The 64,482-nt window shown below is 35.2% G+C and overlaps 7 protein-coding genes and 1 pseudogene across 7 annotated transcripts in view; 5 read left to right on the top strand and 3 right to left on the bottom strand.

Annotated features, from left to right (window-relative positions):
- The first annotated feature begins 18,136 nt into the window (after positions 1-18,136).
- Positions 18,137-19,443, top strand: LOC139883505 (uncharacterized). Its single transcript, XM_071867676.1, has 5 exons — positions 18,137-18,193; positions 18,557-18,654; positions 18,788-18,887; positions 19,011-19,193; positions 19,321-19,443. The coding sequence occupies exons 1-5, from the start codon at positions 18,137-18,139 to the stop codon at positions 19,441-19,443; spliced, it is 561 nt and encodes a 186-aa protein (XP_071723777.1).
- A 1,739-nt stretch (positions 19,444-21,182) lies between these two features.
- LOC139883503 (protein IQ-DOMAIN 11-like) lies at positions 21,183-22,936 on the top strand. Its single transcript, XM_071867674.1, has 5 exons — positions 21,183-21,293; positions 21,376-21,669; positions 21,771-21,995; positions 22,118-22,246; positions 22,409-22,936. Exons 1-5 carry the CDS (start codon positions 21,183-21,185, stop codon positions 22,934-22,936), a joined length of 1,287 nt encoding a protein of 428 aa, XP_071723775.1.
- A 1,766-nt stretch (positions 22,937-24,702) lies between these two features.
- On the top strand, positions 24,703-26,554 carry LOC139883504 (glycerol-3-phosphate dehydrogenase [NAD(+)] At3g07690, cytosolic-like). The gene is made up of 5 exons (XM_071867675.1): positions 24,703-25,363; positions 25,479-25,700; positions 25,858-26,105; positions 26,179-26,318; positions 26,428-26,554. Exons 1-5 carry the CDS (start codon positions 24,703-24,705, stop codon positions 26,552-26,554), a joined length of 1,398 nt encoding a protein of 465 aa, XP_071723776.1.
- Positions 26,555-27,146: 592 nt separating this feature from the next.
- Positions 27,147-28,280, bottom strand: LOC139883502 (uncharacterized). Its single transcript, XM_071867673.1, has one exon. The coding sequence runs from the start codon at positions 28,278-28,280 to the stop codon at positions 27,147-27,149; it is 1,134 nt and encodes a 377-aa protein (XP_071723774.1).
- An 879-nt stretch (positions 28,281-29,159) lies between these two features.
- Positions 29,160-30,585, bottom strand: LOC139883501 (uncharacterized). The gene is made up of 2 exons (XM_071867672.1): positions 29,476-30,585; positions 29,160-29,291 (listed from the first exon to the last, which is right to left on the bottom strand). Exons 1-2 carry the CDS (start codon positions 30,583-30,585, stop codon positions 29,160-29,162), a joined length of 1,242 nt encoding a protein of 413 aa, XP_071723773.1.
- A 508-nt stretch (positions 30,586-31,093) lies between these two features.
- On the bottom strand, positions 31,094-32,125 carry LOC139883500 (F-box protein SKIP23-like). Its single transcript, XM_071867671.1, has one exon. The coding sequence runs from the start codon at positions 32,123-32,125 to the stop codon at positions 31,094-31,096; it is 1,032 nt and encodes a 343-aa protein (XP_071723772.1).
- Positions 32,126-42,950: 10,825 nt separating this feature from the next.
- On the top strand, positions 42,951-48,581 carry LOC139883498 (putative ion channel POLLUX-like 2; annotated as a pseudogene).
- A 12,433-nt stretch (positions 48,582-61,014) lies between these two features.
- LOC139883497 (alpha-mannosidase I MNS4-like) overlaps positions 61,015-64,482 on the top strand; it is a 5,076-nt gene continuing 1,608 nt past the window's right edge. The window contains exons 1-10 of the mRNA XM_071867670.1: positions 61,015-61,176; positions 61,642-61,761; positions 61,849-61,941; positions 62,283-62,369; positions 62,988-63,078; positions 63,177-63,232; positions 63,549-63,621; positions 63,816-63,925; positions 64,060-64,110; positions 64,325-64,413. Coding sequence (XP_071723771.1) covers positions 61,015-61,176; positions 61,642-61,761; positions 61,849-61,941; positions 62,283-62,369; positions 62,988-63,078; positions 63,177-63,232; positions 63,549-63,621; positions 63,816-63,925; positions 64,060-64,110; positions 64,325-64,413 — 932 coding nt within the window. The remainder of the gene's footprint in view (positions 61,177-61,641; positions 61,762-61,848; positions 61,942-62,282; positions 62,370-62,987; positions 63,079-63,176; positions 63,233-63,548; positions 63,622-63,815; positions 63,926-64,059; positions 64,111-64,324; positions 64,414-64,482) is intronic.

The following is a 64,482-nucleotide window of genomic DNA, read 5'->3' as shown; positions in this document are numbered from 1 at the left end:
GTGATGAAATTTGCACTTCATGAATTTGAAGAATGGATTTGTATCATGTTTAGTTGAAAATGGTGTCCTAAAACTTGGCAATGGAATTTGTAATTCTTCTTATTGATGAAAATAATTTTGTGGGTGATCTGTAATATGCAATTAGCATAAGCATTACTACATCCGTCCGAAAATACATGCCTTTTCCTATGTAAAAGAGGATGTATTTTTGGAGGGAGTATTGTTTTAGTTTTCCATTGCAAGCTATGGAGTTCCTTCCAATTGAGTCGTGTTCTTGGCCTTGAAGTTGGAAGTCGTTTGAATCTCAAAGTATAAGTAACTTTATCGTCTTCAGCATTGAACATTTATAAGCGCATAATGTCAAGATGTCAAACAGTCCAACTGCTATGTATGAAAGCTACCTTATGTTTTGTTAAACACATCCAGTTCAATAAAACTTTTTTCTCTTCCTTTTAGTAGAAAATTTTGGTTATGAACTTATGATTTGAGGGTTTTCTGAAAGCACTTGGAGAATAAGTTGAATTTACATCATAAAAGCTTCTGACTTTATTGTTTGATTGAGCAGCAAGCAATAAATCAAGCAATCAGGGAAGCAGAGGAAATGGAAGAGTACGATGAGGATGAGGATGAGGATGAAGATATCGACGATGAGGATATTTCTGTAGAGGAAGTTTCAGAGGAGGCTGAGAAAATTTCTTTGATAGAAGTGCAAGAACCTGTGCTTTCTCGTACTCGAAACCGGCCCAAAAGGGAGGTTTAAATAATATCAAAAGGGAGTTTTAATATTATATATCTCATTATGATGACCTTAATCTAATGCTTGGTTTCAATATTTTTACATCTTTTTCTTAAGTCTTTTATATATATTTTTTGATTTTTTTTTTCGGTGGAAAATTAAAATAATACTCCGTAATAATGAGGGAGTGAGTGATAGGTCTCAAACGTTGATGAGGATGTTTTAGGTTTAAAAATTTCTTAAAGGGTGATCAAGGCAAGTTCCAAGAACATGAGTGGCCTCCTCTGTTCACAATAACGAAAGTTATAAATCGATAGTGCCTGAGTAGCCGGTAGGGTTTAGTTTTATCAGAACCCTTCTTTCTTTCTTTGTTTCTTTCTTTCTTTTTCTGTGATTTCTGGCTGGTGCATAATGATGAAAGCAAATCGTCTCCACAAATCAGTCGTTCAACCGATAATCAACTATCTCCCGGAAAACCTTCTGATCGAAGTTTTCAGCAAGCTGCCCGAAGCAAAGTCCATCATTCGTTGCCAGCTAGTTTGCAAACATTGGTATGGCATAATCTCTTCTGGAATCTCTTCGAGTTTTCTTATCACCAGCTTTTCAAATCACCATATCAATCTTAGAAATCTTGATAAGCTTTTCTCACTTCGTGCCGGTAATTCCTCAATTGCAAATAGAGAACTTCCCTGTTTTTCTTAAAGAAATTAGCAACAGAGATTTTGATGTTAGTGTAATAGCATCATGCAACGGTTTGTCGTTGTTGGATTCATGTGCGACCCTTATATTTCATATCAGAAGAAGAATGAAGGACAATGGGATCATGTTACCATTAACCGTAATTACAACTATAGAGTTGTATTCATCAATTTTTCTAGGTATGATTGTAGAAGAAATCTTCATACAGAAATAAGTTTGCATGAATTTTCTTCTGAAACTAATGAATGGAGCGAGTACCGTAACATAGATTTTCCAGATAAACTTATGCATGGTCCATCTGATTATATGCAGAACCTGATTTTTCATGAAGGTATGGGATTTTGGATCAATCACTACCAGTCAAATGTATATATATATATATATATATATATATTTACAATCCTCAAGACAAGATAGAGCGACCCATCCTGCAAGCCATCGGAGCTCCTAATAGATTCGAAGACAAATATCTGATGAGCCGATGGCCTATCCTTGGAGTTTGCCAAGGTTCCTTGAGATATTTTACATTGACGCTAAGGGGACATATTGCTGCGAGTGTTTGGGAGCTGAAGGACTTGAATTCAGGAGGAGAATGGAATTTGGTGCACTATGTCGATCTACATCGATTGGGTAACCTTTGGTGGACGGGTAATGAGAACTTGAGCGAGTACGATTACTTTTAGTGTCGCCGCTAGCGATCGATCCAGATGATGCTGATATTCTTTATATTAGAGTTGGCATTGATGATCGTGACATTTTGTTGTGCAACCTTAGGGAAAAGGAGATGGAAATGTTCCAAAGACGCTTTGACCATTCGTCATTTAACTATATCAGACTTATCAGTTCCACTTATGTCTTCCCAGTTATGGCTCCAATGTGGCCTACACCAATCCGCTCCCTTGGTTATTGAACTATATTACATGATCTTTTTAGTTTGCTGGTAGTATAAATGTTTGAAACTTAATTTGTTAATTTGATCATACTCTCTCTATTCCCCAAATTTTTTGGAATTAGTATTTCGATTCTATTCGAATAGGATGCTTCATCATGGCATTTCCATTAAGACTCGGTTGTGACGGATCATGTCGTATATCTAGACTACTTCTTATAAGGTTTATTATGGAGTATTAGTTTGCCCATTGACTCGGACAACCCATGATTTTTATATGCCTCTCTTCCTTTTTTCGACTATAGATTGGGTCCCCAATATTTCATGTATAATTGTCGAATTTTCGATCTATTGCTTCGACAAAATTCTCTTAAAATCATCTAAAAAAGAAACTTAACCAATTCCAAACATCGAATGATCAATACTCCGAGTACAGTAGACTTTCTGCTTTCGTTGGAAGTTTTGTTAGTCAATGCAACGCATTTGTTTACTCTATAAATTATTTTTCTGAAAAACTGTATAAATTACTATTGACTAGTTCCATATATAGTTGCATTGATGGATTTTCTATTTAGGAAAAAAAAAATACTAACTTATGGAATATTATTCTTTTATTTTAATTTTAATACATTTTTAATTGACAGAAAGAAGTAAATTTTGTTTTTATTTTTTTAACCAAAAATCAGCTTTCCAAATGAATCAATCAAGTCCGAGTCAACTAATTTTAGTCGGTTCATTGGACCAGCCAATTGAAAATCGAAAGTTGAAATTGGTTTGTTTCATGTGGTTCATATCAATTCTTATTCGTCAAGCCGAATTACTAGTAAAAAATGTTTGATTCGAATTAATTTTGGTCCGATGCATTTTTGGCTTATTAAAATTCAATCCGCCATTAGAAAGACAAAACGAGCAGAGCAGAGTAGAGTAGAGTAGATGATGGGATGGAGAAATTCTTTTGGTTGTTCTCGTCTTCACCAAATCAACGAGTCGATGAGTTTTCATCTTCTTCCTTCAACCATGTTTGCTGCTTCTGATAGTGTAAGAGCTTACTCTCACTCTAAGTCTATTCCTGCTGATAATGTTAGATTACAACATTCTGGTCCGATACAGTCTTGATGATGCTATCTCTGTGTTTAATACCATTATATCTATCCATCCTCATCCATCCATCGTCGAATTCAATAAATTATTAGGGGCAATTGCCAGGATGAAGCATTATGATTCCGCTATTTCTTTGTTTAGCAGATTACTTTGTCCGGTATATCACCTAATATTGCCTCAATGAACATCTTAATCAACTGTCTATGTCGCCGGGGTCAAGTCGATTTCGGTTTCTCTGTATTGGGAAAGATTCTGAAACTTGGTTTTCAACCTGATGTCATCACCTTCAGTACTTTAATCAATGACTTGTGCATACAAGGGGAAGTCATTAAAGCTCTGCGTTTATTTGATGACATGGTGAAGGACGGTCATGAGCCTGACCTTATTATTTGCAGTACAATTGTGAACGGTTTGTGCCAAATAGGCAATGTTGATGAAGCTTTTAAACTGTTTCGGGAGATAACTAGAACAGGTTTCAAGCCTAGTGTTATACTATTTAACTCATTGATCAATGGTTTGTGCAAAAAGGGTCAAGTCTCGGAAGCTGTTACATTGTTTGATGATATGGTCAAGAGAGGTTGTCAACCTAATTTAGTTACTTACAGCACGATTCTCAATGGTTTGTGCAAAGTAGGCAATGTTGATAAGGCCATTCAATTGTTGGGAAAGATGTATAAAGGGGGTTTTGAGCCTGATGTCGTGGCATATAGCACAGTTATCGATGGTTTGTGTAAGGATATGCAAATCCAGAAAGCTTTTGATCTCTTTGCTGAAATGAAGAGAAAAAGCATCACACCTACAGTTGTAACATACAACTCATTAATTGATGGTGTCTGCAAAAAAAGTATGTGGGGAGAAGCTAAAACTCTATTGGATGAGATGGTTGTGCAAAATATCAAGCCAAGCAACCGTACATTTACCATATTGACCGATGCATACTGTAAAGAAGGCCTGGTTTCAAAAGCTGAGGAAATTGTCAAAACGATGATCGAACATGGTCAGAAGCCCGATGTTGTAATATTCAGTGCACTGATTGATGGCCACTGTTTACGAGGTCAAATGGAGGAAGCCAAAACTTTGTTTCATTCTATGGTTTCCAAAGGTATTTCCCCTGATGTGAGAAGTTATAGCATCTTCATAAATGGATATTGCAAATCGGATATGATAGATGAGGCAATAAAACTCTTTGACGAGATGTCTGGAATAAGGTTATTTCCAAATACGCTTACTTTTCAACACTCTTCTAAGTGGCTTGTTACAAGCTAGGAGAGTTGTGGATGCAAAACAACTTTTCAGCAAGATGTGTTCTTCAGGTCAACTTCCGAACATGATCACTTATTCGACTTTATTGGATGGCTTAATAAACAATGGGAAGCTACATGAGGCAATAGACTTGTTTAAATTGATGCAAGGCAATGGTTTATATCCTTCTATCGAATGCTATAATATTGTCATTCATGCTCTGTGCAAGTCTGGTCAGCTTCAGGAGGCAAAAGATATGTTTTTAAGTCTCAAAATCAAACGGGCTACTGCCCACTGTGCCTACGTACTCTATAATGATACAAGGACTGTGCAGCGAAGGCCTCCTGACAAAAGCATTAAATTTATTTAGAGAAATGGAAGAAATTGGTTGCTCTGCAGACGATCGTTGTTATAATATACTACGTAATTATCAAAGGTTGTATTCGCAACAATGATGTTGTAAAAGCTATGGAACTTCTTCGAGAAGCTTGTGAAAAGGGCTTCTCTGCAGATGATACAACAGCAGAAATGATAGTAAATCTGTTGTCTTCCAGTGGTTTAGATGAAGAGAGCAAACAAGCAGGTACATTTATTCCAAAACTTTAAACAAATCTTCTATTATGTCTTATTATATCTGTTAACTCATTTTGATGTTATGTCTGGGTTCTTATAAGCGTATAATTGTATTCTTTTGTTTGTATTGATAGTCGAGCATCTTTGGGATTGGTCAAGACTTAAGATGGCATTGTGCATAATGGACGATCCTTACTGATAATCATATTGCCAGCTCAATAGTTAGTTGAATGACACCGACGCTGATAGAAGGTTTCTTGAAGGGTTTCATAACGCTCGAATGATACCAATAATAGGTAGGCCACCTTGCTAGAGACAACCAAGAATGCTACTAGATTTTTTCCGATTTGATCAAGGGAATGGTCCTTCCTTATGATAATATTATGACGTGCTTTCCTTATGATAATAGCAGCACTTACGTATGTAATCCTACTTAAGAATAAACAAAAATGATTATACATATAAAAGTTACACAAAATCTAGGAATTGGAGATAGCTTGGATTTTGTTAATAGAAGTTCATATTCTAATTCTTCTTCTTCAAGACTTGGAGATCAAATTGTTTGTAAATTTAAGAGTTGGAGAAAACTGGATTGACACTTATAATAAGTCGTAAACAAAATTAATTCTAACTTTAATTAGAAGAACCAAAACATCTCGTCTTCCACCTTTTATGGAAAATTTGGATTATGTACAATCAACATGATTATTCTCCTGAAATACTTTTAAGACCTCTCAAACGACATTTCGACTAAACGGGGAGGATTATCAAGTAAGCATATATGAACCTTATAAGAAGTAGTCTAGATAGACGCCATGATCCAATATCACTGAGTCTTAATGGCTGGTAATGCCATGATCAAATACAAATTCCAAAAAAGTTGGGGAATGGAGAGTATGATCAAATTAAGTATCAAACATGATTAATTTAAACTACTAGCTAGCGAACTAAAAAGAAAATGTAATATAGTTTAATAACAAAGGGAGCGTATAGGCGTGTGCCACATTGGAGCCATAACTGAGAAGAAAGTGAAATTATGCGTTCGTAGTCGGAACGAACTGTCAAAGCCGCTATCTTCATCTCCATTTCCCTGAGGTTGCACATCACAATGTCACGATCATCTCTGCCGACTCTAATATAAAAATATGCATCATCTGGATCGATCGCTAGTGCCGAGACTGCATAGATTATCCCATACGTACTCTTCTCAAACCCCGACTGCCAAAGGTTGCCCAATCGATGTTGATCAACAATGTGTACCAAATTCCATTCTTCTCCGGATTTCAAGTCCTTCAGCTCCCAAACAATCACACCGATATGACCTCCCCTTGAGGGTGACTTTGTCATGTCAAAATATCTCAATGAACCATGGCAAACTCCAAGGATAGGCCATCGGCTCAGACATTCGTCTTCGAATCTATTAGGAGCTCTGATGGCGTGCAAGACAGGTCGTTCGATGATGTCTTGAGGATTGTAAATACATATATTTGTCTGGTAGCGATGAGGATGTTTAGTTTCAAAAGTTCTTAAAGGGCGATCAAGGCAAGTTCCAAAACATGAGTGGCCTCCTCTATTCACAATAACGAAAGCTATAAATTAATAGTGCCCGAGTAGCCAGTAGGGTTTAGTTTTTTGTTATTTCTGGCTAGTGTATATGATGAAAGTAAAGCGAGCAAATCGTCGCCACAAATCAGTCATTCAACATGAACAGCCTATAATCAATAATCTCCCGGAAAACCTGCTGACCGAAGTTTTCAGCAAGCTGCCTGAAGCAAAGTCCATCATTCGTTATGTGGATGGCTATCAAAGATAGGCTCGCTGTAAAGGGAAGATTATTTTGTTGGGGCACCGTAATGGATAACTTGTGCCCGCTTTGCAGAAACGTCGAAGAAACCACATCCCACCTATTCTTTGAGTGTGACGTTACTAAATTGGTTTGGACTGATGTATGTCGATTTGTGCAGGTACAACCTCTATATAACTGGAGACGGATTGTGGGCTTATTTTGCAGAAGAGCGATGAGGAAAAGTACTTTGGCAAAACAGAGGGAACAGCTCTAGTGGCTACTGTGTACTACGTTTGGCGAGCTCGTAATGAACTAGTCTTCAGTCAAACTAGTTTTCTAGCTGATTAAGTGTTTCAAGAGATTATGAATTGTGTACGGATAGCTTTAGCTTAATATATGTTTTTGTTGGACTGGCTCCTATAGAGCTGTGATATGTACAGATACCAACTCTTTTGAGTTTTATATATTTATAAACTATATATTGATTGATCAAAAAAAAAAAAGTCCATCATTCGTTGCCAACTAGTTTGCAAACATTGGTATGGCATAATCTCTTCTGGAATCTCTTCGACTTTTCTTATCAGCAGCTTTTCGAATCACCATATCAATCTTAGAAATCCTGATAAGCTTTCTCACTTCGTGCCTATGAGTCCTAAATTGCAAATATAGAACTTCCCTGTTTTTCCGAGGGAAATTTAGCAATAGAAATTTTGATGTTAGTGTAATAGCATCTAGCAATGATTTGTTACTTTGCCGACTCGGAGAAACAAAGTACTGCATATGTAATCCGCTTACAAGGCATTATGTTGTCCCCCGACTCCTAAGATTATTTCTAGTGATCATGAAGACAGGGTCGTTGTTGGATTTGTGTTGAACCCTTGTTATATTTTGTACAAAAAGAAGAACAATGAAGGACAACGGGATCGCGTTACTGTTGACCCTAAGCACAATTATAGAGTTGTATTCATCTCTCTTTGTAGGTTTGATGCAATAAGATTTCGTCATACAGAAATAAGTTTGCATGAATTTTCTTCTGAAACTAATGAATGGAGCGAGTACCATAACATAGATTTTCCAGATCAACAGTACCATATGTTTGGTTCAACTGAACATTTACAGAATCTGATTTTTCATGAAGGTATGGGATTTTGGTACAATCACTACCACTCAAATATATGTATTTACAATCCTCAAGACAACATCGAACGACCCGTCCTGCATGCCATCGGACCTCCTAATAGATTCGAAGACGAATGTCTGATGAGCCCATGGCCTATCCTTGGAGTTTGCCAAGGTTCCTTGAGATATTTTACATTGACGCTAAGGGGCAGGGATGGATCTGCAGGTAGCGTAGGGGAGCAGCAGTTAGGGCTAGGTTTTTTTAAAAAATAAGAATAGTACTACACTATATGGACAAAAAAAATTATCGGAGCAATAACTAAGGCTAGGTTTAAAAAAAAATGAAGAATACTACAAGACTCTATGGACAAAAATTTTCAACGGTAAAATCCGCGGGCTAGCTTTAAGGGCCAGATCCGTCGCTGCTAAGGGGGCATATTGCTGCGAGTGTTTGGGAGCTGAAGGACTTGAATTCAGGAGGAGAATGGAATTTGGTGCACTATGTCGATCTACATCAATTGGGTAACCTTTGGCAGACTAGGACGTGTACGGTTACTTTTATTCAATGTCGGCACTAGCGATCGATCCAGACGATGCTGATATTCTTTATATTAGAGTTGGCATAGATGATCGTGACATTTTGTTGTGCAACCTTAGGGAAAAGGAGATGAAGATGTTCCAAAGCGGCTTTGACCATTCGTTATTCCCCATCTATAGGCATTTCTTTTTTACTTATGTCTTCCCAGTTATGGCTCCAATGTGGCCTACACCAATCCGCTCCCTTGGTTATTGAACTATTATTACATTTTCTTTTTCCTAGTTTGCTAGTAGTACTATAAATTGACCATGTTTGAAACTTATTAACTTGTGTTAATTTGATCATACTCTCTCTATTCCCCAACCTTTTTGGATTTAGTATTTTCAATTCTATTCGAACATGATGCAATATTACCATTTAGACTCGGTTGTGCGTGACTGATCATACCGTCTATCTTCAGTAGACTACTTCTCATAAGGTTCATATATATATATGCTTACTTACCAATCCTCCCAGTTTAGTAGAAATGTCGTTTGAGAATAATCATGTTGACTGTACATATATATATGGACATGTAAGTTCAATCACTGTATTTTTATTTTCAACTAGTAGGATTGGCTTCATTGACGTCACCTATAAACTAAGGATACTTTGACGGAACTCAACTGCAAGTTTTTTTTTTTTTTTAATACTCCCTAGTCCTTAATTATTTATCATATTCCCTATATAATATGTATATATAAAAAATATGACAAGTAATTAGAAACGGAGGCAATAATTCGTAAGGTAAACTTAGTGGATGGTTTTATAATTTACTCTTTTCCTTTTTCATGCTTATTTACAGGTCACAGTACTGCAAAATAAATACAACTTAAATTTATGTATGGTAAATTTTCCTAATATTAATTAGGAACAGATATATTCCCTCCAATTATATATAAAAAAAAAGATATATTTCCTCCAATCCACTCCAAGTGTCGCATAATGAAATTTGATTTTATCTATTTCAAGTTTTATGAAATTCATACATATTTGAATTATTATTTCCAGTCTTACCTTATATTAGTTTCAATAGTTATTTTATTTACATAAATATATATTTATGGGTTTAGATTAATAAATAATATATTATATTAACATTTGCGACTTTCATTACGTAAATGGACCGAATGGAGAATTAATTCTGTCATTCCACCTTTACAATATATTCTGCTTATTTGTCTGAAAAGTCGGTCATTGCATCATACAAAAGCAATTAAAATTAAAACCAAAAATCCCAGAAGAGAAAGAGTCGTCGTTCTGTCATGAATAGCCATTTTTAGCTCAATTATTTATAATTAATAACTACAGTATTACAAGAGAGAGTTGGCCAAAATAATATTCCACTAGTTAGTACTTTTTTCCTAAATAGAAAATCCATCAATGTATAAATATTTATATTGATGGAACTAGTCTACCAAATAGAATTGTATACTTATATACTGATCCACACCATTATACTATGTCAAGTAATTTATAGAGTAAACGAATGTGTTGCATTGACTTACGAAACTTCCTACGAAAGCAGAAAGTCTACTGTATTCGGAGTATTGGCTTTACAAATTCCGAAACATCAAACGATCAAATCAATATCCAAATGAAATTAAAAGCTCGCAAACAGCTCCTTTAATATCACATATATATATATATGCTGCATCATTAATTTCATTGTCTACTGAAACGAGAGATCAAAATATGGGGAGACTAAGCCATGAGGCATTCATCCAACATCACAGCCATCCTCACCGTCTAGAGCTAATAAACACCGGCAAGTACCACCAGGAAGCGGCCGCCATGCCGCTGCCACCGCCTCCTTTATGTTCAGGGTGCAAACATTTAATTATATTCAAACAATTCCAAGATGAGTGTAGCATGGTATACAATTGTAAAGCGTGCAATTATTGGCTACACGTCTCTTGTGCGAAACATCCTCAGTATATAACACATCCATCTCACCCCAAACACGCCCTCACCTTACTCCCAACCTCTCCGTACCCTGACGGCCTATTCAAATGCAACGCGTGTCACTACAACAACCAGGCTGGTTTCAGTTACAATTGCAAAGACTGCTGCTTTGATTTACACCCGCTCTGCGCCTCCATGCCGCTGTTACTCCCGCCTCACTCGCGCTCTCATCATCCTCACGCCCTGTCTCTTAAATTCTCTTCTCCATACTTCCCTCTTGACTTCTCTTGTGATATTTGTCGAGATATTAGCATTGGAGCGGGAGCCAACTGCTGGCTCTACCGATGCGACGCTTGCCAATTCGATGCTCATCTTCATTGTGCAACGTCGTCGTCTTTCAATAATATTGGCCATGTAATTAATATACATATATACACACACTTCACATCCTTCAAATTTAAAACAAACGAGACTCAATATACATCATATCATATAATCATAATTAATTAGTTTTAATATTTATTTCAGGTCTATGATCGCCGTAGCTCGTTTCCTGAGGCAGTGAGAGGCCTGCAGCAGCCGAATAATTACTATCATGTTAATGGTCAAAGTAATATTATGAGCTATTATAATAATAATCCTCATAATTATAATGGTACTGGATTAATGGATAATGTAGTTCAAGGAGTTGCTCAACAGGTTGGTCAGAGCTTCCTTCAAAGTTTGACCGGTACTGGCGATGGAATTTACGCCGCTCCTGATTCTTCTTCTTCTTCTACGATCAATATTGGGTCTTCCATAATTAGTGGCATATTTGGATTGTTGTAAACTTCAAAATGATTGAAGATTATCTTTCAAAATAATAAATCTTATTTGATACTACATTCGTCTCAAAATATATACATGATGTTTTGTATTTTTATGTTCAATTATAACATGTACTTCATGAATGTTATTGACCAAATACATAAGGTCCATATGATTGAATCCAAAAATACAAAACATCGATCGAGTAAAAGTCAAGGATAACAGTACTAATTTTTAAAGGCTGCTACATAAAGATATCCTCTTTGTAGCCTAATCCAGGTGAAAAAATAATATTGAAACTGAAGGTTTAAAATACATAAAGTCATTATTTGGAGTATAAGAAAAAAATAGACATGAGAAGAGGAGTGAAACTATGCTAAAAAGAAAATTACAAAGTCATCCAATTTAGAAAAACTTATGATCAGAGCCTTTTGATTGTATCGACTCTTTTTATCTTCAGGCTTGTAGCCTAAGAGAAATTGAGATAGATTGTAAGAATGTTAGCATTTAACCTCAATTCTTTTTTATGTCTACACCAAATCGATATCCATTAAAATTTAAATTTCAAATGGTTTTGAAAAAACATTTATTTAGTTCAAGGGATAAAATTTTTATTGTTAATATTTTTTATTTAAGAAATAATCTTATAGTGTTTGAAATCATGTCAAAAACTTGCTAAAAGAAATTATGCTTGTTAAGATATGAGGATTACATGTTTTTTTTTTCTAATTTAAGGATTAATGTTAAAGCAGCTATATATGTATAAGGACTAAATATGATTTTATATCATTAAAGAGCTTGAGACTTGAGAGATGGCAAAAAAAGAAAAGAAAGGGAATTATCGCACTTAGTATCGAACCCGAGACGTTGAAAGCTAGGAGTATATATTAGCAGCGGAAAATTATAATTGTATAATCCACCCCTAATAAGTAGACAAGAAAATGAGTTTTTTTTTTTGTGGCCAAATGTACACTTCTCGGAAATACCATTCCCGGGACAATTAACTTAATTACGTGATTAATGTGTCCTGGATACGGTAAATACGGGACGAGCTTAATTAAGCTTGTCCCGGATTCAAAGAATACGGGTGAGAGTGTAATTAATTAGCCAGGATACCGTACCCGTGTATGAGGTATCCGGGACAAGGCTTAATTAAGCTTGTCCCGTATTTACCGTATCCGGATGAAGACTTAATTAATTACAATTAGTAATCCCGTGAATACGAAATCCGGGAGTAGTTTTTCGTGTTCACCTATTAGGGTTTAGTTACACAAGGGTTTGTTCGTCGGAAAATATTTTTAATTTTCTTTTTTGTGTTTTCTAGCTGGTGCATGATGATGAAAGTAGAGCAAGCAGATCATCTCCACAAATCAGTCATTCAACGTGAACAACCGATAATCAATAATCTCCCGGAAAACCTGTTGATCGATGTTTTCAGCAAGCTACCCGAAGCAAAGTCCATCATTCGTTGCCAACTAGTTTGCAAACATTGGTTTGGCATAATCTCTTCGAATTTTCTTATCACCAGCTTTTCGAATCACCATATCAATCTAAGAAATCCTGATAAGCTTTCGCACTTCGTGCCCATATCTCCTGAATTGCAAGTTGAGAACTTCCCTGTGTTTCTTAGAGAAATTAGCAACAGAGATTTTGATGTTAGTGTGATAGCATCATGCAATGATTTGTTACTTTGCCGACTCGGAGAAACGAAGTACTGCATATGTAACCCGCTCACTAGGCAATATGCTACCCTCCCCCCGAATCCTAATTATAAGACTATTCGTAGTGTTCTTTATGACAAGGTCGTTGTTGGATTCATGTGCGACCCTTATATTTCATATCAGAAGAAGAATGAAGGACAATAGGATCATGTTACCATCAACACTAATTACAACTTTAGAGTTGTATTCATCTATCTTTGTAAGTATGATGGAAGAAGACGTTGTCATACAGAAATAAGTTTGCATGAATTTTCTTCCGAAACTAATGAATGGAGTGAGTACCGTAACATAGATTTTCCAGATAAACCCTACGGTAGTATTAATATATCTGAAAATATTGAGAACTTGATTTTTCACCAAGGTATGGGATTTTGGTTCAATCACTTCCAGTCAAATATATGTATTTACAATCCTCAAGACAACATCCAACGACCCGTCCTGCACACAATCAGAACTCCTAATAGATTTGAAGTAGAATGTCAGACTCTAAGGGCTATCCTTGGAGTTTGCAAAGGTTCCTTCAGATATTTTGCATTGACAAAGTCACGCTCAGGTGGATGTCATATCAGTAGGAGTGTTTGGGAGCTCAAGGACTTGAATCCAGAATCAGGAGGAGAATGGAATTTGGTGCACGATGTTGATTTAGATCTATTGGGTGAACTTAGGTGGTCGGAGATTGAGGTGAATAGAAGGCCGTTGCTATATCAACTGTTGCCGCTTGCAATCGACCTATATGATTCTGATATTCTTTATACTAGAGTTGGCGGAGATGGTGAAATTGTGTTGTGCAACCTCAGGAAAAAGGAAATTAAGCTGTTTCAAAGCCGCTTTGTCCATTCGGTTCTTGATTTTAGTCGCCCCCGTGTTGCCACTAATGCCTTCCCAGTTATGGCTCCAATGTGGCCTACACCAATCCGCTCTCTTGGTTACTGATAAATTACACGTGTGTATTCAGCAACTTTTCTTTTACTTAGTTTTCCTTTTATTAGTTTGCTCCCAGTACTGGAATGAATCATGTTTGAAACTTAATTTCATACTCATGTGCCTTCAATTGTAATCTTCCTTCCAAAAATTCTCATGTTACATACTCATGCATACTCAGCAATCATAAAACTTTAATCTATTGCACAAAATGAAATGCCTATTCTTGAGCCAATTTTCATGTCTCAGAGATTCATGCATGCAGAATGCAAAGTCCATATATATAATACGTATGCCGAATTGCTAGTGATCGATGTTGCTTTTAGTAAGATTTTCTAAGCCGGAGGAAATCTATGAGTAGATCCAAAATAAAAGTTAAAACTCTTGTAGATTAATAACATTGTAAGGAAAGAAAAGTATCAAGAAAAGTTGTAAACTTTGTAATCAAACTTGATGGAAGCTTCCTATCAGTATTGATCAAACTTGATAAAACATCTATCAGCAGAAGCAGCCAAGTTGTAACTATAAACCAACAATACAAGACTATCAATAAAAGAAACAATACTATCTTTCAAACCTTGAATGGTTTTTTCTACCGGCATAATAACGAGAAGAACCCCCCCTTGGATTTGATCCCCACGAGTTTCCAGAATTGTGTCCCCGTGAGTTGTAACCTGTGTTAAAGTTCCTCGACTCTCGAGCGTTATTATTTGCCCAACTGTTCCACCCATTGTTCTTGGCTGACTCATTGCTCTGGCTCGGATCCCGACCATTGTTTCCATTCTTCCAGGTTGACGACTGACCGGAATTATGTCTCCCTTCAGTCCAACCCCATCGGTTATTCTTGGCAGCTTCATTACTCCGGCTCCCGTCCCACATATTGTTTCCGTTACTCCAATTTGCCGACCGACCAGAGTTTCCTCTGCCATCATAACCTCCCCAAGAATTCTTTGCAGCTTCATTCGAGTTTCTTGACTCTGATTGGTTCCAGCCCCAAGCAGTATTAGCTCCTCCCTGACTGTCCCATCCATTATTATTTGCCGACTCTTCTCTCTGGCTCGGGCCCCACGGATTGTCTCCGTTCATCGGCTGAGCAAAGCTTCCTCTCACCTGGTCCCAGGCGCTGTCTCCCCAAGGAGAAGTTTCATCATTTTGAGAAAGATGACGGGCCACAGCCGTTAAATTCGCCGAGTCAGTCTGGTCACGACCCCATTGGGGTGAACTCTGAGCATTACATTGATCTTTATCAGAGTTCCTTGCCTTCTTACTTTTATGCCCTTCATCATCCAACTCGGTCTCTGCATCATCAGGAACAAAAAGTGCTTGGTCTAATTCCTTGACCAGCTGCAGATCGATTTCAGACTCCCAATCAATATCATCTATATACTTATCGGGATCTGGCAAAGGGATGTCGCATGAGAGGGCGTTTTCCTCGGCCCAAAACCGTTTTCTCGCATTTTGGAATGCTTCTTCAGCAGCTGAAGCCTCCCAACTATCTACATTTTTATGTAGGTATGGCATGTTAATCTTAGTATCCAAAACTTTCTGCCAAGGTATCAATCCGACCAAAGCACAGAACTTCTTTTCCCAAGCAGGCACCCCTTCATCGGTAAACCCTGTATAACATGATTGAAAAATTCATATTCAAAAACCAAAGCTACAAACAATTCCAATACGAACAAAGCAGAAAAATTACTTCCAAGACGACACATTTGAATATCAAAACTGTTTATCCCAATTCCCATAAAAACAAAGCATATATCAATGCAACACGATAACATCATCTCCTTCAATTTCAAGAATCCTGCGCTTTTTATCATCTCCAAGCACAAATCACTAAGACAAGATTTCAATTGGGATTTTTGAACCCACGAAGCATAATCTAAATAATAACAAATTCCACAAACAATACCACGATGAATTCATTTCAAATTGACAGGATCGATCCAAAGCTAAAACAATCCAATGAGAGTAAGTTTGTAAACGAAGAAAGAGTTGTTGGGATTGAAATACAAACCTGAACGGGGAATGAGCGGTTCACGGTCGTATGAGAGTGGCCAATCGCGTCTCTGACGCTGGAATCGTGGGCGTCGAAAATTCCATTTGCCCATTTTCAAACTGTATTTCAAATTTTCAGATGAAAGTTCTACTGAGAACCAGATAAGAATTGATTTAAGAAGAGAAGAACGCAATCGATGTAGTGAGAAATTCAAGTTCAAGACTGAGAAGAACCAGTGAAGAACATATATACATATATATATATATATATATATATATATACGAGTCTGAGACTCAGAGATTGGTTGAAACGTTTCGAATTCTGGTTTGGGAAGCGTCAAAATGTAAAGAAGACGCGCGTTTTTTAGGAGAGTGTCAGACCTTAAACAGTAAGGACTTGTAAGTAAATTTTCGAAAATGTTTTGACAAATCTGTATATTCCACGAATTCTTACTCTTTTTTATCTCATTAGTCAATTTTATTTTATTTTTTCTCATTGAAAAATAGCGTATGTAGACTTAATTCATGTACATATATATGGTTTTTTTATTAATAAAAAAATTGACTTCAAAAGATAGAATTTGTTTTTCCTTTGAAGATAGAAATTTTTAAAATTTCTCGAATAGTATAACCCTATATAAATGAAACAAAAAAAGGAAAAAAAAAAAACCCTTAACAATTGTGCAAGAACTCGAAAGATAATTATCCTTTTAGGGGAGTGTATGTGAGTTTGAAAATGTTTTTACAACCTGTATATTCCACAGATTGTAACTTTTCTCCATCCATTTCATATATGTCAAGGTAAATTTTCTATTACTATCAAAGAATAAAAATGTTGACCTTAATGGGAAAATAATGTTGCAATTACTTAAAAAAATGATTGTGGATAGAAATTTTTAAAACTTCTCCAATAGTAAAGCCTAACATAAATTGAAAAAAAAAAAACTTATTTGTCTTACTCACGATCCTTATCTTTGTTCTTTTCGATTTTATCACGTGTGCCAAACGAGATCCGAATGTTTAAGCTATCATAAGTTAAGAAAAATAATATTATTTCTGTCTCAAAATACATGATGTTTTGAGATCGAGTTAGCATCTTTTTATATTGAAAGTACATGCCCTCGAACCATCTTAAAGGGTAAAAGACTCCCTCGCCTTTTCCTTTTCATTTTATGAACTTGGCTCGCAACCTAGTGGAGAAGTATTTTGGATAAAATTGGACTAACTGAATATATTCAAGGCAAAATTTGCTCGTCCTCTATATATAATGGGAGATATTACTTCAAAAAAAAATATAATGGGAGATATTGCACATGGAAATAAATATTGAGGACTAAAAAGGACCTTTCTACTTCTTATCACGTGAGTTTTGGCTCTCTCTCCACGTGTGTTCTTCAATCTTTTTCTTACTTCGTACTCTCTCCGTGTCTTTCTCATCTGCTCAAAGTCCGTCTTCTCTGATCTTCAATTGACTTCGTCTTCTCAAAAACGCTGCGTTTTCAATAGCCTTCCAAAAGCTATCGTTTTTGCTTAACAAGTGAGTCTCTTTCTCTCTGTATATAACAGTGTTAGTTGACTTCGATTTCCAGTTAATAATTTGCTTAGAAGTTTTGTTTATGTGTTCTTTTTCGGTTTGGTAGCTTAAGATACTGGTAGTAAACCTTATGAAATTATATAAGATCTGTTAAAAGCTTGAAAACCCAGGTATAAGGTATTTGGAAATTCGTCTTTAACTTGTTGAATTGGGTCTGCAATGGTATTTTAGCTTCTGGGTTATGATGAAATTCCAAGAAGTATTGGCAAAAGGGGTCCGTTTGTTACGTTTTCTATTTGGTGTTGACTTAAATTACTAAATCCTAAGTAAAGATGTTACCTTTGTTGATCAATACATGCAAATTTCAGTCAAGATGCTTCATTTACTTTGATGGACTGTTCTATTTAAGGGTTTTTTTTTGTGTTATTGTGTTAAATATTTGCTATATAAAGATTATTTTCAATAATTCTGGTTTCATCTCTTGAATTTTAGTAGGTGTATTTGGTTGGAGCTGAGATATCTTTGTCGATGGCTCCAGCTGGTCCTCGATCTGGCGATGCCATCTTCGCCAACATTGACCGCGTGGTAAGGTTTCAGAAGTTACCTACTGCATTGAATTTAGTCATTCGTTTTCTTTGTTTCTCCGTCAACCTTTTTTACCTCGAACCAATAAACCCAAATGGAATTGAATTTATTGGATGTTTGTTTGTTAGCCATGCTACGTACTTGCACAGATGTTTCTTACCTAAGTAGTTTTACTGAGCTCTGGATGTGTACCATCATTTTAACTGTGGTAGTTGTTCAAAGTTTTGCTTTTTGTTGTTTAAATTCTTAGCATCATTGAGATCAAAGTGAACGTTTGTTTCTCAGTGTCTTTTAAACTTTTTAAGTGATATCTTTACTAGGTGCAGAATGCCTGTAATAATCTGTGAAATTGAATTGGTGTAGAATGCTGAACTGTTTACGTTGACATATGGAGCCATCGTGCGTCAGTTACTTACAGATTTTGAAGAAGTCGAGGACGTTAACAAAGAGCTTGACCAAATGTAAAGCTTAACTCATCCTTCTAAACTCAAGTGGAAGTTATTCTTAGAGTCTCATTGTATTTCATAGATGGCATTGTATTGTCAAGAATGACAGTGCTGTAAACGGAAACACTGACTCTTAGTTGCTTTGCAGGGGATATAACATGGGGATTCGACTAATTGACGACTTTCTGGCAAAATCTCATGTCTCTAGATGTGTCGACTTTAAGGAGACAGCTGAAAATATTGCAAAGGTCTGCTTTTAGTCATTTCAGCAGTTGAGTTGTAATAAGAAGGATAATAGAGTTTAGTATATAGAGAACAGATTGCTGAGATTTGTGTATTTGGGCTGAAAATGAACTTCTGTTTGTGTGCAGGTGGGTTTCAAAATGTTCTTGGGAGTTGCTGCATCTGTAAGTAATTGGAATGCTGACGGGACTTGTTGTAGTATCATTTTGGAAGACAATCCAATGGTTGACTTTGTTGAACTCCCCGATACATGTCAGGGTCTGCACTATTGCAACGTCTTATGTGGAATCATTAGAGGAGCCCTAGAGATGGTAAGACGTGACCTTTGTTGTTTCACAGTTTAGTTCTCTGTCAAATTCTACTTATCAATGAGAAATTGAGAAGGAACTTCTGAAATTTTCATCTTTCATCAGTGTCTGACTATTCTGTTTCTTTCAGGTATCAATGAAGACTGAAGTGACATGGCTCCGTGATATGCTACGAGGAGATGATGTGTTTGAATTGCAATTGAAACTTGTGAAGCATATCCCTGAAGAGTATCCCTACAAGGACGACGAGTAACAAATTAACTTCTTTTTCGCCCTAGGATATGTGACAAACTTCTACTCAGAAACTTGTTATATTTTCTGGTTTTATAAGATGATCAGTGATAATGATTAATGACTAAACCAGTTCTCTGTTCTCTCGAGTCAACAGATTATAGTCAATTACTTCTGTTTTATTAGCTCTTTTTCATCTGGTAATGGAAATTTAAAGATAAATCCGTCCGCGTGAATGAACTTTTCCTAGAAGAAATTAACTATTCAACTTGTAGACCAAAAAGTTTTCTGAGAGATCAAATAATTTGATTTAAAAAATCATGTACTTTACGCCATTGTCAGAAAACCAAAGATAAGCGGAGAATCTAGTCATAAAATGTAACCTGCCATGTATATACAATATTTTGTAGCATATACTGTTATACGCCATTGCAGCTCCTCCGGCTTATACACAGATCCATCTGGTGTGTACGATGCAATTGGGGGAAAAAATATGGGGGTCGAGATGTAAAGTTGCATAGTCCTAGGATCTTTAATTAGGAAGTAGCCAAAAAGGATAAGGGCAAATGAAATAATGAGCACACCAGGGAGGGCGTGAGGTCTGTCAGGTGGATTCACATGAATGACACAGGGTTCTTTCTACCATTATCAATCCCTAGGCTAAGGCCATCCTAAAACTCTTCTCGATTCTTGTGGGGATCAGATAGATACATACATTCTCTGTATTTCCATTACCTTCTCATTCATTCACTGCCATTCTTAAACGTTCAAGTATAACATACCTGCACATATCTATCTCTATCTTTTATATATGGATAATGTACAAAACGTTAAGATGATGAGATGATTATAACAAATATATAAGGAAAAAAATTGGGTCTGGCTTCCTAGATTTATTATAGATATTTGATTCCTTGCGGTGAAATTCACGTAATTTACTACTCCCTCTATCCGTAATTATTTGTCACTTTTCCTATGCATTTAGGAAAAGAGACAAGTAATTAGGGACAGAGGTAGTATATTGGATAGTCCTCAATTCAATCCTTCTAGGAAGCTCAAAGTATCTACAAAATTAGATGGTGCTATAGGGGATTGAAGTTTTTACTTTCGGAAGCTCATATTCTCACATAAGAGAAAATGCTTTAACCATTGGGACTCGTCCTAGTTGGCGATCAACCATTTGAATCATATACTTACAAACAAGATAATTTAAAATATAATTTTGAAAAATATTGAGGGCAAATCGTAATCGAAATGGAAGTTTAAGGACTGATAAGGATTAAAGGAGGTCCCATTTCAAGCTCAAAGGGGGAGTATAAATATATGTAACACATATGGAGTGTTCCTCCATGAGAGTACAATTAGTGTTTGCTTCAAAACTTCAAAGGCCCACAGATAAACTCATGATGAAAATCAAACAAGAGAAACAGAATGATTGAAAATTATCATAAGATATTTACAAACACACCCAGCTAAGCTTATCCATCAAACAATCTTCCTTGATCTCGCATGAATTTCATTCAAAACCAATTTTGATTTCTTTTAATTTTTCCCAAGAAATGATCTTTAGTTCACAAGTTGAGCATTCTTTTTTCTAGTTCTATATATTATTTCACCCTGGATTACAGGAGAAATGATTTACTTTGCGGCACGCAAAATCAAATCTACGTTAAAAAAAGGTCTTTTAGAGCTTCCATGAGTGCAAATTGCAGTTAAAATATCGTTCCATTTGCCGGTTAAATCAGAGTTACTGGTAATATTATGCTTGCAGCGAGTAAAACTTCTTCAATGGAAAGGAAGAAGAAGAACAAGAGTTGGATCAATATAATAAAGAGATTCCTGACATTCGATTCGCATTCGAAAGAAGAAAAGGTAAATCATTTTTGTTTTTCTTGATGAGAATATTGGATTTTTCATGTAATTAATGAAGAGAGCTTAAATTTTTATTTATCAGAATGGAAAAGGATGGTGGCTTCTTTTTGGAAGGCCTTATAAGGTTAAAAGATTAGCATGCATTGCGCCACCAACAGTGGAGGAACCAAGCAGGCAGCCATTGACCGAGGCCATAGCTGCAGCTGGTCAGGATTCTTCTCGGGTCACTGGAAGGCCAAAATATTCCGATCAATGTAAAGAAAGAACAGACAAGCTCTTTGTCCATCTGGATTCTCAAAAATCCATTCGTTACTTGGTCAGAGAGGTTCAGGAATTATCTGCCATTAGAATTCAAACAGCTTTTCGCGGTTTGCTTGTAAGTCCCTCTGGAATCGATTAGATAACAGTTCAAAATCGAATCAGATTTTTTTTATCAACGTGAAAGTTGAAGATGGTGACCTAAAAATTTTCTTGCAGGCTAGGAAAGCTTTGATGGCATTGAAAGGAATAGTTAAGCTTCAGGCAATTATTCGAGGTAGACTTGTAAGACGTCATGCGATTACTACTCTCAAGTGCTTACAGTCCATTGTCGATATTCAAACCCGAGTATGCGCACAGAGGAGCCAATTGCCGGAGAAAACAGAAAGTTTGCATTTCGATGACAATAAAAAATTGCAGAAATTACAAGAAAAGATCATTATGGTAGGTCTGGAGACTGGAATATATTCAGTATATTCCTAATGAGCACAAATATATCTATCCATGAAAATTTCGGCTTGGCCTAATTATATCTACACATGCTAACTTTTGGGAAATTTGAACAGATTGATGTAAACAGTCAAAGGTGGGACGATAGCATTTTTACCAAGGAAATGGCAGATTCTGTCTTCTTAAGCAAGAAAGAGGCATTGATCAAGAGAGACCGGATCAGAGAGTACTGGAGCAGTCATCGGGTAAGATTCAGATTTCATTATCTCCGTCCCAATGTGTTTGTCATTTACTATTTTTTCCTATGTAAAATGCATATATAAAGTGACTAGCATTTTGGGACGGATGTAGAATTGTTTATATTTATTGGAATTTCTTTTTTCTAATGGGTGAAATGAAATTTGCAGAACTCAGCAGAATCTGATCGGCAGAAGGTGAACGGAAGGTGGAGGTATTGGCTTGAGCAATGGGTCGATACACAGTTATCAAAAAGCAAAGAACTCGAAGATTTGGATACAATTTTAACGACAAGAAATCAAAATCCTAGAGAGGAATACAGAGGTAAAAAGCCTAATCCTAGAAAATCAGCTAGTCCTAGGAATCATGGTTCGCTAGGAAACGATGGTTCTTATCCAGGCTCTCCTGTTATTCCTACTTACATGGCTGCAACTGAATCAGCCAAGGCAAAGTCGAGATCCCTCAGCTCTCCAAGAATAAGATCAGGGAAATTCGATGCCCATTTGGAAAGCTATTCGCCACGTCGGACTAATAGGTTTCCACAAGTAACTTGTGTTGCAAGTCAAGGTCCACAATGTAGGTCTCCAAGCTTGAAGAGCATTCTAGGACCTATAAAATCGAGCAGGACATTGAAAGATCTCAGCATTGATTCAGATTGTTCGATTTCAACTTGGGATCGACAAAGCTCGTTCAGATGAAATTCGGTTTCGAGAGTCGGGATTGTCGCTGTCTTGTTTCTATTTTCATTGTAAAAAAAAATATGCTACTATGATAATAATGTACGCAATAGACAATTTCATCGATAATTATATTGTGGGGTTTAGATGTGTCTGTCATGAGTCATTCAGTTTCGATTTCGACTCCTCAATTTATGCACTTATAATTATCATTCCCGCCTACTTTTATTGTTAGTCGGTAGATGGCATATATCCAATCTCGACTTGCATTTATTTTTTATATACTCTTTTATAATTCGTCCACGTAGTTTGATCGTAAAAATATTTTCGATAATACCAATAGTTTTTACCAGAAGACTGGTGTTTTCATGCGGGCTTGTAAACTTCAGCCACAATAATTTTAATAATAATATTTTTCTCTTTATTAAAAAAAAGAACAAAAATGTCAAAAATATATCTAATGAAATCATTTTTTTTTTAAACCGGATGAAATTTGACCCGATAAAAACCCATCTTCAAACCCAAATATAGAGATTAACGTAGGCGAACGTGGGCCAGCTTTTTAATTATAGGGCCTAAATGAATAATTCAAATGCAATCATAGTGATTGGACGCGATGGGCTCGAAATAACATTCACCTTCCCATATTCAGTTTGATTTTGGTTGATCAAATGAACTTCTCGGTCCAAAATATTACAATTGACTCGAAATCCAATTCTGGTCGGTTTGGTTTGATTGAAATAAGTAGATTTGTTTATCTTAGATTTCTTTTAGTCGAAGTAATACACTGTATTACGTACCATTTTTTATTTATCGAATCAAATTTTGGTTCTTCAAAACCGATTGATTGATCGATTTTGATTAGGTTTAATTCGATACGATCCGATGAAGTCAATTGAACCGACCTTTTGATATTTTGCTCGACTCAGAGTCTCAGACAGACTTTACTATAGCTGCTTTCAACAAACTGTGTCTTAATAAAAAAAGGGATTCGTACTAAATAAACAGCGAAATAAACACCCACCATATACACTACTGATAAAAATGACTAAAATACCCCTCAAATCATAATATTATTATGAATTGAAAGATATTTTAGTAATTTTAATGTTTTATTTTAGTGTGTATTTAATTTCACTCGAAAAAAAGGAAATTTAATTTAATTTTTATTTTTTTTATCAAAAAAGGAAACTTATTTGGTCACAAGATGAAAAGGTATTTAAGGATGTTCTTTATTGGCAATACTGAGTTGTGTGTGACATGATCAAAGCAACGGCTCGCTCTTCAATAACAGCTTCTTCTTCTTCTAGAAGAACATTAAATGAACGCAACTGTCAAAATACACCTATATTAATCTAAAAAAAAAGAAGCTTTTTTGCTTTCTTACTTGCAAGAAAGCAAATCCATTTTCTGTTCTAATTCTGTTTTACTGCGACAAAGGAAGCTCCTTTTTCTTTAGAATTCATTTCTTTCTGTTGAGCTGATCTAATATTGTTGATGGAAAGATGAGATTCGATGAATTATAAATAAAACCCATGTCCTAAAACTCTTTCATTTCTCTCTTTTTTGATTTTCAAAGCTCATGTTCAATGGTGGCTATGTAGCTTTTGATGCAATGCGTGTCTGATTTCTTATTTTTATAGAAAACCCATCTACAAAAATCAATTCTTTTATATGAATTGAGATTGTGAGCTTTAAAGCTTAGAATTGTGTATCTAGCATTGTTAGCTGTTGTTGTAATTGTAGCCTGTTATCTCGATCTGAGTTTGTAATTGGTGTTGGGAAATATGGTGGGAGCTACTGAACCAATGCATCACAACATACATTTAAACGGGTTGATTCAAAACACAAATGCTTCTTTAGCAGAGAAGCTCGACGAGTTTCGTGGCCTTGTTGGAAAATCAGACGGTGATCCGTTGCGAATCGTCGGCGTTGGGGCTGGTGCTTGGGGAAGTGTTTTCACAGCTATGTTGCAAGACAGCTATGGTCACCTTAGAGACAAAGTTTCAATAAGGATATGGAGAAGACCTGGAAGAAATGTCGATAAATCCACAGCTGAGCGTTTATTTGAGGTCATAAATGCTAGGGAAGACATATTGCGAAGACTGATTAGACGTTGTGCTTACTTGAAGTATGTCGAAGCAAGGCTAGGCGATCGGATATTATCGGCTGACGAGATTTTGAAAGATGGTTTCTGCTTGAATATGATCGATACTCCACTTTGTCCTTTGAAGGTTGTTACCAACTTGCAGGAAGCTGTGTGGGATGCTGATATTGTGATCAATGGATTGCCATCTACCGAAACTTTTGAGGTGTTTACGGAAATTAGTAGGTATTGGAAAGAAAGAATTACGGCTCCTGTTATTATTTCTCTAGCTAAAGGTGTTGAAGCTGAATTGGAGCCACAACCACGTATAATAACTCCCACTCAGATGATTAATCGAGCAAGTAAGCAAAACTTGCTTCCTTATTCTTGAATTTTTGTTGATCGATTCTTTTCAACTCTATTATTTTGAAATAAGCTCAATGTAGTTGAAATTAACATATATATCACTGTTTGCAGCTGGAGTTCCAATTGAAAACATTTTGTATCTTGGAGGACCTAATATCGCCTCGGAGATTTACAATAACGAATATGCAAATGCTCGAATTTGTGGATCGGAACAGTGGAGAAAGCCATTAGCAAAGTTTCTGAGGCAGCCTCACTTTATAGTATGGGACAATGGAGACCTTGTTACTCATGAAGTAATGGGCGGTTTGAAGAATGTCTATGCCATTGGAGCTGGTAAGAAAGATACTTGAATTTTTTTAGTATAGAGCTGAATACAATTGGCAAGGATTGTCAAACAAGTAACTATTTTCCTGGAAAATGCTCTCTATTGGCTCAAAATATGTGGCACTGCTCGGTTCCAATGAAAAACATACTTGTTTTGGTTCCTCAGGAATGGTGGCAGCACTTACCAATGAGAGTGCAACGAGCAAATCAGTCTACTTTGCTCATTGCACGTCCGAAATGATTTTCATCACTCATCTCTTGGCAGAAGAGCCTGAAAGATTAGCCGGACCTTTATTAGCTGACACTTACGTGACCCTTTTGAAAGGCCGTAACTCATGGTATGGCCAAAAGTTGGCCAAAGGGGAACTCAGCCTCGAAATGGGAGATAGCATTAAAGGCAAAGGGATGATTCAGGTTAGCTTCTTGCCATATCATTTATGTCTCTTCCCGAACCATAAAAATACTAATAATAAGCTTCCTTTTACAGGGTGTCTCGGCTGTTAAAGCGTTTTATGAGCTGCTTAGTCATTCTAGCTTAAGCGTCCTTCATCCAGAAGAAAACAAACCAGTGGCGCCGGTTGAGCTCTGTCCCATCTTGAAGATGCTATACAGAATACTCATAATAAGGTCATCAAACTTATGATTTTTTTATTTTTCTTTCATATAATTTTCTTGGGATTTGAATAACTAGAGAGTTATGGTCTTTGACAATTAGGTTGCTTCTGATATTTGGCAGGGAGTTTCCATCTCAAGCGATACTTCAAGCGTTGAGAGATGAAACCATGAATGATCCAAGAGACCGTATTGAGGTTGCGCAAAGCCATGTTTTCTATAGACCGTCACTTATTGGACAGAAGCCATAGAATTACTGCATCTTCCTAGCTCTTTGCGACTTGTAATGGGAGATTGCTTTGAGGAGAAAACATTTGAGTTGAGCACTAGGAAGGATAATGGTTATGATCAATTTGTTGTTTCATCTCTGTGTTTGTTTAATTCATCCAATTTTGACTACGCTATTTCTATGATCTTAAGTTTGGTCATCCTTGGAAACCCAAATCCTGTCAATTTTTTTACCTCTGAACAAAATTTTTAAAGCAAACAGTGCTGGACACCAGAAAATGACATTAAAAACAATAATCTTGATCACTTGATGATAAAATAGTCGAGAGCTTTCTATGATACAAAATATGTGTTTTCCAAACACCGGAGAATCGAAAGAGTTGGTACAGAATTCTGGCTCTCAAAACCTGCACTCTCGTCTACTTACAAGTTAGAACACTATCCTTGATTGAGATTTTGAAATCAAGAGGAGCCTTTATCTCAACTTTGAAGACATAAGCTTAAATCTCCATTCTTTGGCTCTCTAAATGCTACAAGGATGCTCCAATCACAACTTTTAAGAAAAATTATTCGTCACTTCCAATTAAAACCAGTGTTTCAAAGCCCTAACAGCTGTCAAATCGTCAATGCATTCCTATCTGCTTTTCCGCTGCCATTGTACATCTCCAGCAAGCCAGGCACATTTTTCTCATACTTCACTACAAAATTGTCGATGAAGTATTTATCGGGCATTGATATTGTCCACGCAACTTGGTTGTTCCATTTCAACAGCTTCTTCGACTCCAAAACCTTAACAATTTTGTATCTCTTATGCATTCTGTCAACTGAATATGACAGTAATTCGGGATGAGCAATAAAAAACTCCCGCTCAACCTTGATTGTATTCACAAAATATGCCACGGTGTTCCTGATTTTCACCTCTGAATAAGCAAAACAAAATGGGGATCGCTTAAACATGAAAACTATATCATCATGTGTCCACCCCAAGCTCTTGAACAATTCAATTTTTCTCGATAAAGTGCATTCATTCATATGAAGCATCACAGTAAGGGCATAAGTAAATCCACATTCATCAGGGTGAATGCCCATGTCTTTAACCGCGTTAAAATTAAGAACAAATTCAGCATGTTTTCTCGTAAACACGTTAGGATAACTCAAAACCATTTTGGATACATTGCCAGCAGAAACCCCTTGTTTGATCAGGAAATCAACATTCGATTTCATAGTTTCCTTCACACAAACTCTGTGTCTGAGTAAACGCTTCATAGCTCTAATAACTTCATCACTGCTTTCGAGTGTCTCTTTCAGAAACTCCAATGTAGGCTCAATCTCATCGCCCAGACTTCTGAACAAAAGATTAGGATTTGAAGTAAAGAGGTCGATAATGTGAGTACATGTGAAGCCATTCCGTACGAATAAATCCATTTTGGGTTTCAGAGTCTTTTCGACTTTATTCAGGAGGATTCGAGGACGCTTTCCCGCCATTTTGGCGATGTGGTTATCGTAGAATCCATTCGATTTCAGGAATTCGACGACTGATTTGACCTTTTGAAGGTTGTTATCGTCCAGATTGAGCTTTTGGGATATTGAAAGAGCTGATTTTGACGAGAGCCCACATGAGTTTATGAGATATTCAGCTGCAATTGATGATGAACTTAGCAATGGAGAAGATGAAAGACCATTCGACGTTGAAAGAAACCGCTTTTGAACAAGGAGGATGAACAAGTTTTTCACAGAGAAAAACGCCATTTTTACTCACTCTGTCACTCAGCTTCGTCAAATTAGAGTCTTCAATTAGGGATTTGCAATGGAGCAACAGTTGACGCTGATAGAAAACGATCTTGAACAAGATTTTTCACTGAGAAAAGCGCCATCTATGACATTCCTTGGCAGCTTCAAGCTACAATAAGACTGAGAGAGAGTCGTAAATTAGGGATTTGGGCGAAAAACTAAATTTACTTTTTAGCCCTTAACGTTTTTAGTTTGTGCCAATATAACAGTCATACTCCTCCAAAGGTTAATCTAGGTTTTCCTACTATTGGTAACTTGTCAAGAATGTTTTTGTAGAATCCTTCTGCAAAAGTTCGATAATATTGCTCACGATTTCGTCGAGGTTAAGGAAAAAACGAGTGAAGGCATTTTGTGGGAGAAAGTGGAACAATACATTAATCTCGGTCCAGCGGAGTCGTCGAGGGAATTTTGAATACATTTAGGCGATTTATTGTACGTGTTCAAGCGAATAAATCAAGAGCGTGGTAGATTACATAGTCAATGTTATCAAAGGGTTGAATACATTTATGTATCTTCCTCCCTCCTTGATGTTGCTACATTGAAATCACAAATAGTGTCCACATCTCCATCACAAAATTGCATATTCTAAATTACTTGATAAAAAGTCTTCATAAATTAAAAAATTGTGTTCCAAACTCAAAAATTGTAGATCAGAGGATCCATTAACCTTTAAGTCTCGCGACTCATGATTGCTTCACTTTCCTTCATCACCATCAATAAATGCCATTTTGAAATCATGGGAAGCCTTGATCTGAAGTCGAGTACATTTTTTCCAACTATAAATCTAAATACTGCAAGTATGCTTCAAATCCTTATCGGAAGCTCTAATCAGAACATTTAACAGTGTTCACTGAATAATCCACTGTGCTCTTGATTGTCGCATCTGAATGAGATAAATGAAACAGGCATCTGCCTAAATGTGCACATTATGATTCCAAGAACTTCATAATATCGTAGCTCCTGCTCCTCCTATCAAGTATCAATAAAAATAAGTCACTCAAATTGGATGCCCGATAATCATCAATTATCCATCCCTTGAAGTATTCACTAAACAATGGACTACTCCTAAATTTGTCGTCTGAATAAGAAAAACAAATTGATGTTTGTTACTTGCAATTAAAATCAGTGTCTTCAGCCGTCAAATCTTTGTCACTGCTTCCACACTGCCAGTGTACATCTCCCGCAAGCCAGGAATGCTTTTCTCGTACTTCACAACATATTTTTCAAAGAAGTATTTATCAGTCTTTGCTATCGTCCAAGCGACTTGGTTGCTCCATTTCAATAACTGCTTTGACTCCAAAACCTTAAGAATCTTGTATCTCTTAGCCATTCTATCAAGAGAAAATACCAGTAACTTGGGATTAGCAATCAAATACCCCGGCTCAACCTTCAGTGTATTCACATAGTATGCCATGGTGTTTCTGATATTCCCCTCTGAACAACACATACAAATTGGCATTCGCTTAATCATGGACACGATATCATCTTGTGTCCACCCCAAGCTCTTGAAAAGGTCAATTTTTCTCAATAAAGTGCTCTCATTCATTTGAAGCATCATTAGAAGGGCGCGCATGAATGCAAGTTCATCTGCCCGAATGCCCAAGTCTTTAACCGCCTTAAAACAACTAACAAGTTCATCATGTTTTTTCATAAGCACATTAGGGTTAAGGTAAACAATTGTGGATACATTACCAGATGGAAACCCTTGTTTGATCAAGAAATCAACATTTGATGTCAATGTTTCCTTATTAAAACCTCCATAAGCCCGGACATAACGCTTCATAGCTTTGATAACATCATCACTGTTTTCGAGTGTATCTTTCAGATACTCCAATGGAGGTTCAATCTCATCACACAGACTACTGAACAACATTGTTGGATTCGAAGTAAAGAGGTCGATTATGTGAGTACCTGTGAAGCCATTCCGTACGAATAAATCCATTTTGGGTTTCAGAGTCTTTTCGACTTTACTCAGGAGTACTCGAGGACACTTTCCCACCATTTTCACGATGTGGGTATCATCGAATCCCTTCGATTTCAGGAATTCGACGACTGATTTGACCTTTTGAAGGTTGTTATCGTCCAGTTTGAGCTTTTGGGAAATGGAAAGAGCTGATTTTGACGAGAGCCCACATGAGTTTATGAGATATTCAGCTGCAATTGATGACGATCTTGGCAATGGAGAAGATGAAAGACCATTCGACGTTGAAAGAAACCGCTTTTGAACAAGGCTGAGAAAGTTTTTCACTGAGAAAAACGCCATTTTTATTCAAAGTTGCAGAATGAGATTGACGACTGAAGAGTCTCTAATTAGGGATTGGACTGTCAGAAATACTTATATGAATATACTTTTAGACACCTATTATATTATACCTTTGTCAATATAGTCCTAAATATCTATTTCTTTGGACGTGACACCCATCTAATTCTAGATCAAGTTTAAGCTGACGGCACCGTCCATCATCCTCAATTACCAAAACACATCCATAATAATATTGGTATACTTTTCTTATCATACAAATTTTCACAACAACAATCAAACATATATAGGAGAAAGAATTTCTTTTTCAATAAAGTCCTAAAAGTAAAAATAAATTACTACTATTGTAAACCTCATTAGGATAACTTGTGATCGAAGATTCTCTTGCATCTACCAGTTTCTAAGATAAATACCCATAAAGGCATCTTCTGTTTGCCAAACATGGTTTTAAGGAAATATAACGAATAACTCTGGTCAAGGAAGTAGATGACTCCTCTCTCGAATCCAGTACTCAATTCTGGTAATGAGACCGAAAAGTTGCCATCGTCGCACAAGAAAAGAGCCCTTTTTCTCCCAAGCTTCTTACTTCGACCCACTTCAGTTGCTGCTCGTTCAACTCATAAACTTTTATATGAAACGGCGACGTGTCGAAAATTTCTTTCATACCAACATAATGATTCCCTAATTCATTTTCCTTTTTCTGAACAACATACAATTTCTCTCCTGATGCCACCAAAACATGTGAACTTTCCTCCAAGGTAATGGATGACATGACTGCAACTACCTCGAATGAATAGTTTAGTACCACGACAAAACCTTTCCGATCAACTGCATAAAATTTTCCTTTGTGGTCAGCAACATCACAAGCCCGAAAATTCAATGGAATTATGCCATCGTCATTTGACAATGTTGTCCACTTATTATCCCCTAGTTTCGTGTAACACAAGTTTTCTATATATTTTATTGCTAGAATAGCATAGTCATGGCAATCTGAGACAGGTCTAGATGACAAAACAACTTTAAGGAATTTGATGTTCCAACTCTTTACATAATTAGGGCTCGTATAGACATTGGAATCGTTAGTATTGATGTACTCAACTCGGTAAAACTTTGTACTTTCAGATATGCGTATGTTTAACAAGTCGAGTACCTTTGACGAGGGTGTATGGACTTGCGAACTTCCAAATGGATCCAGAAACTGAACTTTCCCGGTTCCTGTTATTTCTTTCACTCTAACCAACCTCACGTAATTTCCACGATCATCGGTATCTTCCTGAATTGGTTGGAGGCGGTATAGGATGGTCCGAGACAGTTTGAAGCTATCACAGAGTTCAGTGTTGGAGTCATTATCAGAATTACTATTGGACGCTGCCGGGAAATGAAGCAGTGTGGAAGAGTTTTGAATTGGTTGGAGGCGGTATAGGATGGTCCGAGACGAAACGGAATATCTCCATGAAGAACAAACTGCTCGGAGTCTTTTTGCGTCCATGTCGGAGAGACGTTCAGCTACCGAGACTAGCAGATCGTTTGGTAGGTTCGACATAGCTTAACTAATCGGAGTGAATGGAAAGAGTTCTTTAATTTATTGGAATGTAAGGAGAATTGAGAGATATATTTAATTATGTTAAGGCCAAATGTTGCATATATATAAAAAGATAATTTAATAATCCTCCAATAAGTCAACAAACTAGAGTATACCAAATTTTTGACAACTATTACCTTCATCTTAAAATAGATGTAAATTTTTTAATATAAATTACATGTTAAAATTTACATTTATTTTGAGACGAAAGTAGTATCTTTTTTTCTTAATACGTACAATATTAAATGTCCATTCGAATAAACAAATCAAGCTTCAAACATGCGAAGACTTCAAATTTCCGGCCGACAGATAATATATAGTATGCAATTTTATATAACATCACCTAAATTATTCTTTTCGACCAGCAGATAATATATACTATCCGTCTCAAAATACATGAAATAAAAATCAAAACATCGCATATTTTAAGACGGAGATAGTATAACATCACCTAAATTATTCCTTCCGGCCGGCAGAAAATATATGGTATGCAATTATATATAACATCACCAAAATTATTTTTTTTTGGACAATTTTATAGCAAACATGACAGTTTATAATGTCAATGGGATGGAAGTGAGGAAAATCCTAGCATAATGACAAACTGACCAGTGACCAGGTTGGATAAGATCAAAGTTCAAATCAAAGTCATAGTGTACAATCTAATTTTGTATATAGTGATCGATATATTTATTTAGCACTATTCGTGAGTAATAATGAGTTGAAGCGTATAGCTAACCAATACTTTTAAAATTATTTTTATTTATTTTTAATACAATCTATCTATAAATTTTTATATTTAACTCACATAAATTGCACCCTAAATTTTCAAAAAAAAAGAAATGTCAAATCATCAGATGACTTCTAGCAAGTATGAGTCATACGATTTCATATAATGGGAGTCACAACGTAATAATTGGGATTAAGACAAATGATACAAAGAGATATAGACAAAGTCTTCTACAAGTTGAAGTATGGTCGGATGGACTTGGGACTAATCATGCGATCGAGGACTGAGTGGTACAAGTAATAGTTACAGGGACTAAACTATAGAAACATCTGCATCAAACACTTCTTCTCTAATTATAACTACTGTTCTTTGTCAATGGTGGCAGCTTAGCTAGAGAGACGTCTTCATTTCTTGCTCATGAGTCATGACGAACCCTACACACACATATATTTACTTTATTTTCTACAAAGGCATATCTAAAAGAGAAACGTTATTCATGTAAAGTTTTGTATACAAACTGTGAGGTGACTGTCTATATTTAATTTGAGAGTTGTAAGTGATAGAAAGTGAAAAATTGTATTGACTTGAATTGAATTCTTACAAAGACTATCTCTATGTATTTATATTACAAAGGACTATTCTAATGTGAATTAATTAATATTACCATCAAATCAGTTGCCATACTTCCCATGTGATTAGTATGGCTTTAGATTGATTAAAGTTGTTGAGAGGATTAATCAAATCATGCCCATACTTGTTGGAAAAGAAGATGATGATTGTTGCTTGCTCTGGAAGTAAGCTGAAGGAGAAGGAGATGTTTTGGGCTGAGAGGGAGACTGGGCCTAAGCTGACGAAGCCCAAAACGGACGCAGCCCAACACGGGCTTAGAACGACGTCGTCTTGAGTAACGAAGGAATGAGAGGGATGAAGGCAAAACGACGTCGTCTGCTTCTAATGACAAAACGACGACGTTTTGTTTCCAACGGTCGATTCCCCTTTTTGAATCAAAATCCCTAATTTCTTCTTCCTTCATCTTCTCCTTCTCATCACCGGAAATCGCACGATTTCAACACCCCCCCGCAAGCTGGACTCTTCTGACGCCAAGAAGTCCAAGCTTGGACAAGAAAGACCGGAATGTGGGGGCTCGTTGCGATTTGGTGAAAAAGTCGGCCAACTGTGATGCAGATGCAATTGGAACCAGGGTGATAATGCCTGCCTTCACCTGATCTCTGACAATGTGACAATCAATTTCTATGTGCTTCGTCCGTTCATGGAAAACGGCGTTGCGAGCAATGTGAATTGCTGATTGATTGTCACAATGTAAGAGAGCAGTTTGAGGGTGAGAGATGTTCAGATCTGCAAGAAGATATCTTATCCAGGTGAGTTCACAACATACCATCGCCAAGGCTCGATATTCTGCCTCCGCCGAGGATCGAGACACTGTCGACTGTTTCTTTGATTTCCAAGATATGATTGCATCTCCAAGGAAAATGCAGAATCCAGTGACTGATCTTCTCGTCAAAGGACATTTTGCCCAATCTGCGTCAGCATACGACTCAAGCCGCAACTCATTCTTGGAAGGAAAAAACAATCCTTGTCCCGGGGCAATTTTCAGGTATCTCAATATCCTGTTTGCTGCTTGTAGATGTGCTTCTGTGGGCTCTGTTAGGAATTGTGATAAATGCTGCGTGCTTTGCGAGATGTCCGGTCTTGTGTGAGTTAGATATAGCAATTTGCCAATCAGTGTTCTGTAGCTTGATGCGTCAGGCAGTTTAGGGGAATCCTCAGGAAAAATGATTCCATAGAGCATAGGTGTGGGCAGAGGCTTGCAGCCAATGAACCTAGAATCTGTTAGCATCTCAAGTGTGTATTTCCTTTGGCACATGTGTATTCCAGCTTGAGACCTTGCAATCTCGAATCCTAGGAAGTATTTTAGATTCCCTAGATCTTTGATGCTGAATTGATTGTGTAGAGAGTCTTTTGTCTTCTGTATCTCTTCCATTTGATTTCCAGTTATGATTAGGTCATCAACATAGACCAGTACTGCTGTGAATGAATTCTTTTGAGTTTTTGTGAAAAGTGAGTGATCTGAGGCTGATTGTTTGAATCCAAGATTAGTGAGAGCAGTAGTCAGTTTGAAATTCCATTGTCTGCTTGCCTGTTTCAGTCCATAGAGTGATTTTGTGAGTCTGCAAACCTTGTTTGTGGGAATGTTTGAACCTGGAGGTGGTCTCATATACACTTCCTCATCTAGATCTCCATGCAAGAAAGCATTATTGATATCTAGCTGAGTGAGATGCCAATTCTGGGCAGCTGCAATAGTGAGCAAGAGTCTTATAGTTGTGAATTTGACCACAGGTGAAAAGGTTTCTGAATAATCAATCCCTTCCTTTTGTGTGTACCCTTTTGCTACCAGCCTTGCTTTATGTCTTTCTATTGTGCCATCTGGTTTGTGTTTAAGTTTGAAAACCCATTTGCAGCCAATGGCTTTCTTTCCCTTAGGTAAATCACTGATTAACCATGTCTGGTTATCAGACAAAGCTTTCAACTCAGTTTCTATGGCGGTTTGCCACTCTTTATCCTCAATGGCCTGTTTAAAACTGAAAGGTTCTCTTTGACAACAAATGTTCAATGTGAATGATAAATGTGAATGAGATAATTTTGGAAAAGCAAAGTGATTTTTGACAGAATGTGGTGTACCTGGGATTGGAATACAGTCTGAATCTTTGAGAAATGACTTGTGATCCTGCTTTGCCAAGGCTTGAACTAGATTACAGTGATAGTCTTGCAGATGCTTTGGTGTGAATTTATTTCTAGTAGACCTCCTAATCACAGTTTCTAATTGATTTTCAGATTGGTCATCATCATTTATGGCAACAGGCAGGTTTTCAGGTTCATGTTCTATATCAACAGGAAAGACATTATTCTCATTCTCAACTATGCCAGTTTGCAAAATGTCAGAATCCTCATCTAATGCAGGTGAGTTTCTGTTCCTAGAGGGTAGAATTAGACATAGATCATCTAGATCCACCTTAGGTCCATCATAAGGGAATATATGCTCATAAAACATGACATGGTATCCTACCTGAATGCTGTGAGTGTTTAAATGCAGAACTTTGTATCCCTTGGTACCATCTTGACATCCTAGCAGAATGCATTTAGATGACCTAGAAGTGAACTTTGTTTTGTTCCTGTCTAAAGCAGATATGAAACATAGGCATCCAAAAACTCTTAGGTGTGATATATCAGGAATTTTGTTGTGTAAAACTTCATAGGGTGTCTTGTTTTTCAGAATTGGTGTTGGTGTCCTGTTTATTAAGTGAATGGCATGGGATATTGCATAACTCCAAAACTTTAAAGGTAGCCTACTTTGAAAAAGTAGGGCTCTCCCAACGTTAAGGATGTGTTGATGCTTTCTCTCCACTCTTCCATTCTGCTCAGGACACTCTACACAAGAGGTCTCATGCAAGATTCCATGTGAAGCATAGAAATGTGAGTCATTAAATTCCTGTCCATTGTCACTTCTAATTGTTTTTATCTTTTTATCAAACTGAGTTAAGACAAGTTGATAGAAGTGAGCAATGTATTTCCTAGTTTCTGATTTTTCTTTCATTAAGAAAATCCAAGTATGTCTGCTAAAGTCATCTACAATGGTTAAAAAGTATCTATATCCTTGCATAGATGGAGTGACAGGACCCCATATATCCATGTGAATAAGATCAAAACTGGTTTTAGCAATAGACTGGCTGACAGGAAATGAGAGTTTTCTCTGTTTGGCAAAGTGACAGATTTCACAAATATGATCATGGTTGAATTTAACACTTTCATTAATGGATTTAAAAGATGATAGTCTGGCATTAGACGGATGACCAAGTCTAAAATGCCAGACATCAAAAACATTCCTAGGCTGCTCTTCTAGTACATTGACATATGAAAGCTTTTCATTCACTATTTTCCTAGGATGAACAAAATCATCTGTCACATTCACAAAATACAGTCCAAGCCTTTGCTCAGCTGATCCAATCATCCTCATTGAATTCAGGTCCTGCATAAAACACTTTTTGTGGTATACCATCAAAACACAGTTAGAGTCTTTAGTTAATTTATTTGCTGAAATTAGATTGATGGCAAATTCTGGTGTATACAGGACATTGAATAGGGTGATCGTTTGAGTTAGCTCTATAGTTCCTATATGAGTTGCAAAAATGAAGTGTTTGTTTGGAAGTTGAATTCTGTGATTGGAGACAGGATACAGGGTTTTAAAACAATCTTTTGAACAACATATATGGTCTGTTGCACCTGTATCCAACAGCCATGAAAAATTTGAAATCTTAGAGTTTTTCTGTAAAAACTTACCATTGTTGGATGTGTTGGCCATATTGCTCATAGAAACTTGAGATTGAGAACTTGACTGAGCTTGTCTTTTCAGACAATCATATTCCTCTTGGGAAATGGAAATGGTAGAGGCATTCTGTTGAGCTACTTCCTGTGAGGTAGCTGCTAGGTTGCTGGTAGTATTCCTAGTGAATTTGAAATTTGGAGGGAAGCCTACCAACCTGTAGCATTTTGCAGCTATGTGCCCTGCTTTTCCACAGTGAGAGCATATAGGCTTTCCTTCAGGTGTTTTCTTGTAGGGAGGATGTGCATGAGGCTGTTTTGCAGGTTTTGCAGAAGAGAATGCTGCAACAGCTGTTTCATCAGTATCCTGAGGTGAGATGTTATGTCTCTCAAATTGAGCCACAGTGGCATACACCTTTTGTAAAGAGGGAATAGGATCCATCATCATGATAGTTGATCTTGTTTGTGCATAAACAGGATTGAGACCTTTTAAGAATCTGATTATCTTGTCATTTTCATAGTAGGCAGCAATGACTTTGAGGGCTTTGCATTCACATTTGATTGCACATTCACATTCAGGAATTGGTCTTAGGTCATCGAATTCATCCCATAGTGTCCTCATCTTGGTGTAGTAGTCTGAAATGTTGAGATCTCCCTGCTTTAGGAGATAGATTTCCTCTTGAATATCTGATATTCTGGAAAAATCTATTTTTGAAAACCTAGCTTGCAGATCTTTCCACATTTCTCTTGCTGTGTTGAATCTGGAAATGCTAGGTTTGATTGAAGGATGCACTGAATTCATTATCCAGCATGATACAGTGATGTTGCATCTATCCCATTCATCAAAGAGTTGACTGTCTTCATCAGGTTTGCTGATTTTTCCATTCACAAAGCCAAACTTAACCTTGGATCTAAGAGCCATTGTCATAGCTCTAGACCAGGTATGATAGTTGTTATTGTTGAGGAGAGATGAGACAAGAGCTTGAGTGGGATTCTCACTCGGATGAAGGTAAAATGCAGAGGATGGTGAGGTGTTTTGGTTTGAAAGAGTGACATTGGAAGAGGAGTTTCCAATCTCGGCCATGTTGATGATTTTGAGGTTGAAGTTGAGAGTTTGATTGAGAGGTTTTGATGAATTCAAGCTTAGCAAAGATTTCGGATTCAATTGGCTCTAGATACCATATTGAATTTGAGAGTTGTAAGTGATAGAAAGTGAAAAATTGTATTGACTTGAAATTAATTTTACAAAGGCTATCTCTATATATTTATATTACAAAGGACCATTCTAATGTGAATTAATTAACATTACTGTCAAATCGGTTCCCAGTGTTTAGTATGGCTTTAGATTGATTAAAGTTGTTGAGAGGATTAATCAAAGCATGCTTGTACTTGTTGGAAAAGAAGGTAATGATTGTTGCTTGCTCTGGAAGTAAGCTGAAGGGAGAAGGAGATGTTTTGGGCTGAGAGGGAGACTGGGCCTAAGCTGACGAAGCCCAAAACGGATGCAGCCCAACACGGGCTTAGAACGACGTCGTCTTGAGTACCGAAGGAATGAGAGGGATGAAGGCAAAACGATGTCGTCTGCTTCTAATGACAAAACGACGACGTTTTGTTTCCAACGGTCGATTCTCTTTTTTGAATCAAAATCCCTAATTTCTTCTTCTTTCATCTTCTCCTTCTCATCACCGGAAATCGCACGATTTCAACATGACAAATAAACGTTGTATACTCTCCTTCGTTTGGAATTACAAGTTGATTTCCACTTTAAAATTCATTCATCTGCTACTATATGGTAAACTAATTGTCCGAGAAGTTAATTAAAAACTAATACAGATGCATGCAGAAACAAATAAAATAAAATAATATTAACTCCATAGATTGGATCTCTAAATCCATGTGCTTTCAGCTGTTCTAATTGAAGCGTTGTATAATATGCATATACATAAGTCTGAGTTGTTTTCTTTTGTACATAATAAAATATCCGTTTGTTTTCTTCTTCAAACATTGTAAATTATAATTAAAGTTTTTATTTTCTAAACATTTTTTTAAACATCAGAAACAAATTATTTGGCAGAAGCAGCTAGAGTTGTTTGCCGGACAGTCAAAATAAATCACGTCTTGAGACTTGAGAAGAAGGGTTGGGGCAGTCGACTAACATACTCTCTCATATAAAAAGAATATGCTAGAATTTATGTTCTAAAACTCATATTATATTGGACCTGCGAATAAATAAACAGTAGTTTATTGGGTCGCACAGTAGATTGTCATGAATATGTTAGGATTAATTTGGTTGACCTAATTTTCAGTAACTATATATATATATTAGTGTTAGCTTAAATTATGGTTTAAACGTATCAGACATAAGAGTTCTCTCAGGTAAACAACCATCTAAACCTAGTTACGCATAATTAGTATTCTGCTTCTCTTTCGTGCAATTGTGTGTGAGTCAATAGAGAGGCGATGTTCGACAGTCGAACGGAGTCTAATCATCACGTAATAAGGAGAAGATAATCTGAAGAGGAAAAGCTACGATGTTTGTATGTTTTTTTTCTATCTAATCGTGACTATGTAGAATCAAATGTTTCTGGATTTGTTTTATGCGATTAATATATAATTCCGCTGCCTATATGACAATGTTTGATGATTGAATCGCATGTTAATTCTCTATAGAATATTGATTCTCTCAACAATATAGATTGTTTTATAATATATACAAGTCATTCCATATGTCGGTTGGACGATTTTATCATGTATAAAAATATTCGACAGATATTAAAAAAATTGTGATAATAATATATTTATAAATATATGTGACAAACAAATGAATATATATTTATATATATTATATTTGATTTTTTATACTATTTTATTTAAAGTTATAATTCAATTTAAAATTTTATTTTATTTATAAATATTTAAAATAAATATAATTAAAAATAAAAGCGTCTCATTCGACAATAACATTTATAATTAGAATAACTTAATTTTATTACTCATAATAAAATTAAAAAGAATGTGATATGAATAAAGAATTTTTATAGTAAGATTTATATTAGAATTAAGAGTTGAATAAAAAAATTTGGAAAATAAAATATCCATCCATATAATATAATACTAATATACTCTCTCTGTATACAAATAGAAGACGTTTTTACTTTTTAGATTCATTGTAAATTTGATGTATCTAGACAATAATGATGACTAGATACATCAAATTTACAATGAATCTAAAAAGTCAAAACGTCTTCTATTTGTATACGGAGGGAGTATTAATTAATACTGAATATATAATATAGAATGCATGAATGACAGAATGAGTGACCAATGACACATTGTGTGACCAATATTTCCCTTTATGAACTATCCACGTGGCAGCATGAGTAAATTGTCCGACACCCCTCATTAAGTTTATGATATTGAGTTAATGTCCCTAAAGTTATTTTTAATAATAATTTACCCTTACACTTATAATATTTGTTGATATTAGTCATAAATTAAAGTATCATCATTTTCACCATTTAACTGTTAAATCAATAATAACATATTTACTCCAATCACGATTTGGTCAAATAGTTAAGGCATCCGCCTCTTTCCTTCAGATTGAAGATTCGAATTTCGTTGGGAACATGTCAAAAAAAATATAATAACATATTTACTATTAACATACAAATTATGAAAAATGATTAACATAATAAAAAAATAGTTATCATTAACATAATTTTTTATTAGATATGCCCAACAATCTCGCTCAAAATGTGTGGGCACAAAGAGTAGTTGTATAATATTTGGATTATGAATAATTTTTTAAATGATAAATAAAAAAAATTATATGTTAAATTTTAATTTATCAATAAAATTATGTGTCAAAATTTGATACAACAATAAAATTTCTAATCGAAATAATTTAGTCTTTTTTTTTTCTTGATAATTTTCATACAATCAAATCCAAACATCCAATCCATCTATGTCGTATATTATTTTTTTCCCAGTCAGTTATGAATTATGATTCTTCATAATTAAACGCAAGGGGCAAAGTTAGTCAAAATTATAATATACTTCATGTACGATGGAATATAACATTTTCGAATGAAGAGAAATTATTGGGTGAAAATTTTCCACCACATCATCATTTAAATATGTAAATAAAAATCTGACATGTATAAAATTTAATGACTCAACATGATAAATGGAATATATCAACTAAATCATTAGTTGAAAACGAAAAAAAAAAAAAGTTACAAATCTATACTAATATATTAATGATGAATACAAGCCGGTATATTTTGACACCTAACCTATTTAGAATTTAGAAAATAAAAACAGTCCATTAACGACTAGTTTTAATCTAATAAGGCAACTTATTAAAGGAAAAATTTCTTTCTTCCTCTCTGGACTCGGCCATGAATAAAAAACTCCCCCTTCACAAAACTTCCTAAAAATTCCCAATTCAAAATTTATGAACCCTAATTTCTAAATTTTGAAAATTTATAACCCAAATTTAATTTATGTTTAACCCTAAATCATGACCCTAGTTTTTTGAAAGTTTGTTGTTCTTACACCCAAATGACATGAGTTCTATATAACTCATATGCTTCTTACGTACTGTACTAGTCACTACACTTATCCAATATAAGTATATCTTCATTCTTTCTATAAACTAGATCAACGAACGGGAAATTGTATCAATCGATTTTATTATCTTCAGCTTGCATCAAAATTGTCATAAACATCGAAGGAAAAAAATAACGGTAAAGAATGTTGATTGTCCTGATTTCCAGATTTTCATTAGTGGAGAAGACAAGATTCGTGATGTTTGTCCCTTTTTTTTGGTCAATTAAATTGATTTAGTTGCTTTATTTAAATTTTAAAAAGTAAATCTAATATATTTTAATTAATGATTTAATTTTATCCTAATTTTCATGTAATATATTGAACTATTAAATTATATTCTTGGCAAGTTTTAATTTGTATGTTCAAATGATGATGGGGTGGAACCAAAAATTTTTAATGAGAGATATATTAGATTTTTTTTATAGTCTAGAGATATATTAATTTAACATAATGTGTATTGTATTTAACCCATTTAATTAGCACGTATGAACATATTATTGGGGCGAATCGAATCAGTAAAACATGAAAGTTGACCGTAAGAATAAATGATGTATCATATATATTTTGAGGACCAAAACTTTACATAAAAATATCCATCAACTCGCCAATCAGACGCGATCCAACGATTAAAACGATTATTTTATGAGATATTATAGGTTGGATACTTGAGGTACAAACATGGATCAATTGTAATTGTAAGTAAAAGAAAAAAACCTTCACTGACTTTGAAAACAGAAAATATCTATCAAATTTTCTCACTGCAATAGTAAAAAAGACAGAAATTATGAGTAGGGTCGTCGGGTACCTCAAACATTCATTTTGGACCCTCATCTTTTATTTCTTTCTTTCAAAGATTAGTTGCAATCAGACAGTGTGGCAAACTGGCATTTTAGTGTAGATACACTTTCTCTACTTGAGAAGGACAGCCCCTTTTTATTAATTTTAAAAATTGCGACTGAAAAGTGGAAAAGGCAAAAAAAATAAAATAATAAATAATAAAAAATCTATAAAACCAAAATTCAGAATCTTCCACTCAAGTTTATTTATTAGTATTACTATTACTATCCCGTTGAGGGGAGCATTGACTTTTTACTGACATAGACAGAGATGGTTCTCGGTACTCTGCTGCCGTTGAATCTGCCGCCTCCACCAGCTCGCCGTCGCAACCAGATATCATCTTCAACAAGGTAACACCATTACATTACGTACTCACCTCCAATCTCAATCTTAATGCTGCTTCTTTATGAATTTTGGAATTGATTGTCATCGTCATTTATTCTTCCTGCGTGCGTCTGCTCTGTTTCACTCACAACTCACAACTCACCAGTATATATATTATGGAATGTGACATAATTGAATTTGACTACTGGAGTTCATTTTTCAGGAGAACAAACTCATTGGGCTTTTGGTTGATCCATTCCTCATCATCTTTACATTCTAATTATTTCAACGTACACAGTAGAGGTGGGTAAAATTGTTTCAAAAGGATCTATATAGTACCTTTAGCTTGGTGTGTTATACTTTCATCAACTTCTCAAACTCGCGCAGTTGATGTTCAGTTGATAGATAAAAGTGGCTTCTTAATTTCCCTATTAATTACTCCTCCGTGTCTTACTGTTTGTCGAGCAGTACATGTTACAGACGTTTTCTTTCACATGTTGGATTGACTAGAATCAATACTTTTTAGGTCAATCAAAGATTACTTGTCAAAGGAGATGGAACAATTTTGACTTCAGTATTAACAGAAATGTGACGGATGGTTTCACCGATGAATTATCTCAGAGGATCCATAAAACTGCTTCCCATGTGAGCACCTAATGTCAAAGCACCGAATGATAACTCCGAAGACAAACTGAATTCATTGATTGGCTATTGGCTTAATCATGTTACTTACTGTATGCAGGATCACCTAGATAATCATGTTACTGGATCAGTGCCATCATATTGCCTCCTCACTCTCGTGCAGTTCCATTTTCTTAATACACTCACGAAAGTGATTCGAGACTCGCTTCCCTCTGTGGTTCGAGTTTTCTGGTCTATAAGCACGCTTCCCTATGTGCAGGCTACAAGCCTGCCTTTTGCTAGCATATCTGGTCCTTTGAAACCTTCACATCTTAAGTTGGACGTGTCCTCCACTCTGTCCTCCATCCTATCTTCATGGTTTCGAGACCTTAGATGGGGATTGGCACGACATGTGTATTTGTTCAACATCCAACTTGAAAGAAATGTTGCCGCGTAAGAATAGCATCGCTTAAGTTCATGGCTTCAAAATGTTTTGCACGACATCTCTTTGCTCTCATTGGTCGGCTGATACTTTGTTATGTATTTTCTTAGGGCCCACATAGTGCTCGCGGTAACTTGCATCTTTTTTGTTATAATGGGCGGTATCTTGTTCTACAAGTCCAGGTAATTTACAGCTTAGTATAATCTGGCGGTTTCTGTTGCTGTACTGTACACTGTACATTTGAACTTTTAAGTTATTGATTTTTCCTCCATTGGCTGATGTTCCGCTTATGCTAACTTGAACTAGTAAAATGTCGAGTGCCACAGGACTAACAGGCGTACTCTGGAGGAATGCTTCTGGGAGGCTTGGGCATGTCTGATTTCTGCATCTACTCATTTAAAGGTGTAATGTTGCCTTTCCAATCTCATATATAACTCTATTGGGGTTAATGATTGTCATTTATCAAATATGTATTTTCTACGATGGACTAATGGCTTTTTCTTGTTTAAGTGCAGCAAACAACACGCTATGATCGCATTATTGGCTTCATTCTTGCTATATTGGGTCTCTTGTGTTATTCTCGGCTATTGAGCTCAATGACTGAGCAGTTCAGAGTAAGTTCATAAAAAACACCTTTGCAGAAGCTAACTTTCATGCAACATTGGAAATGGATAGTTAAGATCATATTCGGGCAGGATAGCATGCAAAAACTCAGGGAAGGGGCACAAAGTCAAGTTCTGGAGACTGATCATATCATTATTTGTGGCGTAAGCAGTCATCTTACTTTCATCCTAAAGCAGCTTAACAAATATCATGAATTTGCAATCCGTTTAGGTACTGCCAAAGCTAGGTAATTGATTCTTGTGGGTCTATGATACTTGTAATTTAAATTTTAATGCTTTGCTTTTTCTAATTCATCTCACGCATGATTCTATAGGAAGCAGATAATTCTTCTAATGTCCGATCTTCCAAGGAAGCAGATAGACAAGTTGGCCGACAACATTGCTAAAGATTTTGCGAATTTAGACCTTCTCACAAAAAGGTATGGCTATAACTAATTAGTTTCAGCTCATTCAAGTAGTCATCTGTAGTAAAAACTCCAACCCTTCTGAATTTGCATGAAGTTTCATTTTTCATCCTTTGTTTTTCCTGATTGGATTCTATGGTTTCTGAAGCTTAGTCTGTTATTTCCTTTAACTTTTTGACTCTGCTTGTACAGTTGCAGCCTCAGCTTGACGAAGTCGTTCGAAAGAGCTGGCGCGAATAAGGCTCGTGCCATTATCATACTACCTACAAAAGGAGATCGGTAAGAGTACGATAGTAAAGGGAAATAATTAGCATTGAAAACTCCGGCGGCAGGTTAAATTTCATAGATTACAGGCTTAACCTGAAAATGATGTTGGATATGGTATTGGAGGAATAAGAATTACTTTTTCTTGGCCTTTATGTAATTACAATGTTTTATGCACAGAGACATGTTCCATTGATTACTGTAGATTATTCCAGATTCTCTGTTGATCAGGTATAAAGTTGACACAGATGCATTTTTATCTGTATTAGCTCTGCAACCTATTCCAAATATGGAATCAGTCCCCACCATTGTAGAGGTACACCGTTTATCAATTTTATGCTGAAATATCGGAAAAAAAGTAAGTCATTAATGTAAATTTCTAACATTTCAATGTTATTCAGGTTGCAAACTCAAACACCTGTGAGCTCCTGAAATCAATTGCAGGACTGAAAGTAGAGCCAGTTGAAAATGTTGCATCTAAGCTGTTTGTTCAATGCTCTCGGCAACATGGTCTCATAAAGATATACAGACATTTGCTTAATTATCGAAGTACTTGATAAACTCGACTCCATATTTACAGTTACTGTTTTTTACTTTCAGTCCAGTGAGGTACAAAAATGTGGCAAATTTATGACTTGTGGAATTTGTCAATAATTTTTTAGACCAGAAACTTATTCAAGTAACATTTTCTATACACATGGTGAGTTTTTGCACAAACACTAATTAATATTATTTATTCATTGCAGAGAATGTGTTTAATCTATGCAGTTTTCCCCATCTTGCTGGACTGACATATGGACAGCTAAGACGAGGATTTCAAGAGGTAATGTTGTATGCATAAGTTACTTCCCTACTGCCTGAAATTTAGTTTCTTTCCATTCTTCTTGTTTGAAATGGATGTCCTTCCAGGCAGTTGTTTGTGGTCTTTGTCGGAACGGGAAGAAAGACTTCCACCCAAATGATGGTGAAATTCTACAGCAATCAGACAAAGTATGTGAACTTGTCATTTTTTTTAACAAAGATTAATTAATACACTGGTAACTTTTGTTATCTGAAAATGGAGGTTTGTTACATCTTATGCCTGATTTCACCATTTAACGATCATGTAGATATTGTTCATAGCACCTGTTCATGGGGAAAGAGAACCACGTCTCGCAGATTCAAGTCTTGTTAAAGAAGGAATTGTTATTCATGATTCCAAGATCCTCGAAAAAAATGTCGAAAGTCAAAATTCTGCGTTACATCTGATTCAGTCTCGACTTGAAAAAGTTGTGAAACGTTCCAAGAAATCTGGATCTAAGGTATTACTTCCTGGAAATAAATTGGTTGAATTGAAGTCTGTTTTGAAATATTTTTCCTTTTTGTCAGAATGACCTTGTTAGTGAATGTAGGCATCTGAGGGAAAACAAGGACCAAAAGAATGCATACTTTTGCTAGGGTGGCGCCCTGATGTTGAAGAAATGATTTCAGAGTATGATAATTAACTTGGGCCTGGTAGTACAGTGGTATGCACTCATAAACCCTCAGTTGTGATATTAAGATGAGTAATTATCTTTATGAATATTTATGAATAAAGACAGATCCAGTCAAGAGCAGTTATGAAATTTGGAGCTTAGGCGAATGATTCTACATAACATTTGTTACCCATGAGAAAAACATAGCAAATGACAACATGCAGTTACACAATTAGTTTAAAATGTTCTCAGTTGTTCAGGAGATACTATGTGCTTTATCATACTGTTAATAATTTCTATACCTATCTCCATGCAGGAGATACTATCTGATGCACCCCTTGAAACTAGGAAGAAGCTAAGTGAAGTTGCTGGTCATGGAAAACTAAAAAATGTCCAAGTTTTTCACAGGGTATTTCTGTCTTATCTAGGCGTCTAAAGAGCCAAAAGCTGCTTTATTTTCATTTTCACTAGGGTTGTCTTATCTCTTCTAATTTGTTTTCACTTTTTTACGTGCTGCAGTATGGACACCCCATGAACTATGATAATGTAATGGAAACAATAAAGAACATTCAAAGTTATTTTAAAGAAGGAGAAGAAATTCCTTTGTCTGTTGTTGTAGTGTCTGATAAAGAGACATTTATAGGAGGTACGAAGCTAGTAACAATGATTTAATTTTCTCTTCTTTAAACGTATAAAAAATAGACTTGATATAGCTTTTTTTCCCCTGTTGCAGATCCGTCCAGAGCAGATAAGCAATCCGCATATTCCCTTCTTCTTGCTGAAAATGTTTGCATCAACCTTGGAGTAAAGGTATTTTGGTTGACCTATTACGACTTTTGTCAATTATATTATGCTTTTTCAGTTTTTCCCTTCCATAGAAACTTATTTTCCAAGTTAGTTCAACCGAGAACTTCTCTACTTGTTCTAAAAAAAATAAATTCAAGATAATAGAGGGAGCAGATTGCAGGTACACAATCTTGTTGCGGAGATTGTTGACTCGAAATTTGCCAAACAAGTAAGTCTTTCTTGAGCTGAATCTTTCAGGTGGAAAATGGAAATATATTAGTTTTTCAGAAGTTTCTGCTGTATTGTCTTTAATTTTAAAATTTAATCAGATTTCGAGAATCAAGCCATCCATCACTTATGTAGCAGCTGAGGAAGTCATGAGTCTCGTTACAGTCCAAGGTGCTACTTTTCCCAGTTTCAAATAACATAATTTCTGTTATCTATCGCTGATTCTTTGTTTTTGTTTAACAGTGGTAGAGAACAGTGAACTAAATGAGATTTGGAAAGACATTCTAGATGCAGAGGGTGATGAAATCTACATAAAGGTAGTCTCCTTTCCATGATTATTGGCTGAGCCATTGTCATTTTCTTTTGAATTTCAACTGGCTAGATTCTTGAGAAAAATACAAAATCTGTCTAAAACGATCAATAATTCCTTTTGATTTATCTTATTACAGGATATTAACCTTTATATGAGAGAAGGAGAGAATCCATCATTTGCAGAGCTCGCTGAAAGGGCAGTTCTACGGCGTGAAGTTGCCATTGGTTACGTGAAAGACAACAAAAAGGTATAATATTGCTTGCATTGCACTTAAACATGTACTGGATTCCACAGTTATCTAATAACTACATACATACATACATACACCGCTCTGTTGCAGTTCATCAACCCGATTCCCAAGTCCGAGCCCCTCAACCTTGTGTTAACAGACACATTAATCGTTATATCTGAACTTGAAGGAGAACAACCCATCATGTCTTAGAGTATAGGCTTCAATCTTCGGTACAAGGAGCGCAGCATTCACCTTACCGTCTTGGAGTCCAGTATATCAATAGAGTGCCTTAAAATCTCGGCGTGTCTCCCAGCATTCAGTCAGGATCTGACAGTTGGAGTATAGCTATAAACCTTTTCATTCTTATCATTTAGGACAGAGTGGTCTTTCACACGTCATTTTGAGAATAGCTCTCTGATATAAATTTTCCAAGGTTCAATAATAATGTAATCTTAAACCTTTGGGAAATGAAAATCCAGCAAAAATAATGAGAGATTTTGCAACTACTTTTTTTTTTCAAATAAAAGTTATATTTTGATTGATACTTTGTTGTGGAAGTACAAGTGGTTACAACTTAATATGAGTTAGGCTTGAGTTAGCCAAGCCTAAATAAAGATAATAATATATAAAGGAGTTGTATAAAAATAAATACAACGAAGATCCACACTCCATCTATATCGTATCTTTGGTAGGAAAAACTGCATCCAAAAGAGGTGGCTCCGATATAAATATGATCGAGAAAACTCGAACCAAACTGAGACAACCAAAAAGTTGCAAATTGATCTCAAACTAAAGAAATAATGATAGAAAGCCACTTAAATTCTACGTCAAGGACACAATCGTCGTCATGCGAGGGACGGGATAAATCTATCAATACACACGGAGAAATACTAGGCTGAACAAAACGAAGAACATAAATCTAAGGCAAAACACTTAATCACCATCAAATAGCCCGATCTAGACGGAGCAAAACCACCCGTGGTTGGAAAAATTAAAGGATCGACATAAATGGCCTCCTGGATCGTACAGAAGACCAAAAAGAGGCCAGAGAGCTCCTAGTTTCCAGTCGTCGCCCAAAAACTACAAACCACCAGATTTGAAACGACCAAGTCATAGAGGAGACGTTACCCAATGCTCTAGATAGCACAGAGAGCACGGAAAAGGCTCGACACCAAAAACCGTCGGTGGCCACCGCTTCGCCGGAGAAAAGGCCAAATTTCATCTGAAATGAAGGAGGAGAGAGGTAAAAGAGACCTAGAGGAAGAGAACCCAGTGCAAATCGAGTAGAGATTGAGGAGAGCTAGCCAAAAAAGCGAAATAAAAACGGAGGGAGTCCGATCGCCGCTGGAGATAGGCTGACAGCGAGGTGGCTTTGTTGTCTTTTTTGCTAATGAAGGTAGATTGTGGATTGATGAGTGGAACTGCTGATGAGAAGAAAACAGGGTGTGTGTGGCGGAAGTATAGAGTTTGGTCGAGAGAATTGAGGTGAGAGAAAAGAAGAGAGAGAAAAGAATTATTATTATTATTTTTCATGTTCATTGGGACTTGGGAGATACAATTGTACACCATGCTTGGCATCACGAATTTTGTTGCAAGATCTTTATTTTTGGCTTCAAGAAGAGCTTGTAATGTAGAAAGACCGATGATGAATATATCTAGTGGGGCTTTAATGATTCATTTTAGTATTGAGCTATGCTTATTTTATTTAAAGAGTGGTGATCTAACATTATGATCATAATTGCTTGCCATTACACGTCACGAAGTAATAATTCATGTTGATTCAAGATGAAATATGAAAAAATGTATTTTTGTTTCAACCATTAGTGCGGAGAATTTTACTCCGGCCATGGAGGTATTCAGGGGCATTTACAAGTAGAAGACATTTTTCAATTGCCAAAGGAGAAGAGTCTAAAAAGGCACCAGAAGTTCATTACCGTGATCCTCACGCCAAGAAAAGGTAACCGTATATGTCTTATCATGAGGAAATTCTTCAATGACCCGGCTCTCCCGATGTGGTGGCCATTCTTATCTGGCACAACACCCGTCTTTCCAACATGCTTTGTCCTCACTCGCATGCTTCATGGGAAGGTCATGTGGGCGGTCACAATTAACCCCCCACCCCCAAGAACTCAACGTCCTCACTGAGGGAACCCAACATTGTTCGAAAGGGTACTTGGTCGATTGTGATACCAAATGTAACGCCCATTCATACCGGACACAAGGACTGGTGGCATGACGTCGCCATAACTTATTAACTTTCAAAGAGATTTTTATAATCATTACCCATGTCCATAGCTTATTAACTTTCAAAGAGAGAGATTGGTCTCATAGTGATTTAAAAATGGATTTTCCTCAAGCATACGACAAACTGATTAAAGGGTACTCAATCCATGGATAAAACCCATATTGCCATTCAACAACTTTGTAAAGCCATAGATGATATCTTCAATCCTCAAACATTAGTAAAGAGCAAAATTATAGAGATTGCGTACGATTCTATCAAGAAATTTATTGTAATGTCGTGTGAAACTGCTCGTTTCAAGGTAATTAAAAAACCGGTAGTGGAGAACCACCCCGAACGCACCTTCAGTGCCTCTAAGATATAGACAATGGTGAAAGTGTGAAATCACCTTGGAGATGTTGTAATGACTGATGACACTAAAAATAAGTTTCTTACAGCCGTAAAGTACAAAGTTGACGAAGAAAAATATTACACAGTGAGTGTAACAATTGTGAGTATGGCGAAGGACACACTATACATCATGAAATACTATTACAAAGAAGATGATGATGATGATGGTGAAGATGAAGAAGATATGATGATGATATTCCTCCATCAAGCAGCGGAAAGAGTGGAAAGGGGGCAATTGATTCTTCGACTTGCGGAAAGAGTGGAAAGGGGGCAATTGATTCTTCGACTTGCGGAAGGGGAAAGGGAGGGGGAAGGGGGAAAATGGGGGGAAAGGGGAAGGAGAAAATTTAGACGGGTAGTTCAAGTTTGAAAGTTTCGAGATTTCCAAGGTTAAAGTTTGTTTTCACGAGAAGTGGAAGACTTCCAAAATTTCCCGTGTTAAAGTTGATGATCCACCTGCTCTGAATATGAAACGAATGCATGAGACATTAGAGGTTTGAATTTTTATTTTTTATAATTTCGTTTGTGTTTTGAATTTCTCTATATTTGTTTGATGGGTGGATGCTATTTTTTAAATCCTAAAACAATTATGGTCTAAAATTAAAAACTGAATTTAAGATTTTTTATCGAGAATTTAGGACTAGGAACGCAAAAAATTGTATCTGAATGTTGAGATTATCATGCATAAAAATTGACATAATTTTTTAGAAGGTTTAAGCCTTGTCACCCCTATTCTGCTTGACAGCATAACCAAATTTTAGTTACTAGACGATGATGTGGTTTATAGTAATAGTTGTTTCTTGTTCATTTTTTTTGAGATATTGAACCTTATGAGGTGTAAATATTAAAAGACCATTGTTAAATAGTCTGGATCTAGAGTGACCAGGATGTAAACCTCTTCTGGTAGATGCAGATATGTTTCTCGGACATGTTCCTGGCTATCGACCTCCATTCAAAGTACTTCCTTTCGGAGTACGAAAAAATATCGAAGTGAATGAGGCAAAGGCTTAACGAAGACTTGACAGAGTCCTTCCTCCACATTTTTTCTTAGGTATGATTCATCATGTCGCTGGAAATTACCGCTATTTAATGTTCCGCGAAGTTTTTTTAATTGTATGTACATGTGACACCCCCACTCCCTATTTCCATCCATGACCTCCAATGACGTGAGACCGCTCGCGGAGCATCAGGTTTCTTTCTTGCTTAAATATTTCAATTCAAAATAAACGATTATAATAATTTATAAGTCAGGTTAAGTCAATATAATTCGACACGTAAGCCGCCCAAACAGGTCATTTAAATGTAATAACTATGCATGCTAAGCTCTCTCTGAGAGTCCGTTGATCGTGGTACGTAGTTTATTCTAGTAGAGATCGCACATCAACTTTGAACTATTCGTAACCTGAAAAATTTAGTTCAACGTTTATGAGATTTATAATCTCGTGAGTAGGCCGTTAATTATAGGAGGTTTTTTCCTCCTTATATATTCTAGATTCTGTCCTCGATAATATTTTGAAAAAATTATCATGTAATGCATCACCAGAATCTTACCTGATCTACTAGATGAGTCTTTATTTTTCGAATTAAATAATATTATTTGTTTATAATCAAAATCGATTGTCAATCAATTCAACCAATCATAGAGAAAATATTTTATTATACATTATTGGTAACCACAACTCTTTATCCCGATTTTCCTCCCGATAAAGTTTGTGACCGTAGACTTTATCTATTCGAACGACCCTTTATCGGTGTCGAGTCATGCTTTCAATAAAGTCAAATGTCCTTCGTTAGAACACTACCTTAACCACTCCCTTGTTCCAGCCTCTAGATCGAGATCAGAACCATCCATGTGCCGTGTCATGACAACCATTTCCAGTGTTTCGTAGAACCGACATGGATTCCCTTCGAGTTTTGCCGACCCCTAGGAATCATTTTATGTATTTGTTCGATTATTCCCACGTGGTTACGTATAATAGTAGTTTATTATAAATATTTACGAAAATTGGTCCGTTTTGTTTATCGTAGGAATTATTTCAAGATATTTTCCCTAAATTATATATATTATGATTCTTTATCATTAAATTTATTTCATAATATTTTCTCCCAAATTATATATATATAACGAACTTTTTTTTATTACATTATAATAGTGCGGACAGCATGACTCGAACCTCAGACCTTTCGAATGGAGGAGGGGATGCTCACCAATTAGGAACGATTTTATCTCAAGATATTTTCCCAAATCTTATATATGTATATATAATACAACCAACCTAGATAGCTATTATATATATAATATATACAAACAACATGCATGAAGTATATAATAAAAATATATATACCATCTATAATTAAAAAATCTACCCACAATATTGTAGCCCGATATTAACTAATCGATATTGGCTTAATCCTCCGTCGTCGTAGATACTCTCATTACCTACTATAACGAAATAGAATAATCATTTTTGAATCGTAAAATATTTATGTGTCTTACTTGACTTATTATTTTTATCCTTTTAAACTTATTATTATTTACTCCTCATAGTAATGTTTAATGAGCATTTTACAAATTTAATCAATTACTTCTTCCGTCCTAAAATAATTATATTTATTATAAAAATCAAAACATCATGTATTTTGAGACAGTCCTAATATAATTATTACTACCGACAAAACTGTTTTTGACCTAAAAATCTTTAATTATATTGTTTTAAATAAATTCTGATAATTTAAGTTTATTTTAATATTATTATTATTACTAGTTGTATCATCACTGTTTTATATACAAATTAAATATTGGTCAAAATAGGTTTGGCAATAAAATCGGCCAGATTAATTATCATGAATCCATTTATGTATTCATTTTAATTTAAACAATACTTCCTTAATCTCGAAATAAAAATAAAAAATATTATATATTTTGAGACCAAAATAATATATAATTATAATTTTCTTTCATATATTATTCCCACTTCTTTTATTCATTCTCTCTCTAGTCCAGACAATCTAACTCTACAAAAATACTCTCCTTTTCTTCATCATACCCAGATTTCGACCATAGTGCGCCCGCAGCCTGTCGCCGGTCAAGGTCAAAATTCTGGCCTAGATTTTATATAACCGATTTCTTCTCGTCGAGCCTTATTTAGTGATGATGTTGGGATTTATTACCATGTTTAGATTATTCTAAATCTATACTTAACGTTTTTTGACTTAGATGTAAATCCTTGTTTATATTTTTTTTTCTAAACTTTAATTATTATATTATTTTGTGTCGTGATTAGAAGGAAAATGAGCTTACCTATAGTCTCTTCTATTTTTAAGAGTTGTTGGTGGTGGTGGTCGCCGGAAATGGTACAGGTAAGCTGGTGGCTTCGAGAATGGTGATTAGCTATTTAAGAGAGCTCTCGATCGTGGTGGTGGCTATCAACGGGTTCCGATGTTGGTGGTCGTGAGCAGAAGTTTGGTGGTGGTGAGTAGATATAGACAATGGTTTAAGCAGAGGCTTTGTGTGCATGGTGAACAGTGGGTTGGACATTACCCGTGACATAAGACTATGGCTTTTCTTACTTGTGATTTCTGCGCAAGGCAGTATGTACTATACTGATTTTTGTATGGTATAATTCTGATTTTATAGCAAACTCCTCGAAGCATTGTTCAAGAATATTAATGAGACCTAGGCATTATTCCACCGCTCAAATTAGTAGGTTTTTGACAATTTGAAGGTTGATTTACTTGTTTTGAAATTCTAATTATATAGGTTAATAATTAATTAAGGTATTTAAAGATGTATCCATATATATATTATATTTTTTTAATTTTATTATTAATTTATTAAATTAGTTCCATCTAAATCATTACGCGAAAAATATATTATATGTAATCGCTTTATCTAACTATAATTCGTGTCTAATTCGGAATATGGGTGTTATAATACATTTTCTTTTTGATGTAGGTGGTGTCAGATAGCTTTAACGTTTGGGAGCTGCAATGGTTAAATTGTAGGAAAAAGTTCAATCGTAAGGTTGCACTTAAATGAGTAATGCTAACGACAAGTGAAAGAATGGCTAAAGAAATCAAGGTAAGTGAATTTATTGTGGAATTTATGGATCACACATGTATATTAATTATACATAAGTTGTCGTCCAATTATATCGTCTATAATTTGTGATCGACTATTGGTTAATTATATAGGCTACGGAAATATATACATATATTAGTATGGGCCGTATATATGTAGAAGCTTGAAATGAGGCATTATGGTTAATGGACCCATAATGGCCCATAAAATAATTATGTGGTTGTGATCACTAAATCAATACATACAAATATATAACAGACAGAGGAAAAAATATAACAATACTTTTCTTTTCCTTGTATTTTTTCTTCTCTGCTCCTTAAGAGAATATCCAGAGATTTTGTGTATGCAATGGCGGAGCCAAGTAGTAAAATATAATGTCATATGACACCACAACTTTGAAAAAATAAATAAATAACCCTTATACTTTAAATTAGTTTAAATTTGTCTTTAAAAAATGACCACACAAAAATGAAGGATCAACAGGTGATTATGCTTAAAATTTTAAATTATCTTATATATTTATATGTAACTAGTATTGTTTAGCTTCTTAATTCAAGTCTAAAGCTCTTGAATAACTAGTTTTCCGTAAATTCTATAGTAAATTTTTTTTTTCCATAGATTCATGTTCCATTAAATATTATTATTTAGATCATACGAGCCACTTTTATAAGATGATTTGTTAGTTATTAATTGAATTTTAATAGAATTAAGTTTGATTTCGTTAAAAAAACTTCGCGATGCGACTTTTTTCGACCTCTTAATGCTAGGATCTTTCATTGAAATTGAACTCAATACTCTCGGGTCTTGGCTCCTCCACTGTGTGTATGACTTAGAAGAACGTAACCCCATCATCAACTTTCGCTTCCGCTGCACCGATGGTTCAAGGTTAGTGTTCTTCGTAATCCTATCATTGTCTAATTGATCTCTGTGATGTTCCCAACAGATATAAGTTTCATTCATTGCGGAAACTATTATGATATAGTTCTAACCCTATTGTGGTAAGAAATCAGATGGAGGCTGAACTACAACTAAATACTATCACCTAACGTCATTTTGTGTATTTTTGGTCACAAAAGCTGACATGGGGCACTTAATTTACTCTCAAGAAACAAGGACTTCTAGGTCTTTTATAGAGGGAAAGATTTCATGACACCAGACGTCAATAAGGCATTGCTAGAAAGAGAGAGAATGCCAAAGTCCTTGCAGGATGACTTAGAACAGGCACGATTAAGAGCATTAACCTTTCTTGTGTCCAGTGTTGGAACGTCTGAGAAAGCTGGAACTGCTGGTACCATTGGAGAACAATTTGATGCAGATGGTAGGTGGGGAAAGAGGCTGGATGATTCTCAAAAACCAAAAAAAAAAAGTTACTACTATAAAAGAAGCTGAAGTCACTAGGCATACTGACCTTGGCCGAAATCTTGAACGTAAGCTTGCTTTGTTTTTACATTCCAAGCTTTTCTTGAAGCACAAAAATCATGATCTTGCAACAACAATACTCGGGAATCAATTATTGGGACTTTATAAAGCAGAAAAGAACCAAGAAGCCTAACAAATTTTGTAGACAAAACTTACGAAAGCAAGCTTAACGTTCAAGATTTCGAGCTTCTTTGTTTTTTTCTGCTTTATGAAGTCCCATTACTTGATTCGCGAGTACTGTTGCTGCAAGATCATGATTTTTGGCTTCAAGAAAAGCTTGGAATGTAAAAAAGACTGATGATGAATATATCTAGAGTCGGGCTTTAATGATTCATTTTAGCCTCGAGCTATGCTTATTTTATTTAAAGAGCGGTGATTTAGCCTCGTGATCATAATTGCTTGCCATTACACTTCACGAAGTAATAATTATGTTGATGCAAGATGAAATATGGAACAATGTATTTCTTCTTTTTAGTACTTTGTACACTCGAACAATGTAATTTATCAAAGGAGATAATGTAGTAGGAACCCTTTCTTGCTGATGAAGGAGATATTTTTTGTGAACTGACTTTTGCATCCTTCATACACAATTGAATTAAAAATCAATTAATCTCAATAAAAATTATTGTAGAGAATTTTATATATACGTATAATTCGTTATCGAGGGCAATGCACATTGAAGTATACGGATTGCTCATCAAGTATAATACTTTTGAAGGACATTGAAATTTGACCTCAGTCATGAGGATGCCAAAGCAAGATGAACAAAATGATCTGTGTGCCGGATGATGTTCAAGTTGAACATCGTACCAAAAAATGTCTACGAAATAATAACTTATAAGTAAATGCGATAAATAATGTATCATCATTAGTAATTACAAAAATGAAAAGACAAAAATGAATTTTTAAAAAACTTTCTTTTTTAACCTTTTGTGACATAAAATATAAAATTATGATTTACTGTAAGTTTTTATGATCAATTTCTTTCTTTTAATTTCTTTTAAAAGTAATTGATAATAATATTGTTAATCAACTTCTTTCTTGAGATGAATCTTTTATTTTATTTTTAAATCAAATATATAATATAATCCCGAACGGCAAGATAGTCGTTCTTCATGGTGAAAACTAAAAACACATATGCAGTGCACTTTAACTATAGGTACTAATTACTTAAATAAATTTTACTTTCAAACTTCAAGGACTTAAAGAATCTTGCCGCGATAATGTATCATCGATATTTCACTATTTTTACTACAAATACATATAGTTTGTTTTGACAATAAATACATATAGTTAATCTTTATATATATATATATTGATTGCTTCATACTATGTAATCTTATATAGATAATAGCGAGACTTTTTTAATTTTAAATTTGTTTCAATTCTAAATTTAATCGTAAATTTAATCGTAAATTTTATTGTCAAATCAACAACCGACACATGTCGTTCTATTGATGAATAGTAATTTGACACTTATATTTTGGAATTTTGAGTTTAATTAGGTTTCAAGTTACAATTTTAAATCAATGATATTTTTTTTTCCTATTCTAATTAGAAAATCAAAACATAATAAAAACATAATAATTTTATTAAATTTGAATTTTTTTCTATGTATTATTTAAAAAATTATTCTTAATAAGATTATAATACACTATATTATTTTCTAGTTTTCTTATTAAACAATTTTTTCTAATTAAAATCCATTATATTTTTTTCCAATTTCTTAATTAAAACGAATACATATTTTTTTTCCTTATTTACACGGGCATATTATTTAAAAAATTATTCCTAACCAAATTATAATATATATTATTTTTTCCAATTTTTATAAAACTATTATTCTTAATAAAAATTTGCTATATTCTTTTGTCCTATTCCAAATTAAAACGGACATATCTTATTGTTCAAACAATATGAACAACTAAATTGATTAGATGTAATTATAAACTTTATTATCAAAATAAATCTTGACATGTGACTTTTACTTTTTGCTATGTTTATTATTTTTGAAAAAAAATAAAATTTTAATTCTAATAGGATTGTTGATTTTGAAACAAAATCAAAATCTTATTATAGACAATAAAGAGACTTTTTTAATTTGTTCAAATTGCAAATTCAATTGTAAATTTTATTGTCAAATCAAAATTCGACACATGACATTTATTGATGAATAGTAATTTGACCCATGTATTTTAGAACTTTGAGTTTAATTAGGTTTCAAGTTACAATTTTAGGTTAATGATATTTTTTTTCTATTCTAATTGGAAAATCAAAAGACAATAAAAACATAATGATTCCTAATAAAATTCAACCAATTAATTTTTCCTACTATAATAATTTTATTCCTAATCAATTTTCTATCTATTATTTAGAAAATTATTCCTAATAAAATTCATATATTCTTTTTTCCTATTCCTAATTAAAACGGGTACGTCTTCTTTTTTCTATTCAAACGAGCATATTATAAAAAAAATTATTTCTAATCAAATTATACTATATAATATTTTTTTCTAATTTTTTCATTAAACTATTATTACTAAGAAAAACCTACTATATTTTTTTTCTATTCTTAAATAAAAAGAGCATGTATTATTTTTCAAACAATAAGAATAATTAAATTGATTAGATGCGATTAGGGGTGGGAAAACGAGCTTAAATATCGGGATCGGCCGGGAAAATGAGCGAGCTCGAGCCTGAAAAGTTAGACTTGTTTAGGAGGCATGCTTTTTGGGCTCGGATCGACGAACCCAAGATTTTGGCGAGCTCGAACTGAGCCGATCCTGAGCTGCTCGCTACCTTTTATAAAAAAATATTTAAATAAAATAATGATGTAAAAGACACTTTTGACCCTATATTTTTTTATTCTAAGTAGTATGTGAGGGTATAAATGTCATTTAATACTAATGATATAGATTTTCTCATTTAATTTCTTTCTACAACAAGAATAAAAGTAATAAATATAACATTAATCAAGAAAATGACATTTTACTTCTATAAATTAATAAAATAAATTTTTTATGAGGTCAAAATTGTCATTTATATTATTATATTATATTATTTTTATTATTTTATTTTTTGGAAAGCTCCCGAACAGCTCGGGATCGGAGCCGAGCTCGAGCCTGGGTTTTGAAGCTCGGAAAATTTTGAGGTTCAGCTTGGTTCGGCTCGTTTTCTTGACCAATTCGGCCGAACCCGACCCGAGCCGGACAGGTCGTTTTCCTAGGCCTAGATGCGATTGTAAATTTTATTATGATTTTCTTGAAGTATTTATTATGAAATCTTGATATATAACTTTTACATCTTGCTATGTTTATTATCTTGATAATAATTGTAGATTTTGAAATCAAATCAAAATAATTATAACTGATATAAATTTAAAATAATTCATTTTTGATATAATATTTTTCATAAATTTAATAATATTTTATTCAAATAATTTTTATATGATACATTTAAATCATTAAATTTTAAAGATACTGACTTTTTGTCCAACAAACGAGCCTACTGAGTTATTTATGAAAAATTAATTCATCATTTAAGATCTAAACAATCATATAATTTTCGAGAAGGAATTGGTTAATTTCTGAATTTAGATATACCATCCAAGTTTAAACATTATTAGAGTTCGAGAGTATATCCCAGTAAAGATTAGGCCTAGGAAATGAGTTGTTCGGTTCGGCTCAGCTAGAGCGTTAAGAAGACGAGCCGAATCGAGCCAAGCGAGTCGAACCTCAAAATTATTTGAGCTTCAAAATCTAGGCTGGAGCTCGGTTCGGTTCCGATCGCGAGCTTTTGAAAAAATATATATAATAATATAAATAACAATTTTGATCTCATAAAAAAATTTATTTTATTAATTTAGAGATAAAAATATCATTTTTTTGATTAATATAATATTTATTATTTTTAATCTCGTTATAGAAAGAAGTTAAATGAGAAAATTTATATCATTAATATAAAATGACATTTACACTCTCATATACTATTTAAGATAAAAAAATTATAAGGACAAAAATAATTTTTACATCATTATTTCATTTAAATATTTTTTTATAGAAGCTATCGAGCAGCCCGAGATCGGCTCGGCTCGAGGTCCCCAAAAGCTCAAATCCATCGATCTCTAACCCAAATAAACTCGTCTCCTAAACGAAGCTAACTTTTCAATCTTGAGCTCACTATTTTCCAAACCGATCCCGAACTTTAAGTTCGTTTTCCAACCCCTAATAAAGATCGATCATTCCAACAAACGATTAACAAATGTGTCAACAAAGAAAGAAATAAAAGAATTGTCACGTCAAATATAACACGTGTCTGTTTACTATTGGTCATGAATGCTGACTGTATGAACGGTAAGGTATTTATTTACCCGAATATAAAGGAGGCAGTCAGACAGACATATCCGAGAGATGGACGGAACTTCTTCATGTTCAAAAATGGTTTATCGGAATATATAAATAATAATACGAGCGAGCTGAGCTGAGCTGGTCCAAGTTGATCAGAGAGATCGAATGGATATTGAAGCTGCTATAAACCTAAAACCTCACACTACTCTATTCAACTTCTTCTTCTTCTTCTTGTTATTATTATTGTTTGCGAACCATACTAGTCTTATACGCGAAGCTCAGGCTGGTGGCGGCACTCCCGATGAAGCCAAGCTCCTCCGCGATGAGGTGCTATATATGTTAATTCCAAATCCATACTTGGGGTTTATCTTATTTGCTTAGTAAAACCCATGATCTAATTCCTCCAATAAATCTACTTGATTCAATTTTTGTGCTATTTCAACCATTGTTTGATTGGATTTTTCACACCTTGTATCAGTTTATCCAAATTTCTACTCTCTTTTTGTTACAATGTGAATTCTCCCAGCTGAATTTGTTTTCCTCTTATTTTCTGCATTTCACTATTATATTAAAGGAAAAAATTGGACCTTGAAACTGTGTAAGTTTATTTCATAAATGATTTTATTAAACCCGGTTTACAGTTGTTGGGGGAATTTGATCTCATAATTTTGGCTTGCATAATGTTAGTTAGATCACTGATTTTAAACCTGTCTGCTTGAATTCTCGATTGGTTGTAATGTAAATAACAGTCAATGTTGTTACGTAATTGGGTGTCTGTTCTGGCTTTATTAGGCTCGTGGAATGTTTTACCATGCATTTAATGGGTACATGGATCATGCCTTTCCGCTAGATGAACTAAGACCGCTTTCGTGTGGGGGAGAAGATTCACTTGGTGGCTATGCCCTGACCCTGGTGAGATGAAACCTATGCATTTTGTGTGTTTTCATGGTAGAATCCTGGCGGACTTTTATCTGACACTTCTGTGTGTCATTGTCATAGATTGATTCCTTGGACACGCTGGCCTTACTTGGTGACAAGGAACGGTTTACTTCCTCAGTTGAATGGATTGGTAAAAATCTTCGATTTGATATCGTGAGTAATGAGATTTCTTTTTTCCTTCTCAAACTTTAAGCTTACTCCAGGGACTGACGAATTTTATTACTATGACATGAGTAGATTTCGTTAGATAAGAATGTTAAAACGTTCAACATTAATCTGCCTCTGAAATCTTTGAGCCAGATGCCTATATCTTTGCAGTTGGTTCATGGAAGTCTGATGTTATCCTTCTAAGACCCTATGAATGTATTCGGCAAGAGCACATAAAAGCAAATGAGTGGTTGCATTTGCGTAAAGTGTCTAGATGCATTGTTGTTCTTAGTCTTCCCATTATTTTGAATCCTATCTTTATACTCTAGATATTTTCCTTTTTGCAGAATAAGACTGTTTCTTTGTTTGAGACTACTATCCGAGTCCTTGGAGGTCTACTTTCTGCTCATCTTATTGCGAGCGATTATTCTACGGTATAGTTTATTTCCACTTCTTAGATTTTTTACCCAATCTTGCTTCTCTTCTTGGTAAGGAGTGGACTAAATCTATTCAACTTGGAATTGACCTGGATGTGAGTTATATTCTTTAGTGTATATCAGTATATCTTGTAGAGGCCTTAATAAGATGTGATATACTTTTAATTCAAACTTATAACTTGATAGAGCTTGCAAAATTTATTTGGGATACAAATTAGATTTGTGGTTGTGAACAAAAAGATACTTCTAGGCTTCTTCTGCTTGCAGCACCTCCAATTTGTAACACCATTGCTCAACATCAATAATCTTTTACTAGTTAGGGTCAAGTAGATTTGGGTTGCCAAGCCTTAATCCAATGGTGAGTTGTTCCTCTACTGACCTGTAGGTCATGAATTCAAGGTGGAGAAACAGCCTCTTTGGACAGGAAAGACTGTACCAAACCGCCCACGCTTCCCCAACCCCTACAATAGAATGGAAATCTTTGTGTGGGAAAACCCTTATGAACATGTATATATAGGCTGATATGGAGGTCTGATTTGAAGCTTTTAGCATTTATGGATTGGAGAAATGCAATTTAGACTTTAGTGGCCTTACTTTTGTATCTTTGAGTTGCAGGGCATGGGAATCCCTTCCTATGAGAATCAATTACTTCACTTAGCTGAAGATCTGGGACGGAGAATGTTACCTGCATTTGACACTCCTACAGGCACCAGATTTTTTATCCATTGAAATGAATACAGTCTATTCATGTTACTTAGTTTCTTTTGTGACTGCTGCAACGGTGTAATCCGCGGTGTATTGCAGGGATTCCATTTGGATCCGTGAATCTAATGTTTGGTGTTGATGGGCATGAAAGCAAGGTAAAGCTTAGAACTTTCTTTTGGTCTTGTTGTTCCACATTACTGTATCACTGACGGCACTAATATTTTATAGTAGTTTTATTTTTACCCGTGAAGTAGAATATTGTACAGCTTCTTACAGTATAATTTCAAAAATTACCTCTTGGTGTTCATGGTTGCGCGAACTGTTTCAAGCGTATTCTTGGGAGATTAACCATAAATAACAGCAACAGAACTTATATATTTAGTTTAACTGGCCTCTCTTTAAATTTCGGTTTCTCTATCAATTGCCTCTATCCTCTACTTTGTGGTATATTTCTAATTTTGATCTGTTTAGATAACATCAACAGCAGGTGGTGGGACACTGACCTTGGAATTCGGAGTCCTCAGCCGTTTGACGAATGATCCTAGTAAGTTTTTAATGTTTTCTGTAGACACTGTTGGTTTAAATTGCTGGAGATTCAGAATGCATTGGTCGTCTTTTGTGCCACTTTGAATTGACTTGATCAACCTGTGGCATTTTTATTCAGCCGAGCGTCGCATTCTTTACGCCTTTATGTATTATGTCGCATGCTTGTAATATAAACTCCTTTTGCAATTGCAGTTTTTGAACAAGTTACCAAGAATGCTGTGCGAGGACTTTGGGCACGCCGTTCGAGACTGAATTTAGTTGGTGCTCACATCAATGTGTTTACTGGTGAATGGACACAGAAGGTGACATTCTGCTTAATCTTGATTGCAGATGAAGGCTATCTTACCTTGAATTGAACTTTTCCTAGATTGTCTTCATCTCTTTCTTTTGGCACCATATATATTATCGTTTGGAATTTCCTGTGCTTGCTTTGCAGGATGCTGGAATAGGAACAAGCATCGATTCCTTTTATGAGTATCTTCTGAAGGTCAGTTCACCGCCATTCTTTTCTAGGCACTTGCTTTTTAATGATTAGCAGGACATTTTCTGAGGCTGTACACCTGTTTTTTGACTTGGATTCCATTATATGTCAACCTGTTTTCATTTTCTTATCATGCCACATATTTTCGTATGCATCAAACCATTTGAACATCATTTTTTCTCCATTATTTCTTGAATTACAATTCACGCTGTCATTCCAGGCATACTTGTTATTTGGAGATGAAGAGTATTTATTCATATTTCAAGAGGCTTATGGGGCTGCAGTACGCTATCTTTTTAATGATCCTTGGTAAAAAGCTATTCCCTAGGTTTTCTTTCCGTATTGTTCTTTGTATCTGTATCCCAGAAATTTTTACAA

Source organism: Rutidosis leptorrhynchoides, unplaced genomic scaffold (assembly GCF_046630445.1).
Source record: "Rutidosis leptorrhynchoides isolate AG116_Rl617_1_P2 unplaced genomic scaffold, CSIRO_AGI_Rlap_v1 contig409, whole genome shotgun sequence".
Lineage (NCBI taxonomy): Eukaryota > Viridiplantae > Streptophyta > Magnoliopsida > Asterales > Asteraceae > Rutidosis > Rutidosis leptorrhynchoides.
This window is presented reverse-complemented; position numbering and strand designations above follow the sequence as displayed.

Coding starts and splice junctions, on each gene's coding strand:
- LOC139883505 (XM_071867676.1), top strand. CDS start 18,137: ATGGCTCCAGCTGGTCCTCGATCTGGCGATGCCATCTTCGCCAACATT. Junction 18,194..18,556: donor TCGCCAACATTGACCGCGTG/GTAAGGTTTCAG, acceptor GAATTGGTGTAG/AATGCTGAACTGTTTACGTT. Junction 18,655..18,787: donor AACAAAGAGCTTGACCAAAT/GTAAAGCTTAAC, acceptor GTTGCTTTGCAG/GGGATATAACATGGGGATTC.
- LOC139883503 (XM_071867674.1), top strand. CDS start 21,183: ATGCTTGCAGCGAGTAAAACTTCTTCAATGGAAAGGAAGAAGAAGAAC. Junction 21,294..21,375: donor CGCATTCGAAAGAAGAAAAG/GTAAATCATTTT, acceptor TTTATTTATCAG/AATGGAAAAGGATGGTGGCT. Junction 22,247..22,408: donor AGTACTGGAGCAGTCATCGG/GTAAGATTCAGA, acceptor TGAAATTTGCAG/AACTCAGCAGAATCTGATCG.
- LOC139883504 (XM_071867675.1), top strand. CDS start 24,703: ATGGTGGGAGCTACTGAACCAATGCATCACAACATACATTTAAACGGG. Junction 25,364..25,478: donor TCAGATGATTAATCGAGCAA/GTAAGCAAAACT, acceptor CACTGTTTGCAG/CTGGAGTTCCAATTGAAAAC. Junction 26,319..26,427: donor TACAGAATACTCATAATAAG/GTCATCAAACTT, acceptor GATATTTGGCAG/GGAGTTTCCATCTCAAGCGA.
- LOC139883502 (XM_071867673.1), bottom strand. CDS start 28,280: ATGGCGTTTTTCTCTGTGAAAAACTTGTTCATCCTCCTTGTTCAAAAG.
- LOC139883501 (XM_071867672.1), bottom strand. CDS start 30,585: ATGGCGTTTTTCTCAGTGAAAAACTTTCTCAGCCTTGTTCAAAAGCGG. Junction 29,292..29,475: donor ACACTGGCAGTGTGGAAGCA/GTGACAAAGATT, acceptor GATACTTGATAG/GAGGAGCAGGAGCTACGATA.
- LOC139883500 (XM_071867671.1), bottom strand. CDS start 32,125: ATGTCGAACCTACCAAACGATCTGCTAGTCTCGGTAGCTGAACGTCTC.